The 72089-nt window shown below is 48.0% G+C and overlaps 1 protein-coding gene across 1 annotated transcript; it reads left to right on the top strand.

Moving 5' to 3' along the window:
• Nucleotides 1-34643: 34643 nt before the first annotated feature.
• On the top strand, nucleotides 34644-48108 carry LOC117836876 (alanine--tRNA ligase). The gene is made up of 22 exons (XM_034716394.2): nucleotides 34644-35191; nucleotides 35983-36123; nucleotides 36320-36466; nucleotides 36597-36749; nucleotides 36859-36994; nucleotides 38971-39067; nucleotides 39488-39608; nucleotides 39997-40065; nucleotides 41063-41113; nucleotides 41207-41302; nucleotides 41531-41632; nucleotides 41751-41873; nucleotides 45640-45783; nucleotides 45863-45934; nucleotides 46013-46088; nucleotides 46164-46306; nucleotides 46385-46493; nucleotides 46569-46756; nucleotides 47028-47117; nucleotides 47229-47411; nucleotides 47511-47684; nucleotides 47786-48108. The coding sequence occupies exons 1-22, from the start codon at nucleotides 34661-34663 to the stop codon at nucleotides 47855-47857; spliced, it is 3018 nt and encodes a 1005-aa protein (XP_034572285.1). The 5' UTR covers nucleotides 34644-34660; the 3' UTR covers nucleotides 47858-48108.
• Nucleotides 48109-72089: the final 23981 nt, after the last annotated feature.

The raw sequence follows: 72089 nt of genomic DNA, 5'->3' as shown, positions 1-72089 counted from the left end.
TCATCAGCCATCGAGGCATCGAGGCAAACCCCAAAAGGATCTCCGCCATCATCAACATGCAGGCCCCATCCGGCATCAAAGATGTGTAGAAGCTTACAGGCTGCATGGCAGCCCTAAACAGATTCATCTCAAGACTTGGAGAGCGGGGTCTACCCTTCTTCAAACTACTCAAATGATAAGACAAGTTTCAATTAACAGAGGAGGCGGATAAAGCTCTGCTACAGCTGAAAGATTTCCTGTCAAAGCCACCAATCCTCACAGCTCCAACACCAAACGAAGACTTGCTCTTGTACATCGCTGCAACTACTCATGTTGTCAGCACTGCAATAGCAGTCGAAAGGTCCGAACCAGGCCACGCCTACAAAGTCCAGAGACTAGAATACTTTGTCAGCGAAGTACTCTCGGACTCCAAGACATGGTACCTGCCAGTCCAGAAGCTACTCTACGCCAAACTACTCACTTCGCGAAAACTGTGACACTACTTCCAGGAACACAACGTATCCATCATCACTGTCGGGCATACTCCCCAGACCCACGAGTAGGCCTTGGACGGCCCATTAAGGGACGTACTCGGACATGATCAGAACAAGGATAGGCGTATCCTTCTCGGACTAGTCTTGTATGTTTATGGAAAACTACTCGGGCCGATACCAAGTAGAACTCTGTAATAGTACCCAACTAGGACTCAGACTTGTAACCCTGCCCTCCCGGGTATATAAGGCCAGGCAGGGACCCTCCTCAAACACAATCCTCAGGACCAGAACACACATCAATACAAACAAACACACAGGACGTAGGGTATTACGCGATCTAGCGGCCCGAACTTGTCTAAATCATGTTCCTTGCGTCACCATTGATTCCTTGATTCTCGACGACCCTTACCGCATAAAAGACCACCTAGGGTACCCCTAGGCGGGTTGAGGGTCTAAAACACCGACAACTGGCGTGCCAGGTAGGGGCGCTCGTCGAGTTTCTCAACGCGAGCTCAATGGCGAAAGTCATCATCAGGCCCGTCTTATTCATCGAAGCTGGCGCCACCTTCATTTTTGGATCCTGGCTCTGCGTCGCTGAAGGCTCGGGATCGTTCCGGCGCCAGATCGTCGACACTCAGGAGAAGAAACCAGAAGAATTGACCAGAAAAAATCAAGATTTCAAAGTCAACAAGCTCGAGTTCGACTACGCGTCGGATTCGACTTCGCCTCGGACTACTCCAACGTCTCGCTCAAGGGTCGGGCTCCGCCGACCCCAGGACTCGGGGTCGGGCAAGGCGGAGTTACGCTTCCAAAGAGTCGGGCTCCACCGACCCCAGGCCTCGGGGTCGTGCGAGGTGGAGTCTCGCTCAGGGGTCCGGCTCTCCCGACCCTAGGCCTCGGGGTCGGGCGAGGCGGAGTCTCGCTCGGGGGTCAGGCTCTCCCGACCCCAGGACTCGGGGTCGGGCGAGGCAGAACTGCACCTCCGAAGGGTCCGGCGCTCCCGACCCCAGGACTTGGGGTCGAGCGAGGCGGACTTCCACTCAGGGTCGGGCGAGATGGAGCTCCACCCTCGAAGGGTCGGGCGCATCCGACCCCGGGAATCAGGGTCGGACTCGCTTCGGATTCGGTGGCCCCAGTCAGCATCCAAATCAGTGTCGACTTCAAAACGGTTCCCGCACGGACTCCGCAACGCGACAAAAGTCTACCAAGGTTTTCTTGCTCGAACCCGAGTTGAACTCGGGCAGGACGAGGACGTTGACTCCGACTCATCCTACTCACCAGAGATACCATTATCTGGTCCAGCCCAAGGGCTGGTAATAACTTCGACACCACAAGGCAGATTCGTCCACTGGCCAGGATTGCGACCATCTTTTCTCGACCGTGACTACGACTCGCGCCTCGTCGCCCATATAGACAACCTACCATATCAAGAAGGCGTTCCACTTACGTCCAACCACGAAGAAAGCTATACAGAGATTGCTACATCAAGTTCCGGAAGCTACTACCTGGACATGGAGATACTTGTTATTACTCAGAATAACAATCCGGGTACTAGCCAGAATAGAACCCCCAGGCGACTAGCACAAGTCGACAACATCTCTGAAGATGAGTCTACAGTCGACAATGAAACTCCCGAACAGTGCAACCAATGAAGGGCGCGCAATGCCACTCGAGCTGAGCGACGACAGTCGATGGCTACAAATATTCCTATTACAAATCTTGAACGGGCTTTCAACGCAGTTCAGGCTCAGGAGCACAATACTCCACTCGCGGCTATCGCTTCAATCAACCTTTTGACGACACTGATGCCTCAAGATAAGGATAACACAGCCACAGCTCAACTCGTGCAGCGTGGCAACGGACTAATCGCACAACTCGCGGAGCAAGCTTACAAGCTACTCGACAAAGAATCACCAATCCCGTCCGTTCCTCGCATTACATCGCGTCAAGACGGAAGCAGGGGGGCTGCAGTTAAAAATGTCGCCCCACGAAACGATGATGCAGTCAACCAACCCCGGCAACACAGCCAAGGTCCAAGCAAGCATAAAGCTCCTACTCAACAGAAGGATGTGGGTGAAGCCAGCTGCACCAACTCGGTTAAAAGTATTCGCCCTACTCGGAAGATCCGCGAGATGTCCAACTTCAGCGATCTACGAGACATCCTCAACAGTTGGCGCGAACGGGAAGTCGACAGCTACAATCACTTTCCTGCTTTCACAAACCGGGTAATGAAAACAAAATTACCCGAAAAGTTCAAACCAACCGGCATTACCAAGTACGACGGCAAGTAAGACCCAATTCAATGGCTATGCTGTTACTCGCTAGCCGTCCAAGCAGCCGGGGGTAACAACGACACTAAAGTCATTCATTTCCCCATATGTATGGAACCTACACCACTTACCTGGCTCGAGTCACTCAAACCCAAGTCCATCGACTCTTGGGCAGACTTGACAAAGGCTTTTACCAACAACTTCGCCGGCTCCATGGCTAGACCAGGCAACAAGATCGACTTAAGACAAATTAAGCAGAAAGAGGGCGAGACCCTGCGCGACTACCTGCGACGGTTCTTTGAAAAGAAGGCTACCATAGTGGATATCTCCGAAGCAGACGTCATTGAGTGCTTCCAAAACGGACTCTATGATCGACGAACATACCAAGACTTCGGTCGCTGACGACCAGCCGATGTCAAAGAACTCAAACTCATGGTGCAACAGTGGGCCGATGAAGAAGACAAGGAACGCGAACGGTTCGGTTCCCACCGTAACCGCGGACGCGACAACATCAACAACAACGACACGGATAAAACTCGGCATAACGATGCTCGGAATTCCTATCCAAATAACCATAATCGCAAAAGGAAGCCCGACACTGTTGTTGCCATGACTAGCTCCGGGAAAAAGGGACAGCGCAGAAACGACGACGGACCAACCTTCACGGAGCTACTCAAAAAGCAGTGCCCATGGCACCCGACTAGCAAGCACTCCGCACTGGACTGTTACAGCATGCACCGAGTCATGCAAGACTTGCCCGCACCACCAACTCCTGAAGAGTACGCCAAAAATAGAGACAAGGGTAAAAACAAAGCCCGCAACGACGAAGATGAGGATGGCGATTTCCAACCAGCCTCAAAAACCATCAACATCATTTTTGGCGGCATTCCCGGCACTGCATCCAAGCGAGCTAACAAACTCGTACTCAGGGAGATCATGGCCATCGAGCCGACGGACCCCACACCGCTAAAGTGGTCGGAAGTTCCAATTTCTTTCAGCAGAAAAGATCAATGGACGAAATTTTCAGAACCTGGCCGTTTTCCACTAGTCTTGGATCCAGTTGTGGTAGGTTCAAAGTTAACCAAAGTACTCATCGACGGCGGGAGCGGCCTCAACGTCATCTTCGCCAAAACATTAAGGAAAATGTGCCTTGACGTCACTTAAATGCTTACTCCAACAGATTCACCTTTCTACGGTATTGTGCCCGGAAACACGGCCATACCACTAGGACAAGTTGTCCTTCCAGTCACCTTTGGAACTAAGGAACATTACCGCACCGAGTACATCAGATTCGAGGTCGCCGACTTCGAGACTTCTAATCACGCCATACTCGGACGGCCAGCACTAGCCAAGTTTATGGCCATACCACATTATGTCTACCTAGTACTCAAGATGCCAGGTCCCAAAGGAGAGCTCACGCTATGAGGAGATCTCCGGAGATCCTACGAGTGCGACACCGAAGCCGTGGAAATTCTACGACTACTCAATCTCCTAGTCCCATGCAGCAAGTCTTCACAGCTTCAAAGAAACTCCATCCCACCGAACTGGAGATCCCAGAAAACAAGTCGGGCTCCACAAAGGTGAAACCCGCCAGTGAGCAAGACTTCAAATCGATCAACCTCCAAACCGGTGATCCTTCCAAGACAGCCCTGATCGGAACAGGGCTGGATCCTAAATAGGAATTCGCGCTCGTCAGTTTCCTTCGGGCTAACCATGATATCTTCGCTTGGAAGCCGGCCGACATGCTAGGTGTGCCCAAGGAACTGATCGAGCATTCCCTCAACGTCGATCCCAAAGCTACTCCAAAACTGCAACGACTACGCCGGTTCGCTCAGGACAGACGAGATGCCATCAAAAAAGAGTTAGCCAAGCTACTCGCGGCAGGATTCATCAAGGAAGTCTTCCATCCTGACTGGCTCGCCAATCCTGTGCTTGTTCGTAAGAAAAACAACGAATGGAGAATGTGTGTCGACTACACCGACCTCAACAAACACTGCCCGAAAGATCCTTTTGGGCTCCCCAGGATTGATCAAGTGGTTGACTCCACCACCAGGTGCGCCTTGCTATGCTTCCTCGATTGCTACTCCGGCTATCATCAGATAAGCCTCAAAGAGGAAGATCAAGCCAAAACAACATTCATCACGCCCTTTGGAGCTTTCTGCTACAAAACAATGTCCTTCGGCCTCATGAACGCAGGAGCAACTTACCAAAGGGCCATACAGATGTGCTTTGAAAAACAACTTCATCGCAATGTCGAAGCTTATGTTGACGACGTTGTCGTCAAAATAAGACACCGGGAGGAACTCATTGCCGACTTGGAGGAAACTTTCTCCAGTCTCCGCGCTTTCCGATGGAAACTCAATCCTACTAAGTGCATCTTCGGAGTACCTTCTGGCAAAACTACTCGGGTTCATCATTAGCCATCGCGGCATTGAGGCCAACCCGGAGAAGATATCTGCCATCACAAACATGCAGGCACCAGCCAGCATTAAGGATGTGCAGAAACTCATAGGCTGCATGGCCGCTCTCAACCGGTTCATCTCGAGACTTGGAGAACGGGGACTGCCCTTCTTCAATCTTCTCAAACGCCAGGACAAGTTCAAATGGACGGAAGAGGCAGATCAGGCTTTCACACAACTCAAAAACTTTCTGTCAAAGCCTCCTGTACTCACCGCTCCCTCGCCGAACGAAGACTTGCTCCTATACATCTCCGCTACTACTCATGTCGTCAGCACGGCAATAGTAGTCGAACGGTCTGAACCGAGCCATGCTTATAAGGTCCAACGACCTGTCTACTTCATCAGTGAAGTACTCTCGGACTCCAAAACTCGGTATTCACCGATACAAAAGCTATTATATGCTATTCTGCTCACCTCCCGGAAGTTGCACCATTACTTTCAAGAGCACAACATCACAGTCATCTCCGACTTCCCGCTCAGCGAAATTCTCCATAACAGAGATGCCACGGGTAGAATCTCCAAATGGGCAATTGAACTCGGAGCTCTCACTTTGAGCTTCAAGCCAAGGACAGCCATCAAGTCTCAGGCTCTGGTCGACTTCATAGCCGAGTGGACCAAAAATCAAGTTCCAACTTCAGTCGAATGACCAGAACATTAGGTAATGTACTTCGACGGATCCCTCAAACTCGAAGGGGCCGGCGCAGGCGTCTTACTCATCTCCCCCAAGGGAGACCAACTCAAGTACGTGCTGCAGATATTCTAGGAAGCATCTAATAACAAAGCCGAGTATGAAGCACTGCTACACGGCCTTCGCCTCGCAATCTCCCTCGGCATCAAACGACTACTAGTGTACGGCGACTCCCTAGTCGTCATAAACCAAGTCAATGACGAGTGGGACCGAAACAAGGACAACATGGACGCTTACTGCAAAGAAGTCCGTAAACTGGAAAACAAATTCTCCGGCTTGGAGTTCCATCACATCGTCCGCGACAACAACGTTGCCGCCGACGTCTTATCCAAAATAGGCTCAACTCGTGCAGAAGTTCCAGCAGGAATTTTCATACACGAACTACGCAAGCCATCCATACCTGAACAGGTCACACCGCTAGTAGTCCCGACTACTGACGCCTCCCGTGAGATCATGATGATAGAAGTCGACTGGAGGACACCCTTCATCGACTACATCAAAGATCACCAGCTACCATCCGACAAGAATAAAGCTGAGCAAATCTCCCGACGAGTAAAGAATTACGTTCTAGTCGGAGACAAGCTCTACAGGAAAGGTGCATCATCTGGAGTACTCATGAAGTGCGTCACCAGAGAAGATGGCCAAGAAATCCTAGAAGAGATTCACAGAGGGATCTGCGGCAACCACGCCTCTTCGAGGACACTAGTTGGCAAGGCTTTCAGAGCAGGGTTCTACTGGCCAATGGCTCTGGCCGACGCCAAGCAACTAGTCCAAAAATGCAAAGGTTGTCAATTCTTCACAAAACAGCAACATGTGCCGGCTTACAAGCTAGTCACAATACCTTCAACATGGCCATTTGCCTGCTGGGGGCTCGACATGATTGGCCCGTTACCAACTGCGCCAGGAGGATTCAACAGAATACTCGTGGCAATTGACAAGTTCACCAAGTGGATCGAGGTCAAACCAGTCACTTGCCCAAAGGCAGACTGAGTCCTCGACTTCTTGGATGAAATCGTCCATCGCTATGGTTTTCCCAACAGGATTATCACAGATCTCGAGTCAAACTTCAATAATCACGACTTTTGGGAATATTGCGAGAACAGCGACATCGATGTCCGCTATGTCTCGGTTGCTCATCCGCGAGCCAACGGTCAAGTCGAGCGTGTTAATGGCATGATACTCGATGCTCTGAATAAACGACTATATGACGTCGATAACACCAAAGGTGGCCGATGGCTCAAAGAGTTACCCAATGCCTTGTGGGGCCTACGTACCCAACCATGCAAGACTACGGGACTATCACCCTATTTTCTGGTATATGGCTCAGAAGCCATACTACCCGCCGACATCATGTGGCAATCACCATCCGTTGAACAATACGACGAAGAGCTTGCAATAGAAACGCGGCGAACGGATATAGACAGTTTGGAAGAAACAAGATGCGCAGCACTAGTGCAATCTGCCAGATACCTTGACGGTTTAAGGCGTTATCACGACCGCAACGTCAAGGAAAGATCTTTCAACTCGGGCGATATGGTCCTTAAGCGTATTCAAGACACGTCAGGATTGCATAAACTCAATTCACCGTGGGAAGGTCCTTACATCGTATCAAAGGTTACAGGACCCGGATCTTACAGACTCCAAGAGCTCTCAGGAGAACAGGTACCAAACTCATCGAATATAGAACACCTTTGTCGCTATTACCCATAGCAGCACACGAGTACTCACTTCAAGGCAACTACTCGGGATGACTACTCAACTACTGACTTCAAGGGGTGTTAGCTCCGGCGAGCTATCAGTACAACAAGGATACTTGCCCTGATACAAACTCTTCATATCAACCTTTACTGAAACAAGAGTACATCAAGTTACATACGAGTACAAGGACTCGGCTTACACGAAGACTACAAGTAACTGCCTACTGGCGGGCTGCATTTAAGCCTCAGGCTTTTACTATATCACAAGGCCACTCAGGTCTGCCGACCGCAGGAAGGGCCCACACGCAAGGAAGCAGCACAAAATGCAGCCACGCCCAGGTATCCTACCCAAGGCACCACTAGGTACTCCATCACCGCCATCGCCTGGACAGCGGCGACGTCAAATCCGGCAAGACGCGCCTAGAGGGAACCAAGGCTGCTCTTTTGCTAGCCTTGCGACGCCCATCTACTCTACGGCCGCACCTCCACCTCTTTCAGAGCGGCACTTGTCACCCATCACTCGTTGCGAGTTCCAGCGCGTACTCCACTGGATCAGGAGCTGCAAGATGAGGCGTGCGAAGAAACCTCCTACGAGGATTCTTCTAGCATCGCGGCTATCCCTACGAGCGCAGGAATCTGTGGAGGGAAGGTGGCCTCAATCTACGAGGAATCTTCTAGCACCGATGCACTCTTTGATGGCTCTCTACACTTAAACAGAAGCAACCGCAGGCAATCCATCGCTACTCAGGAGCTTGAGTTGGTTCGCCCACCAGATGGCCCTATTTATAGCCGAAAGCTCCAACTACCACCTGCCCAAGAGTTACTGTGCACACGTGATCAATAAGTCTGACAACTCCTGACTCTGCCCATGTGACTGCACTCATGCCGCAACCGACAAAGGACCACAGTACACCCGTGCATCCGAAAAGGACAAAGGAGCACAGTACACCCGTACATCCACAAAGGACAGACGAGTACAGTACACCCATGTCCCTCAGAAGACGAGTACTCAAACAGCATTACGACTACTCGACACCCGGGACTACTACAAGCCAAGCATAGCCCACGTCGGGGGTTTCGACTACTCCAACCTCAAGATCGGGCGAGGTGGAGTCCCACCCTCGAAGGGTCAGGCGCATCCGACCCCAGGACTCGGGGTCGGGCGAGACGGAGTTCCACCCTCGAAGGGTCGGGCGCATCCGACCCCGGGACCAAAGGTCGGGCGAGGTGGAGTTTTCACCCTCGAAGGGGTTAGTCTTAGCCGACCCTAAAACTCAAGGTCGGGCGACACGAATCCCCTCCCCAGAATTGCAATACTTCGGAGCTACTCTTCGCAAGACAACGACAACAAATTTAAAGGCTTGGCATTTCAAATTATCAATGTACTCAAATACAAGAATACACAAAAGCTCAAAGCTCTTCTAAGGAGACAAACTCTGACATTTTGGATGCAATGGGCTCTACCTCCTCGAGGTACTGTGCATAGGCCTCCTCTGTGCAGTTGCGAGCCACGCCATCACCAGCTGCCGCCAAGTCTGCCCTCAGGTAGTAGGACTTCACAACTGCAAGAACCTGTTTGCAAACAGTCTTGCAAAGTCCCACCACTTTACTCGGGGCAGCTCTTAGTCGCTCTACTAGCGATTGCGGTCCTGCGCCTTCCTCCACCGGGGCTATGTCATTCACCAAGTCTTCGGCCGCTCCAGACACCTCTTGGAGTTCACCCCGAAGTCTTCCCAAGGTCTGGGCATGATCTCCACATGCCACCATGGCCATGGCGAGCATCACGCCATTCTGCATCTTTCGGTCCCGCTGGTGCTCGCACGCAGCTTGTGCTTTAGTGAGCGTGGCCCGAAGATGTTCGGCTTCATCTGCCACTCGGTCATGAGCATTCCTCCAATCGATAATTTGGCTCCTTGCAGCAGCCTCCTGCTTCTTGAGCTCTACAAAGCAAAAGAACTCAAGCCACAGCCAACTATAGTTGGACACACCCAAAGTAGTCGCAATGCTTACCTTGATACTTTTTGTTCAAGGACTTGTAGCGACTCTCCAATTTATCCTGCAGAACCGCGTGATCCGCGCGTTCCACGGCAAAGGACTTCGCCCCGACTTCATGAACCCGAAGAACTTCTGTCAGTCGGGCACATTCCTGCTCCAGCTGATGGTTTCTTTCCTGAAAAAATCCGAGTATGGTGTGGTGAGTTTAACGCCTCACAAACTACTCGGGTCATGCAATAACATCAACAATATCTACCTGGAAGCCCCGGAAAACATCAATGGCCCTCTAGAACTCCAAGTCAGAAGGCAGGCTGAGTACTGGCCTTTGGGTACTCTCCACAAGATGAGGAATCGTACCCAGAGAAGCACCTACAGCATTTACCATATCAGCTACCGACTACGACTACAATAACAAATTACAGGCACTTACCTGGAGCAATCGTTTGTTTGGATTTCTCAACAATAGCCAGTGCTCCGCCAGAAGATGATGGTAGGCTAGCACTCCCCGAGCCTGATGTAGCAGCAGGTACCTCCACTGAGCGAATCACGTCTTGAAGCATCGACATAGTAGCTCCAAGACGACCGGGGTCAACCTCGGGTATCTCTTCAACAATGAAGTCCTCCAGAGGAATAATACTGTAGTCAAAGGTTTCGGCACTATCCCTGTCTCTACAGGGATAGTCTCCTCTGCATCCCTGCACTGACAAAGTGTCACTACATGATTTTAAGACAATCCAACGGCATTCAACAAGACAAGGAGGCTCACCGGGTTGAACGCGGCGGCAGTCGCACACGCTTCTTCTCGGCGACGGGCGGCCGAGTACTAGGAGCCGCGGGAACAGCCGCCGGCACCGTCTTCTCACCAAGACCTACAAAATCGAAGTCAAGACCAACAGTACTACTCCCATAACTACAATCGGAAGGGACAACGCTTACCACTGGCGATCACATTAGACAGCAAGATGCTAGTAGCAAGTACTGGTGACACCTCCTTCGCTCCGCCAGCAAGCGGCTCCAGAACCGCTTGGTCAGCAATGGGCGGCATGGTAGCCGATGGAGTTGGCACGGTTAACTCGGGGGCTACCATAGTTTCTGTTGATGGCACCCTCTCCGGCACCGTGTCAGCAGCCGCTTCACCAACTTCAGGGTCGGACACGGCCATTTCTTCAGAAACAGCTTGATCTACAGTCTTCGCGAACCAAGACAAGATTCACCACATCAATAACGCATCTCTAGTTCATCAGTAATATACAAGTTATCGACTACATACCTTGGTACCTTGAGACTTTTTAGTGGTTGAAGCAGACTTAGCCGCAGCCATCTTGCGGACTACTCTGTGTCTCTTGACAGGAGGAGAAGGCTCGTCCTCTGACTCCTCGACGACGGCTTCCGACTCTTCTTACGACTGTGCTACGTAGCCGGCAAGAACTCGGGACTTCACAACAACAAATCGGTGTCAGCAACAAAAATCACAAGTCAAAGAAGAACAAGTCCGGAGGGAAATACTTACCACATCTGGCTCGTACCAGGATTCATACTGGCGAAGGGCTGCAGGGATTACTGGTACTCCCTGATAGTTCCTGAAAAATTTAGCCAGCAGCGCCTCCACGTCATCATCAGATATGTCTTCCTCAGACATACGCGATGGATCCTTCAGACCTCCGTACTCACTTCCCGAGTGAGCACGTTTTTGAAGTGGTTGGATCCTTCTCTTCAAGAAGCTGGCTGCCACATTGATCCCAGTCAAACCGAGTACCTTCAACTCGGTGATCTGCTGCATCTGGAGATCAAGCTCAGGGGTGTCCTCGGGCTCGCTTACCCAGTTTTCCGCATGCTTGGGCGCGTGACCAGTCACCACAGGCAAGCGAGGATCATGGTTCCCGATGTAGAACCACCCTTTCTTCCAATCTCCATGGGAGTCGGTCAGATTATACTCAATATACGCACTCGTGTTCCTGAGTTGGAACCCGGCCCCTCCAAAGACTTCCGTCCGCTGAGCACTCGGCTGAGGCTTGCAACGGAACAGTTTCCTAAATAACTCGAGACTTGGAGGTACACCTAGAAAAACTTCGCACAGATGTACAAATATAGACATGTGCAGTACTCCATTGGGATTCAAGTGGACGAGCTAAAGATTGTAGTACTCAAGAATACCTCTGAAGAAGTCGGAGGTGGGCACGGCCAGTCCCCTTTCCATGAAGTGAGCAAGCATCACCGTCTCGGCAGGATGTTCCTCAAACTGCCACGCATTGGGAAACGCGGGGTGCCACTGCACGATTTCCTTCGGCTGAAGGAGCTTGGCATCAACTAGCGCTTGGACTGCTTCCTCCTTCATCACCGAGTGTTGCCAAGTTACCCCAGGTGGCGGCGGAGCAGTCTAGTTCGTCGGCCCCACCTTCGGCGCCGGCAGCACCAACTCCTTCCCCTTCTTGGATTTGACCTTGCCCATCGCCGGAGCCTTGCCTTGGATCTTCTCGGGTTTCTTGCCCATCTTCTTGGAGCGCATCCGATGGACTCAACCTCAAGTTAGGGAAGAGGCTTCCACTCGGATCTATCTTAAAAAGCGGCAATGGTGGAGGCGGCGGCAAAACAGCGAGAGAAGGCGAAGAAGAGGAGGAAGAACAGATCTAATGCCCGTACGGCGTCACAGCAACCGAAAAGGGTCTTTCCAGATTTATCTCCGCCGGCTCCGGTTTCGACGCGTCAGTTGCGCAACGGACAGATTAATCGCATATTAATCGCAATAAACACCCAACGGTTACTGCATTCAACGGTTTGCTGACCACTTCAACGACATGAATCGCCTAAGTGCTCGGGGGCTGCGGGTACCGTACCCGTTGGTCAGTTTTTTCTTTTTCTAGATCTCCGAGGGTAAAATGGGCAAAAGCTGGTTTGACCCTAAGCCTGATTCTTTGACTCAACCTAAGGCTCGGGGGCTACTCCATATGGAGCGCGATTGACATCGCCCTACCATATAAAATTACTCAGGAACAGAGACAACTCAAAGCTGCAGAAAGAGTACCTTCCAGCCATGCGACAGTACTCGAGCACTTCAGTCTGCAAAACTACTCGGATAATGCCTGCAGTGCCAAGACTATGGCGCACGACTACAAAGTACTCGGGGGCTTGTCGGGCATACTCCCTAGACCCACGAGTAGGCCTTGGACGGCCCATTAAGGGACGTACTCGGACATGATCAGAACAAGGATAAACGTATCCTTCTCGGACTAGTCTTGTATGTTTATGGAAAACTACTCGGGCTGATACCGAGTAGAACTCTGTAATAGTACCCGACTAGGACTCAGACTTGTAACCCTGCCCTCCCGGGTATATAAGGCCGGGCAGGGACCCCCCTCAAACACAATCCTCAGGACCAGAACACACATCAATACAAACCAACACACAGGACGTAGGGTATTACGCGATCTAGCGGCCCGAACCTGTCTAAATCGTGTTCCTTGCGTCACCATTGATTCCTTGATTCTCGACGACCCTTACCGCATAAAAGACCACCTAGGGTACCCCTAGGCGGGTTGCCGGTCTAAAACACCGACAATCACTGACTTCCTGCTCGGCGAAATCCTCCACAATCGGGATGCCACGGGCAGAATCTCATAATGGGCAGTGGAACTCAGAGCATTATCCTTGGATTTCAAACCTAGAACAGCAATTAAGTCCCAAGCTCTAGTCGATTTCATGGCTGAGTGGAGGGAAAATCAATTGCCTACACCGGTAGAACGCCCTGAACACTGGGTCATGTACTTTGATGGATCTCTCAAGCTTGAGGGAGCCGGCGCAGGAGTACTCTTAATAACCCCAAAAGGCGAACAACTCAAGTACGTTCTTCAAATCTTTTGGGAAGCGTCAAATAACGAAGCCGAGTACGAAGCACTACTACACGGTCTTCGCCTAGCAATCTCACTAGGTACCAAAAGATTACTAGTCTACGGTGACTCATTAGTAGTCATCAACCAAGTCAACGACGAGTGGGACCCCAACAAGGAAAACATGGATGCATACTGCAGGGAAGTCCGCAAACTAGAGAACAAGTTCTCAGGCCTCAAATTTCACCATGTGGTCCGCGACAACAACATTGCTGCCGGCGTTTTATCCAAAATGGGTTCAACACGCGTGGAAGTTTCAACAGGCATCTTTGTTCACGAACATCGCAAGCCGTCCATAACAGAACAAGCAATTCCAGCAACCACCAGAAAGGGTCCACCAGAACCTAACCGAGAGATCATGATGATCGGTTTAGACTGGATGACTCCTTTTGTTGACTACATTAAAGGTGTTGACGCAAAATCCTAGCGGTGGTGGACCCTGCATCAGCACATGAAGACCTGGGAGATCTGCTTAACTCCAGTACAGAATCCAAATCGGCGCGCGTGGTGTGCGCGGGCGTGCCAGTCAGTTTGACCATTCAACTGACAAGGAGATGATAGTCGTTGTGAAGTCCGAGGCAACTAGCCGATCAGGCCAATATGATCTTTGACGAGCATGAGTAATCCATCGGCCATCCAGCCGATTTAATATATTCTGCAATAATCATCGGCCATGTGGCCGATAGAAAACAAGATGCTATTGAGCTGCCGCTCCACCATAGCTAGAGCCACAAACCGATGAGATTGAAACTAAACTCTCCACCAATATCTCTAGATGAAACCACAGCGATGCGCCCGGTAGTTGCAGTCTAGAAATATTTAGCAGGATGTTAATCTGAACCCCACCAACCGATGAATCCAATCATAACGAAACTTAATCCCAACAACACTCGAAGGGGTAACCAAGATTAAGATGCAACAGGCTATTAAGCGATATGTCATCTATAATGAACCGATCTAAAGCTAATTAAAGCAAACTGAACGGCAAGATGATAGAACAGATAAATATCAGCCGATGCAGACTTAATCAAGGCAGGATAACTTGTGAATACCGTAGATCAAGACAGAAGCGATGCGCCGTAAGTCAAAGATCCAAGATACTCGATAACTAGTAGATGAAACCACAGCAATGCGCCCGGTGGTTAAAGCCTAGAACACCTGGTGACGGAACTTGCAGCTCGCCGGAGGTCGAGGTCGATGCAGCCCAGCTTGCTAGAAGGAACTCGTCGAGAAGCTACATTACTCCTACTCCTAGGGCAATGGCGTGAAGCCGAAAAGGTAAATAAAAGATAAATGTGTTGTATATTGATCGTGTGATGATAATTACAATGACCACGACCCTTTATATTTATAGGGCGGATGGCCTTTGACATTACATAATTGGCATTTTAATCACATACAAGGCAAGTCACGTACATAATATTTTCTAATCAAAACTCTATCTCTAACTAACCAAACTCTATCTCTAATCAAGCTTATCCCTAACCAACTCTATCTCCAAAATATTTTATTCTATAAAACAACCTCCCGTACGTGCGCTTCCCTTGGGTGCCGACTGTTGGAACTCTTGCCGTGTACATGTGTGCGTTGACTTCTTTAATCTTCTAGCTTTCTTGCTTTCTCTTTCTTCATGCACATGTTCCTGATCTCTACAGCCAGCTCGCAAATATCCTTAGTTAGGAGATTTCGTCATTTTTTGCATCATCGGCCGATTCCTTCCTTTCACAGCATATTTCCAAATTTTGGTATTAACAAGAGCACAAGCTACCTTCCGACAAGACGCAGGCAGAACAAGTCTCACAGTGAGGCAAAAGCTACGTTCTAGTCCGAGATAAACTCTACAGAAGAGGAGCGTCCTCGGGAGTACTCATGAAGTGCGTCACTCGCAAGGACAGCAAGGACATCTTAGAGGAAATACATAAAGGAATCTGCGGGAATCACGCATCCTCAAGAACAATAGTAGACAAAGCTTTCATAGCAGGATTTTATTGACCAACTACACTGGTAGATGCAGAGGAACTAGTCCGCAGATGTCAAGGCTGCCAGTTTTTCACTAATCAATAACATGTCCCTGCCTACAAACAACAACATACCTCCAACATGGCCTTTTGCATGCTGGGGGCTCGACATGATTGCTCTGCTGGGAATACTGCGAGAATAGTGGAATCGATGTTCGCTACGTCTCCGTCACTTACCCAAGAGCCAACGGCCAGATTGAGCATGCAAACGGCATGTTACTCGAAGCTATCAAGAAAAAGCTGCACGGCATTGGCAACACCAAAGGAGGCAAGTGGCTCAAAGAACTACCCAACATTCTCTAGGGGCGACGTACTCAACCATGCAAGCCTCCTGGGTAGTAATCCTACTTCCTCATCTACGGGTCAGAAGCCATACTCCCTACTGTTGTCATATGAAGGTCCCTTGCGGTCGAGCAATACGACGAAGGGGCAGCAGAGGAAACAAGGCACTTAGACCTCGACAGCTTGGAAGAATCACACTGTGCAGCACTCGTACAGTCATCAAGATACCTTGAAGGACTACGCCGTTACCACGATCGCAACATCAAATAAGGTTCTTTCAACATTGGCGACATAGTCCTCAAACGCATTCAAGACAAAACGGGGCTGCACAAACTCAACTTACCATGGGAAGGGCCTTACATCGTGTCCAAAGTCATAGGACCAGGATCGTACAGGCTACAACAACTCTCCGGCGAAGAAGTTGCAAATTCCTAGAACATTGAGCACCTATGTCGCTACTACCCATAGTCAGCAGACTAAGCGGCACTATACTCAGGCCACCAGCCTTAATCTTTCATTTTTTGATTAATAAATTTCCTTTCAGCAACTACCGACTACTTGTCTTTGCCTACAACTAGCGGATTGCAAAGGCAAGCTAGCTGCAACTTGAGCTACTCAGTTCTACAAGCCTCTGTGCTCTGATTTCGAATTGTAACAACAAGTCTAGTGGCTCGCAAAGGCGGGTCAGCTGCAACTTGAGCTTTTCAGCACCACGAGCCCCAACGCTGTGACTTTAACTTGTCAACACAAGTCTATATGAGTTTTCTACAACTCATACAATGGCTTACAGCTGCAATTTGAGCTATTCGGCCAACAAGTTTGAACTACTCAGTTCCACAGGCATCAGTTTGTCACAACAGACAAAGAGTACACAAAACTACTCATCTCATTCCATACATGCAATCTTTGTATCAACGAAATTTTGCAGGATTACAGCAAATAACTCCACTTTAAGAAGTCGGAGTGTTCAGAGTACAACATAAGTGCTCAACAACGACAGCAAGCAACTGCCTCCTAGCCATCACAATAGAAGTCCCAGGCTCTTTTATTATATCACAAGGATACACTTGAGCCTGGTGACTACTCACAGATCAGGAGCAAGAAACGCCAAGAGACGGGGAGTGCACGCAAGGAAGTTACGCTCTAGGCAGTTGTGCCCTTCTCCTCCCCTCAACGGTGGCATAGACGAAGACTGGGGCTCCACGCACTCCAGTCCCGCTACCCTCCATCAACACCCTTTCCCCTCTGCAAATACTCAGAACTGGACTTCAAGTCCACATCGTGCACTTGAGTCTCATCCCGAGACATTGCAGAAGGAGTGAGCAGTCAGCACCACGCCTTCATCCTTGACCAGACAACTGGATAAAGACCATGAAGCTCAGCATCCTTCACTTGCGAGCTCCAGCATGGTTACTACTAGAGAGCAAGGGGAAAGACGGAGCACACAGGCAAATCCCCCTACGAGGATTCTTCTAGCATCGTAGCCATCTTTTCTAGCGTGAAGATCTGTGGAGGGAATGTGGAACCTTACTATGAGGAATCTTCTAGCACTCATTGGAAACTTGCTACTGTCAAAGAGAACCAACCTAAGGCCAACTATCGCTATAATCGGATCCATGTTTCAGCAACGGCAGCTGGTGGCTCTTGTTATAGTCGGAAGGCCAGGCAACATAGCGCACCCGTGACTACACAGTATTTTGACTTGTCCTTCGCAAGGACAAGATCCACTTGAAAGCCTGCCTGCGTGAAATCAAAGCTCGCGTGTGAGTCGCCCTGACTACAAACGACAAGACTCGCACAGTACATTCATGCGTCCTTGCCAGTACAAAGCAATAATACAAAGGACACAACACTCACATGCGCGTCTTCTTCAAACATCTGCAATAATTGAGGTCTACATTGCAGACTACGGCCAATAAAATGACTACTCGCAATAATGCAAGACTACTCATTAGAGATCTGCAAGCAAGTATACATTGCATAGACGATGATCAACACCTCGAGTCAATCAAAAGATACTTGTTCAGATACATCGACTTTATCAACAAATTACAAAATGGCAGCAGGCTATGGCTACTCTAAACTAACAAATTCTGCCACCCGCTCGGCCAGTGGATCCAACTCTTCCTGGTACTGGATGTATGCATCATCGGTACAATCTCCAGCCATACCCTCGGTGACTACGGACAAGTCGGCCTTTGGGTAAAATGACTTTATGATAGCCAACACTTTTCTGCACATAGATTTGGCCATACTCTTAATTTGGGTTGGCGCGTCCCTCAACCTTGCTTGTAATGAACGAGACTCACCTCCCTCTTCAGGAGGATCGACTATGTCAACCAGTGCCTGCGCCGCATCAGATAACTCTTGGAGATCTTCTTGTTGCTTCTTCAAGCTAGCTTCGTGACTCCTGACTGTTGGATACGAGGTAGGCTATGCTAGCGCAAAATAAAATTTTCTATCGCGTAAACCAGACTAACTGTTGTTATAGATCACTGGATTACCACTCGACGCACAGGTGCAGAAGTTGTAGATACGCGTCGGGGTAGCGAAGTCGATCACACGTCGACGCAGTGTAGTCAAACACGTCGATGTCAAGCAGCTCCTCAGTAGCTCGTCCACGTGCAGCGACTCCCTCCTCGTGCCGCTGCTCGTCAGGCTCGTCGTTGGCTCGTCAGGTTCCTCATCAGAGCTCTCATGCGGGTATCCACACATGCGGGGAGAAAGCATCACAAACCGGACTGCTAGGTCCACGAATTGCAACAAAGTGAGGGCATAGAAGGCGTGGCTGCTGCAGGTGCGAAAAGGGGATTTCAACCCTAGGGCGCCTCCACCCCTCAATATATAGGGGTTCCTAATGGGCCTCTGGGTCCAAGGCCCATTAGTACTCCTAAACCTGGTCCAATTCAGATCACATCCGAATTGGGCTTCCAGCCTTTTAAGTGTGTGACCCTATAGGTTCATATATATATATAGACATGGCCCAAGTACTCCTACTCGACCAATAGTTAGTAGCGGCCTCTACCAAGACATACTAACTCCTATACGCACACGAAGATCATATCAGACAAACCATCACAACATCACGTACATGTTATTCCCTTTGCCTCATGATATTCGGTCTAGCTCCAAGCCGACCACTCTTTCTCGATGTTGTGATTCAGAATCCCTTTCTAGGTTAACTCTTAACCTCACGTAGCATGACCATGCATTTCCGGATCCGATCACTCGAGGGGCCCAAAGATCTCTCTCAAATAGAGAGGGGCAAATTCCATCTTGACTGACCATACCTCACAGCATGCTTCTTGACAAACCCTAAAGCTACCTTTATAACTACCCAGTTACGGTGTAGCGTTTGATACCCCTAAGTAAGTCGATCCACATCTTGAGTACATGCGACAGTCTCGGGTCTAAGGACAAAGCGTACACGTTGTGTAAAGAGAGAACTATGTAACTCATGTTGGGTCAGTCCTAGCACATGTCTCTACACGTGCCCACATTATTAGTTTGACATCTCTATGTCCATGACTTGTGAAATATAGTCATCAACTAATACATGTGCTAGTCTAATATTCATGTGTGTCCTCACACGAACTCCGACTAGGGACAACTTTTAGAATAACCATACAAGTAAAGAGTTTCACACACAATTCACATAATTGCAAATCAATTCAAGTAGCCTTTAATGGATATTCAAGGAACATAATATAAAACATGGATACAATGGAACATCATCATCTCTATGATTGCCTCTAGGGCATACCTCCAACACTAACAGCTAGCATGGCCTCAGCCAACATAATCTCAAAGTCTCGACGCATACTCCTCTGCTTCTCACGGTCCTTCTCTGATTCCTCTAAACGGGCCGAGTTGCTTATTTTTGTCGGCAATACAACTATTGGCATTCCTCCAATCTAGCACCTAGCCGCTGAGTTTGGTTTCCCGACCTTTGAGTTCTACAAGGGGCAACTAAAAGTAATCAGAGAAGCTGATCGACTACAGCATTATGATCAACATGCTAAGCGTATGAGTACTCACCCTGTAGTTTTTGCTGCAAGGACTGGTTGCGCGTCGTCATTCGGCTCCTCTCCACTTCAAATTCTTTCCTTTCAATTCGAAAGCAGGCAATGACATCATCATACTTCTTCAGGAAGTCAGCGATGCGGCGACGCTCGTCAATTATGTCTTTTTCCAATTGTGCCACATGGCGCGCAGCCTCACTCCACTCCTGGACAACGTGGATATTCTTGCGGAACTTTTCATATAAATCCTACACAATCAAAGCAATTAGTACTCTTCATGAGTGCAAATGACGCCAGGTTACAAAAATAAGTACTCAAACATAGTACTAAGGACTCACCTGAGTATAAGCCATCAACTACTAATTCAAGTTCATGAAGTTTGATATTGGCAGTAGCTCTTCCAGGGGGCTCTCAAAAATTTCGACTTTCTGCGACAACCCTAGAGCCTCAGCCGCCACACTCAGCATAAGGACCAGCTGCTGAGTAAAAGAGGCTCCAGCTTCAGACACATCCTTAACCATTGCTTGCTCAGTTACCGTGGCCTCAGACGCGGGAAGAGGATTATCATTCATAATCTCAGGGGCTGGCGGCGCCGGACTCTCAAGTGAACTGATCACATCTCGCAATATGGCAGCTGTAAGACTTACCGCACTTGTGCCATCAACTATAGTGGATCTTCAGTTGTCAAGTCGACAACGGGCACGGCATCAGAATTCATGGCTGACGGATCTGCAGCCGTTTCTGTGCTCACCATGTCTAAAGCAATGTTCTCGGAAGTCCTGGTATCAAACATGATTCAAGATTAAGAAAGCGACTATTGATCGCGAAGTCGGTAATCAAACCATTACAACATAGTACTTACTTGGCAGACCGGGGAGGAACTCGACGATGTTTCTTCGCCACGGGAACTGGCTGAACACTCAAAGCTGGCTCACTAGCCGGCGCGGGTGGCAACTCCTTGGTGTTTTCACCAAAACCTGAAAGAACCAACTCAAAGACAATGTACGCGTGACTACCACCAGTACTCCTGTACTCACCGCTAGCGAGGACTTCAGGCAATGTGGCGTTAGAAACTGCTTCGGGCGTTTTCACAGTTCCACCAATGGTAGTCTCTGACGGGTCGCCCGCTCCACCACTCGCAACTTCAGGATCAACGACTACTTGAGTAGTAGCCGTCTCGGGTCTCATGGCTGCATCTTCAACAGATGTCTCCGCCAAATAAACCACACTAGCAGCCGTGTCTTTAGCTATCACGACTACATCATCAGAAGTAGTCTCGACAGCGTCGTACACTGCATCTGCAGCATCCTCAATATCTTCACCCACGTCATCAACAATCTGCAAAAACAAATGTCAAAACAAGTCAATTCGACTACTCAAGGAAGCTATATAAGTACTCATACTTCAGCACATTGCTCTTCTGCAAAGGTAATTATCAGTGGTGGAGCTTTGAAAGTCTCCAAGTGCTTGCTGACTGATCGCTTATGCACTACAGTCCGTCTTTTCTTGGGCATTGGAGCCTGGATCTCTTCATCACTAACATCCTCTGCTGGACGCTTCAAGGTGTCGGTTGCAAATTTATACCCTTTGAGAACTCGATACTACACAGAAACATGATCAGACAACTCGGAGTCAGATGATGCAATGTCTGAATCACCAAGTGGCTTAGAGTCCCCATCATCCTCCTTCTCCTCTGAGGGATCATCAGGAAAGTGCACGTAGTACATAGGTTTAGCGTTTTTTGCGCCATCAGCATCAGGGGGAGGAGGAGGAGAAAAGTATAAAAGGACATCTTCCTGCTTAAGGAATTACTGGTTGGCAAACATAACGACTACTAATTCTAGGTACTCAAAAGGAAAGCAAATTACCTCTCTGGGCTTATGCCACTTGTCAAACTCCTGGATGGATTCATCGACTTTGGGCACTCCTTAGAAATTCTTGAAGAATTTGCCCAACAATTCCTCAACCACATCATCAGATATTTCCTCAACTAACATCCGTGACGGATCATAAAAACCTGAGTACTCATAACCCCAAGTCCGGCACAGCTGCAACGGTTGCACTCTCCTCTTCAAGAAACTGGCTGCCACGTTTATCCCAGTCAGCCCTGTCTTCTTCAACGTTGCAATCTTTTGCAACAAATCGGCCACCTAATGACTATCTTCATTGCTGGGCTTTTCAAGCCACTTGCTCGAGTACTTCGGGCGGTACCCGGTGATCACTAGCATTGTAGGCTCATGGTTCTCGATGTGAAACCACTTCTCTTTCCAGGCGTCATGGGATGGCACAGTCTCATACTCCAAATACACATCGGAGTCCCTCAGCTAAAATCCTGCACCTTCAAGTACTGTCATCCTATCTTGACTAGGCTGAGGCTTGCAGCGGAAAAGTTTGCGAAACATTGAAAATGGGGTTGTATCCCCAAATATGCTTCACAGAGATGCACAAAGATTGCAATGTGCAATATCCCGTTGGGATTCAGATGAACAATCTGAATGTTGTAAAAGTTGAGGATACCTCTGAAGAACTTTGATGTAGGAACAACAAGTCCTCTCATCACAAAATGAGCCCAAATCACTGTCTCTTTCAAATGGGCCTCGAAGTTCTAGGCATTGGCATAGACGGACCTCCAATTTACGATGGCCTCCTCCTGCAACAATTTTGCATCCACCAACTCTTGGATTGCTTCTTTCTTCATGGTGGACATCTTCCAAGCGGATGCCTGATTTGGTGGAGCGGTCTAATTAGTAGGCCCACATTTGGGTGGAGGAAGCTGTGGCTCATTCCCCTTCTTGGAATCCTTCATCGATCCTTCCGTGGCCTTTCCCTTGGACTTGTCGGTCTTCTTCCCCATCTTCTTCACGCGCATCACCTCGGGATGCATAAGGAGGGAGGAGAAAGCTACTATGACACTTAAGGTTGCTTACTTTGGCTGATGGCGGCGGCGGCGGCGCAAGTGGTGGCGTTAGGGTTTTCAAGATGGAGAATAGAAGATGCAAAAGGGAGGCGTAACCTATGGAGGTGACCTGCCTTATCTTTTATAACAATTCAATGGATCTAAAACAGCTCTGAGATTCAGGGAACGCAGCCAGTAATTTTGCAACAGTCTGATACTCTCAAGATTTATCGCGAGATTGAAGTCCAACAGTCATGTTGATCATGGTTGACCCCTTCATCGCCTGGACGTAGCTGATCAAGTGCTCGGGGACTGCATACACCTCGCCCATTGGATAAATTTTTCTTTTTCTTCAGGGATTAAGGAAATACGAAGCAAATTCAGTTTGACCCTCAGCCTAATTCTTCGATTCAACCTAAGGCTCGAGGGCTACGCCATATGGAGTGTGATTGTGGTGGAACACCTCGGATTAACTTAGCTAAAGCATGGTTAAGTCGCCTAACATGCGAATCTCATGCTTTAATCAAGTTAACTCGACGGTCCGTCGGATTTCATCCGATTTAACTACTTAAACAGGAGTGAGTTAGCATAGCTCACACGAAGGTGAGTGGTTCCAGAGAATACAACAGATCAATTACTTAGTCCAACAATTCATTACACACCGGTTCGAAATAAGAGTTTTACAAGGTTCAAAAATGACAGAAGATAAAGTATAGCGGAAGCTAGCGTCGGGGTTGGATGTCCCTGGTGAGGTCAAACAGGACATCAGTGATCCCGCTCCTCGCCATCCGAGGAGAGATCCCACTCGACCGTCCATCCAGGAGGAAGCTGGGGCGGCCAAGTGCCAACAGCGGCAAACTCAGAAGCTTCAACTTCACTTGAAAAGAGATGCCACAAACAAGGCTGAGCTTCTAAGCTCAACAAGACTTAACCGACCGGTGGGAAAACTACTCCACCACTTCTAGACATGCAAGGCTCTTTGGCTGAGGGGTTTTGTTTGCCAAAAGCAACTATGTTAGGTCCTTACTTTCAAAGTTTTAGCTCAAATTCTAAGTTCATTAACCAGTCTACCGTGGCAACTTATACTAAACAAGCATAGTTTCCTACAACAAAGTGTAGAACAAGCATCGGGTTCATCTCATCATCATGTTCCATCTTTACTCAGTGTAGCATAGCGATCAAGCAGTCTCAAACTGTGAGAGGCAGACGAATCGATTCAAGTTCCTTAATCATGCATGGCGAACCTAACCTCACGACATCCGCGCACCACCGAGGGTCGCTTCCTGTGTCGGCCGTCCCCATCAATTCCCTGACCCGTGTTGGGCCCACCTCTCTTGGTGCAAGGTTCCACAGACCCGGCCTCTGCCGTTTCATGACCACACTTGCTACCACATGCGGCCGCAGGGGAAACTCTGTTCCAGAGACAGTGGATCGAACCGCTCACGTCCAGGTTCAATCAGGTACTAGGCTTCCCCATCCCATAAGGGTATGAGATTAGTACTTTCAAACACTTGATCACCGAACACCACCACTGTCGGACCTTAAACAGATTCAAGTAAATAGACGGGGCGATCAACCAACCACCAAAAGAGTACACCAAGCCCTGCCCCATCCATCGTCCTTATAGTGGTAACCAGAAGGAGAACAACCAACTCCTGTAACTCGCGAGTGACAGGAAACCACTCGACTTCTGTCGAGCCCTATTAAGCATTGCAACTACTCGGACTCAACAGACTAGTGTTCTGATCAAGGGAACTAAGTCATGCATCTATGGTTTCAAACAACTCCTATAACGTAAATGTACATACATATAAAGGAAGGCATGTGCAAGTTTAGAAAGTTAGGTTCATGCTCCGGGGCTTGCCTTCGAGCGGGGTGGAGGTGAACTGGTCCTCGGCGGGTTCTGCTTCAGCTCCTGCGGTCGGCGGCTCAGTTACTGCTCCGTCTTCTAGCGCCGGATGCAGTTCGTATGTGCCGTCGGCGAGATGTAGCTCTACACGAAAGTACAAATGCAGGGTTAAAACAATTAGATTGTTATTTCAACAACACTTGCACGTTTTAGCTCAGACACTTGTAGCAAAGCTACAGGAAAGGTGGAGGAGTCCAACTTCAGTTGATGGGGAACAGGATAAAAGGGTCGGATTGGGAGAAACTTATGATCTGACCCTTAGGACTTTAAGGAATAACTGTGCCAGGGTCCTCAGACTTATCACAGAGAAGTCCCCGAAATTTTACACAGATACCCTCGGGTCAAAGAAAAAGATACAGTCGAGCCCTCGGGCAAGGCGGATAAGGGTCGGCGAAACAGAAAGGGTCGGGCGTGACGGAAAAGGGGTCGGGCGAACCGGGAAGGGGTCAGCAGCTTACCTTTAGGCCTACTGGTGAAGTCTTGGGGTCGGGAAGGAACAGACTTAGGCGGAAGGACTAAGGCGCTAAGGCTTGGGCGGCGGCGAGGTTCGACGGTGCTCCGGTGGGGGGGGCTTCTTGTGGACAACAAGCAAGCTCAGCACCGTGCGGAGGAAACAGGCGGCTGGTGGGTTGGGAGAAGCGGGTTTGAGCGGAGAGGGGAACTTTCTCAGGAGCTTAAGCGGCAGTGTTCAAGTGCGAGCAGAGTATGGTGCGGCGAAGCAGCGATGGTGAAGGAAACTCCGGTAGGGGCTCTGGTACTCCATTTTATAGCTGCACGGAAGAGAGAGAGAGAGAGTTTGAGCAGCGCGAAGATCGGGAAGAAAATGATGGAGTGCTCTACCTTAGCGGCGATTGAGCGGCAATGGGCGGCGAAACAGAGCTTTGGGGACAGGGTCTTTGGTCATTGGGCACTGGAGACAAGCCGACGCAGGCGCGGTTTTACCGGGATTAAGAGTTGGCGAAGGCGAGCAGGGTCTGGTCGCATCAAGCAGCGGATTGTGGACAGCGACTTGACTGGCGTGTGGCAGGAAGGAAGGCACTGCAAGCGAGGTCACAGCAGGTGAGGTGACAGGGCGAGCGGCGGCACGAGCGAGCGCAAAACAGCGGCTTGCCGGGGCACATTACTGGCGAGGCGAAAAAAGGAGCTATCTCTACCGGAGCTCTGGCTGGCGAGGGCGGCATCATCGTGGAGCGCGCTCGTGGGCGGCGCGACTGTGGAGAGGTGGAAAAGCCGGAAGACATCAGAGCGCACGGCCGGGGATCCGGGCGAGGTGATGGGTGCGGGATGCGAGGCGGTCTGGCGCGGCAGCGGTAAAACCTCTGCCATGGCAGTGACAGGGCGCCTTGGCGCGGCTGGCGAGGGTGCGAGCGAGATGAGGCGAGGCAGAAAGGGTTGCAGGGGCTTCCGCGCGCGATTGGGAGGGAGGCGCGCTGATCTATCTTGTCGCGGCCGGTAACTGGGCGAGGCGGCATGCGTCGGAGAGATCGAGCCACGCGGTGGGGAAGCTCTGCAGTGGGGCGCACGCTGCTCTGGCGCGTTTGACTCAAGAGAACCGGGGGATCTAGTTGTGGGTCCACCTTCCAGACTCTGGCTCTCCCACAGCTCTAAGATTTGGAGGAACACCGGTTTTTGGGACTTAGAGAAGAGCTGTCGTTTGCCGGTTGGGGGGGGTTTAGGGGTCGGACCGCTGGAAACTGCAGATTGGGATTAGTCTTGAGATTAACTCGGCTGGTTAACCAAGGTCGTTACAGTGATTTTCATCGCACTTCCATATAAAGACTTGAAGACAAACTACTCAAAAGGAACATCAGAATAGGGTAGGAGTACCTTCCAGCCGCATGTCAATACTTGAGTACTCAAAGGCTAGCCGCGACAAGAGTACTCAACAAGCACCAAAGACTAGTCGAGCAACGCCTGCAAAGTACTCGGGACTACTTCATTCAACTATAAAGTACTCGGGGGCTTGTTGGTCATACATCCCCAGGCCCACGAGGAGCCCTGTACGGACTCACACAAAGGACGTACTCAGTCACGTATCAGGACATGAAGACTACTACACAGGGAACGTAGACTACATGGACTCCTGAAGAACTAGTCGGAAGGTAGTAGGACTACTCTGCCGACTTAGAGTAGGACTCTCTAGTCACATCTGACTAGTACTCTTGTACAAAAGACTACCCTGTAACCTTGCTCTCTTGATATATAACGGCGGGCAATGACCCCCTCCAAACAAGTTGAATCGAGTACAAGCATACAACACACAGGACGTAGGGTATTACACAATCTAGCGGCCTGAACCTATCTAAATCGTGTTTCATGCATCACCATTGACTCCTTGATTTCGGCGACACCCACCAACCAAAACACTATCTTTTGTACTCCCTTGATAGGTTGCCGGGTTAAAACACCAACACTATCACCCAACTCACGGTTTGTATTCACAAGTCCGCATAATAATCTATCGGGTTATTCAACTCGTTGGATAGCAACAATTTGCACAAAGCAAGCCTGTGCACACAATCTTGAGCTAATCAGCTCCTTGGATAAATCTGTCCATCGATGGCCTTCGCAAAAAGAAGTGACCAAGCAACTTGGGAGTTATCCATTCTACCCAAGACCATAACTAGACAATTCTGTCTAATTGCGGCTTGTAAGAACAAGTTTGCAGTTCCAGTTCTTCGGAGCTCAACACATGAACAACTTAGAGTGGTTGCAAAGGTAGGCTCCCGTTTGTGAAGTCTTGAAGAGTACTCGCCTGAAGAGTTCGACAGAAAGGAGTTACATCCTAAAGGTACTCTATATAGTGTATCTGAAGAGGCTCACAGGAGTAGCCTTGTGCGCAGACACTCATGACTACCACACAAGCAAATATTAGGGTAGTTCATGAGATGCACTAAACCGCAAAAAATTCACACAAGTCAACACGCAAGCAAAAATTGTGACAAGACTTCAAAATAATTTACATTTTATACACATAAGTTGTTTATATTACAAAAGTTGTGGTTTGCAGATTACTCAATGTCTATTTGACCGGCTACTTCTTGAGCAATAGGAGCCATCTCCTCTAGATGCTGCTAGAACTGCTCATCAGAGCAGTCCTCGGTAATGCCTTTTGCCACAGGAGCCAAGTTAGCTTGTGGGTAGAATGACTTCACCATCGCCAGCAGCTGCTTGGAGACGGACTCCGCCATCTTCTTGACATAGCTGGTGATCTTGTTGGGTACTTCCCTGAGTATTTCTACCAAGGGACGAGGTTCTACACCTTCCTCTGGGGGGCTCCACCATGTTAGCAACGGGCATAGCGGCTTTTGTTAACTCCTTGAGAGCAAGATCTTTGGCCGCCAACTCAACCTCCTGCGCTTGGAGTTTCTTCATCAAATTCAACAAGTTGGAACACCCCATCAACGCACAACTTCTTCTACTTCTCGAGCTTGTGCTCCAGGGTTTCATGGTCAACTTGTCGTACTCATCCGTGACTCGGTAGTATGCATTGTGCCAGTCCATGGCGCGACCCTAGAGATCCGTATTTTCCATGGTGAGCTCTACAAGAATAAAGGCAAAGAACAAGTCAGTATCGCCAAAGGACAAACAAGTACTCAGACACAACAGAGGATAACAACCTACCCTCATTTCGGTTCCTTAATCCTTTGTTGAGCTTCTACCAGTGATCTTTCTTCTCTGTGGCTTTCTGCACAGCATTCTGGTACTAGGCGGCTTGGCCGTCGTACCTCATCAACAGCCGGGAGGAGTACTGCTGCTCTTCGGCTAGTTTTTGTTCCAACGACTCGGCCCGCAGGATGGTCTCCCCATACCCTTGGATATACTTCAACTTCTCGCGGGAGCGCTAGATCAGTTTCTACAACACAGAGCAAAGTACTCATACAAGCACCGAGTACCAATTTCAAGACAAAGATCACAACCAAAGTAAAACTTACTTGTGTATACTCGCCTACTTGGCGATACATATCCATCAGCGTGGCCAGGAGGTCAGCTATAAGTTGAACCTTCTCTAGGTCCACCACGAGAGGAAGAAGAGTGTCATCATACTCCATGTGCTCCCCAGTGTCCGGCGCACTAAAAGAGACCAGCACCTGGCTAGTTGATGGATCGGCCTCTGAAGGCAAAGAGGAGGTTGCCGCATGACTCATCGATGGCCCCACCTCGGACGGCGGGACAATTACCGACACGTGCAATGCCCCAACAGCCTCCACATCAGCCTCTAGCTTGGGGGCTACACGTGTGGTCTCAACTTCTCTAGTGGCCGCCACCTCCACCTCAGCTTTTGGCTCCACCTCAGCCTCGGGCTCCAGCTCGGCCTCTGGATATAGCATCAGGGCCACCAACTCTGTTACCACCGTGGAAGCACTCTCCATGATAGGCTCAGCCTTTGGCAGCACGGGGGGTGGCACTGCAGCAACGTTAAGTGATGCCAACACGTCGTGCATAAGAGCTGCGACAAGAGATACCGCACCTGGAACAATTTCGGGCGCGAGCTGCTCCTCTGGTAGTGGAATTGCAGGCTCCAAGATGAGCTCGAGGGCTGAGCAGCTACTGCCTCAGCACCAGACTTCGAACTCGGGCCTTCAGCTTCCACACTGGCAGATTTCCTTGGCCGTCTCAAGTCCCTCTGGGTTGGACGGTTGAATGGGACCCATCCTCGGTCGGCCAGGATCGCAGTGCTTGATATCATGGCAGCCTTCACCATGGTATTTGTATCGATGTTAGACTTATCGTTGTTTTTCCGCTGCTTTTGAACTCTGAAACTTTACCTTTATACTTTTGAACTTCTGAGTTGTAATAACTGAATGTGGGACCTGTAACGAAATATCTGGATTGTTGTAATCTTTGGACTCATCTTCGTGCGAGTATGCTTTGTTTCGATCCGAGACAAGTGGTTTTATTGGGTGAAACCTGACGGACTACCATTTTAACTTGATTAAAGTGTCATTTCACATATAAGGTGACATTGAGTACACTTTAGCCGGGTTAATCTAGGCGGCTCGAGCGCCACAGCGAGTTGGGTGGTAGTACCGGGAGGAGCTGAATAGCTCAACAAACTTGCTTTTGCAAACCACAACCAAGTAGAGACTAGTCATTTTACGACGGCAAATAACTCTGCTTAATTAAATTGTAATTGTACAAATGAGGTTGATGGCCGATTTACATGAATATGTAAACTATGGGTAAAATCGACACAAGTGCTCGATGTTCGACGAGTTGTTGACCTCTTCATCAGAGAGAGTTTGTAGCCTATACGACCCAGGTCCAGTGACCTTAGAGATGATGAAAAGACCCTCCCATGGCGAATTTAGCTAGTGCAGCCCCTTGGTATCTTGAATACGCTTGAGGACCATATCGCATGTGTTGAACGAACATTCTTTGACGTTACGATCATGATAGTGGCGAATTCCTTCAAGGTATCTTGCTGATAGGATAAGTGTTGCACAGTGAGCTTCTTCGAGGCTGTGTAAGTCTAGACACTTAGTTTCTTCTACCGCACCCTCCTCGTATTGTTCGACTACTAGAGATTTCCACATGACGTCAGCAGGGAGGATGGCTTCTGATCCATAGACCAGGGTGAGAATCCTGTAGGCTTGCACGGCTGGGTGCAAAGCCCCCAGAGGACGTTGGGTAGCTCCTTGAGCCACTTGCCTCCTTTGGCGTTGCCAATGTCATGTAGTCTTTTCTTTAGAGCCTCCAGTATCACCCTGTAACGACCTTGGTCAAATCATCCGAGTTAATCCTAATCCGAGTCCCTAATCCCACTAACTCAGCTTCCCTGAGCTTAAATGCTCAACCCCAGTTTTCGGTCCCGACCCCTGGAAACCCAACTAGAAACACCGGTTCCTTCTAAATCTCAAACGACGATGTTCCTTTCAATCTTGGAGCTGTGGGACAACCGAGACTGACTGGTGGACCCGCAAATCTTTTCCCCGGATCTCCCGAGGCAGACGCACTCGAGCAGCATGCGCCGCTTCAGAGCTTCTCCGCCGCGTGGCTTGAGCTCTTCGACGCCCGCCGCTTCGCCCAGTCGCCGGCCGCGACAGGATGGATTCCCGCGCCCTCCTCCCCAATCGCAGCGGAAGCCCCTCTGCAACCCTTTCTGCAGCGCCTCGTCTCGCTCGCGCCCTCGTCGGCCGCGCCTTGGTGCTCCGTCGCCGCTGTGGCAGAGCTTTGCCGCCTGCTACGTCAAACCGCCTCGCGGCTCGCGCCCATCATCTCGCCGGATCCCCGGCTGCAAGGCTCGATGCCTTCCGGCTTTTCCGCCGCCTCTCCACAGTCGCGCCGCCCACAAACTCGCTATACGACGATTCCTCCATCGCCAACCCCGACTCCGGCCGCGACAGCTCCTTTTCTGCCTTGCCAGAACTGTGCCTCGGCAGACCGCTGTTCCGCGCTCGCCCGCGCAGCCGCAGCTCGCCTGTCTTTTCACCTGTTGAAACCTCGCTTGTAGCACCGTCCTCCCTGTCACACCAATCAGATCCGCTGCTCGACGATGCCTGCCTCCGCCAAATCTCAACCCCGGCAAAACCGCGCCTGCGCCGCCTTGTCTCCAGTGCCCAATGGTCGAAGACTCTATCTCCAAGGTTTTGTTCCGCCGCCCATCGCCGATCAATCGCCACCATGGCAGCGCACTCCATTCTTTTTTCTTCCGGTCTTCATGCTGCCTGAAATCTCTCTCTTCCGCGCCGCTATAAAAGGGAATGCCAGAGTTCCACCGGAGTTCCTTCGTCTTTGCTGTGTCACCGCCCCTACCCTGAGCACACTTGAGCAATCCCACTGAAACTCTTGAGAAGTTCCCTTCTCCGCTCAAACCCGCTTCTCCCCAATCCACCCAGCCGTCTGATCCTCCGCGTTGTGCTAGACCTTCCTTGTTGCCCACAAGAAGCTCCGCCGCCGCCGGAGCACCGTCAACCTCGCCGCCGCCCAAGCCTTAGTGCTTAAGACCTTCCGCCCAAGTCTGTTCCTTCCCGACCCCAAAGTTTCACCTATAAACCGAAGGTAAGCTGCCGACCCCTTTTCGGTTCGCTCGACCCCTTTTCCGTCTCACCCGACCCTGTCTGTCTGCCGACCCTTTTTTCGCCTCGCCCGAGGACTCGGCTGTATCCTTTTCCTTGACCCGAGGGTATCTGTGTAAAAAATCGGGATTCTCTACGTTAAGTCTGAGGGCCCTCAACACAGCTATTCCTCTAGTTCAAGGGTCAGATCATAAGTTTCTTCCCATCCGACCCGTTTATCTTGCTCTCCACCAGCTAAAGCAAACTTCCCCACCTTTTCTGTAGCCTTGCTACAAGTGTCCGAGCTTAACGGCAAGTGTTGTTGAAATAACCGTCTAAACACTAACTCCTGCATTGCATTCGTGTAGAGCTAAATCTCGCTGACGGCGTCTACGAGCTACACCCGGTGCCAGAAGACGGAGCTGTAGCGGAGCTATCAGTCCCAGAAGCCGAAGCCGTCCCAGCTGAAGACCAGTCCTCCTCCCCTCCGCTTGAAGGCAAGCCCCGGAGCATGAACCCCAAATTTCTAAACTTGCGCATGCCTTCTTTCTCATGTTTGTGCATTTACGTATAGGAGTTGTTTGCAACCTTAGATGCATGACATAGTTCCTTTGATCTGAACACTAGTTTGTTGGGCCAAGTAGTTGCTATGCTTAAAAAGGGTATCGGTAAAAGACGACTGATTTCCTGTCACTCGCGAGTTATAGGAATTGGTTGTTTTCCTTCTGTTACAACTATAAGGACGATGGACGGGGCAGGGTTTTAGTTAACTCTTTTGGTGGTCAGTTGATCGCCCCGTCTGTCTATGGAATCTGTTAAGGCCCGACAGTGTTGGTGTTCGTGATCAAGTGTTTGAAAGTACTAATCTCATACCTAGTATGGGATGGGGAAGCCTAGTACCTGATTGAACTAGGGCGTGGCTTATACCCCTGCTGTCCCTGGAACGAGGTTCCCATGGTGCATCATGTGGGTGCAAGTGCGGTCACAGTACGGTAGAGGCCAGGACTGTGGAGCATTGCATGCCAAGGGAAGTTTGGACCTGACACGTGCCTGGGAATCGATGGGGACGGCCGACACAGGAAGCGACCCTTGTGGTACGTGGATGTCGTGAGATTAGGTTCGCCATGCATGGTTAAGAAACTCGAATCGATTCGTCTGCCTCTCACAGTTTGAGACTGCTTGATCGCTATGCTACACTGAGTAATGAAAGAGTCTGATGATGACATGGTCTTGATGAGTAGCTTATATACATAAAGTTGGATCTATTTTTGCTTAGAGTAAGATGCAAATGTAGACTGGTTAATGAACTTAGAATCTGAGCTAAAATATCGAAATTAAGGACCCACTGTAGTCGCTTTTAGCAACAAACCCCTCAGCCAAAGAGCCTTGCATGTCTAGACATTGGTGGAGTAGTTCTCCACCGGTCGGTTAAGTCTTGTTGAGCTTAGCAGCTCAGCCTTGTTTGTGGCTCTCTTTCAGGTGAAGTCGAAGCTCCTGAGTTTGCTCCTGTTGGCTCTTGGCCGCCCCAGCTCCCTCCGGGTTGGACGGTCGAGTGGGATCCCTCCTCGGACGGCGGAGAATGGGATCATTGATGTCCTGGCTGGCCTCACCAAGGACGTCCGACCCCGACGAGTAGCTTCCGCTTGTTTTTACCTTCTGTTTGTTTTCTTTCGAACTTGTTAAACTCTGATTTACAACAAAGTATGTAACAACTTGTTAATCTAATGGTGGACCGGTTGTATTCTCTGGAACCACTCACCTTCGTGTGAGTTTTGCTAACTCGATCCTGTTAAGTGGTTAAATCGGATGAAATCCGATGGCACTTCGAGTTAACTTGACTAAGGCATGAGTGTCGCGTGTCAGGCGACTTAATCATGCCTTAATCAAGATAATCCAAGATGAAACTCTATTAAGAGGACTTTAGTTTCATCTATACACATTCATCAACTCCTATTGATCAGTTATATGGAACATTTAAATGAGATGCTAACATCTGAAATCGTGAAGCGGAACTTTGCATTGAGAAACCTAGTTTCATACATCAACTCAATCATCAATATATGACATGGCACTCTTGAAAATCACGCAACGAAACCTTGCATTGAGAACGGCCTAAGTTAATTAGTCTTATATTACTAATAACTCAACATGTTTATTACTTAGGATAGTGGACAAATCAAACTAATTAAAACAGTTTCATACTTACCGATTAAACTAAACTAACAAATTATGTCCTCTAAATCTAATACTACGTACACATGCTAAATTAACGGGTCATAAGGCCGGTCTCAGTGCACAATTTTATTGCACTGATATCAAGATGGGAATTAGGTAACTGTAGCAGTTGAGTATCATGGGGATGAAACTCTTCTCACATATGATGAAACTCCCACTTCTCTCTCATCATAAAGATCTTGTCAAGTCAGCAAATTTGCTGATGTGGCATGAAATTTAATGTCCATGAAACTTTTCATGAAACTCCCACTGAGACCGGCCTAACAGTGCACCAAAGCGCGCCATATTTCTAGCAAATTTTTTAGAGTATATATTTCTGGTCTTTACACCAATAAAGATATACATAAAAATATTAAGCTGCACAAATATACTGCTCCATCCATCCCAAATTATAGGTCGTTTGGGTTTTCTAAATCCATATATTTCACTATGCATCTAGACATAATATATATCTAGGTGCATAGCAAATTTATGAATCAAGTCAAAATGATTTATAATTTGGAATGGAGGGAGTATCAAATTCCTTTAAAATAATATAAGTAAATTAAGTTATAAGAATTTTTTCTTAAATAAGAGAGTATAGTTTCGGTTACAAACATTAATAAACTCCACAAACATCTGTATAGCCGTTTGGAGAAAAAGACCATTCCATTTTGCAAATAGGCACTAGGCACTAGGCACTAGTAAAACTTCACATCTATCGGGGATACCCAGCTAGTTGAATCTTGGCTGCCAAGCATTTGTTTAGGAAACACTTGGCCATTCAGTAAAACTGCACAGTTTTATTAATGTAAAATTCTCCGTTATCCTCGTGCCCGGCATGTCGACCGGTAGATGCTGCCCGTGCTAACCCTAACCCTCTCACGCGCGTGCCGCCTGCTCCGCCTCTCCTCCCCCAACCCCGAGGCCAGGGTTTTGCCCGCCGCCGCAATCCGCCTATCCTTCCCCTTCTCCTCCGCTTCCACCACCACCGCCCGGATGGCGTCGCCGTCGCCGTCGCCGGAGTGGCCGGCCAATCGGGTCCGCAAGACGTTCGTCGACTACTTCGAGTCTAAGTCGCACACCCGTTGGCCGTCGAGCCCCGTGGTCCCCGTCGACGACCCCACGCTGCTGTTCGCCAACGCCGGGATGAACCAGTTCAAGCCGGTCTTCCTCGGCACGGCTGCCCCGGACTCGCCGCTGGGCCGGCTGCGCCGCGCCTGCAACACCCAGAAGTGCATCCGCGCCGGGGGTAAGCACAACGACCTCGACGATGTGGGGAAGGACACCTACCACCACACCTTCTTTGAGATGCTCGGGAACTGGTCCTTCGGCGACTACTTCAAGGAGGAGGCCATCGGCTGGGCCTGGGAGCTCCTCACCAAGGTACAGAACCATTCTGCTACCCCTGCTCTTCTCTCTTTCCTCTGTATATTCTGCAAATCTGATTGGGGGGGGGGGGGTTGATTGGATATGCTATTGGGTTGACTTCGCATAAGATTGTTAGAGGTTGCAGATTCACGAGCTGCTTGGTGAGGAAAATTGTGGCTTATGCGCCGATCTGGATCTTTTGGGTTTTTAGATGATTTCCTAGATATTTGTAACATAATGATTATGTGGTGATTGAGTTCTCTAATGGCGAAAGATTCAATTATTTTGGTCGACATGTGAGAAATTTAGCAAGGCAATATATTGATTTACCAATTTCTAGTTTTCCTGTAGGATTCCGTTGTTTCGAGTTTGAGTTCTGTCTCCACCCCTGATTTTTGTAGTGCAGGAAAGATCCTGCATTCAATGATCCTGAGCTAATGACTTCAATTTTGAAATTGGAAGGAAGAGCATGCTCAAAATGTGTTAAACTATTAACGTTTGAGGATTGATTTTATTTCAAAGAAATGACAGTGATGGTCTTGAATACTGATTGGGAAATGAAATGGCAATTCAAATGACTCTCATCCATGGTTAATCTAGACAATCTAGTTACCAGAACACATTTACTTGAACCATTTTTGTCCGAGACCTTTATATTGTGTTTTCTAACAGAGTCTTTTGATTTAAATTAACAAGATAAGAAAAAACGATGAGGAAATTTGTATGTTTATGAATGCCAAGTGGTTTATAGAAGTATCAGCAACCTTCATGTATTGCCTACTGATTACTATGTCTTGAATTCACAGGTTTACAAATTGCCTACTGACAGAATTTATGCCACATACTTTGGTGGTGATGAGAAATCTGGTCTTGCTGCTGATAATGAGTCGAAGAACATATGGTTGAAATATCTACCGAAAGAAAAGGTTTTGCCTTTTGGGTGCAAGGTATGTGCATTTTCCTGGTTTGTTGGTAAAATCACTTGTTAATGTAAGAGAGCTTGTTAGTTTTGTTTTATTTTTCTTTATTTCAAATGGTCCAGTTTTTCCATGTCACCTGTCTATTTGATTACACCTTATGGTCTGCGTATCCTTATTTTCTTATTTGATTGTGATAAACAGTTTACATGCATTTCTTGAACAGGACAACTTTTGGGAGATGGGTGACACTGGTCCTTGTGGACCCTGTACTGAAATTCATTTTGATCGTATTGGCAACCGTGATGCAGCTTCATTAGTGAACAATGATGATCCTACATGTATTGAAATATGGAACCTTGTGTTCATTCAGGTCAATATACTGTTTTTTATACCTTATGTGTACACAGTTAAAATAGTACAGAGACATTTATTATGCTGTTTTTCACATTTCATCTTTCCTTATTTATTCATTATATATATTCACACGGTGCTATTTTCAGTTTAATAGGGAGGCAGATGGTAGTTTAAGAACTTTGCCAGCAAAACATGTGGACACTGGGATGGGCTTTGAGCGATTAACTTCTATCCTTCAGAATAAAATGAGCAACTATGACACAGATGTATTCATGCCATTATTTGATGCTATCCACAAGGTATGTTTGCTACATGAACACTTGCATTTGCTTTTGTGCTTATGCACATCTAAATAGTTAATGACCACATGATATATATTGATAATTTGGTATGCATATAAAAATGCAGTTAGCCGGTGATGGGATTCAACCTTACTCTGGTAAAGTAGGATCTGATGATGTCGGCAAAGTTGATATGGCTTACAGAGTTGTTGCAGATCATATAAGAACTCTTTCTTTCGCTATCACTGATGGTTCTCAACCTGGTAAGTGCATCCTGTTTTTATTGATTCAGCTTTTTGGTTTGTGATAATGAATGAATGATAATTATGCTTGCCATCTGGACTAGTAACATGAAAATTACAAGACTACTGGCTTGAGCTTCCTGCATTGCATTCTTAATCTGCTGCAGCCTGCAGAACCATCGTATGGATTTCTATCTGATACTTGTGCTCAGGGTTCATTATCTTGTGCAGTTCAGTTTAGGTTGGTAAAACTGAAAGTTAATACGTCTCCATGTTTCTGTTGCACCTGTAAGTTGCTTTGAGGCAAAATAAAGGTGTTACAATGGGTTGAAATTCAAGTCTGTAAACAGATTTAGCTCGATATGTCTAAAATTAGGAAACCAAAATAAGTAACTGCCTGGTCTTTTTTTGGATGTACCTGTTAATTTTCTGTCTGACGGATAAACAATGTCTTTTGATGGATAAACAATGTCTTTTACAATTGTTTGGGAGATTGACTCGAGATTAAATCTTGCTGATCTGAGAAAAACTTTGTTCATCATGATCAGTTAATTACATCTTTCCTGCTCATATGTTAAGTCATTCTAGCTCAATTCACAGGCTTTGCATCACACTTACTAATTTAACATGGTATATATGTTTTTAAACGAAGGGTAATGTTGGGATGGGTAGATCATATATTCCTGGAAATGTTTGACTGCAAGTGCAAGTACACCGAATTAATATATTGGCTCATATTATGCCTCTGTTTGTGATGGAATTGACCACTTGAAGTTGGACGCACAAATGCAAAGTCTGCACATTGCAAGTGCTTAGGGTGTGTTTGGTTCCAAGGACCATGAGGGATGGGATGGGTCGATCCCTTTTTCTAGCGTGTTTGGTTCCGGGACAAGTGGGACGGGTCTCCCTGAGGGGGAATCCGCGAGAATTGAGCGGACAGACCTGTCCCACTTGGATGGCGTCGCGCTCCGTCTCGTGTGCGAGCCAACATAGGCATATTGGAGCGGGAGCAGTCGCCAAGGTGGTGAGCTCCGGCGTCGCGTGCTCCAGCTGGGAGCGAATTGGGGCGCTGAGCTCCGGTGCGCGAGCGGAGGCGCCATGGCCGAGCGAGCCGAGCTTGGATCTCGGCGGCGGCGGAGCGAATCGAGTCGGCGGTGGTGGTGGCCTTGAAAGGTGGAGGCGGCCACAGGCGTGTGTGCGTGGGCAAGCTCCACCAGCCACCGCGGGAGGCGCAAGCTCCGATGAGCTTTGACGTAGATGCGGGAGCGGCAGCAGGGATGGGAGTTGCGTTGGCATGAGACAAGGCAGGCCAAAACTGCTACCTCCTCAATCTCCTTCCTCCTCGATTCAGCCCGTCTCTCCATTGATTCATGAAGGTGAGTAATCAAATTGATTCGCAAGACATCAACGAAGATGTGGTTGTAAGTGATTGAGCTGGGATTCAACAATCATAATGAATTTCATCCAAGGGTGTCCGACAGTTTTCATGGGAGGAAAGAGAAGAACAAGAGGGAACGGAGGAAGGAGATGGGAGCAGTGAGGCTGACACTTGGGTCCTGCTGGAAGGGTGGATAACGCTGTTAGAGTTCCATCCATCCTATTCGACCCAGTCCCTTCTACCAAACATAATTCTAGGATCGATCCATCCTCCTCAACCAAACATCAGATGGGACGATTCCATCGCCAAAAAATAGGACGGGATCATCCCATCCCACGTCTTCCCCAAACCAAACACATGCTTAGTTTTCAAGTACACAATACTTGATTTTATGATGAAAGTTTGAGTGTACTCAATATGCTGTGCGATATCTGTTTATTGGTGTTTCTTGTTGGATGTATCCACCGTCTAGGTCAACCTAATTAATACCGAAGATGTTGCACACCTAAAAATGATCTGAATGCAACCTTGTAACTATTTCTCCTTTTCTTATATCTGTTTTGCATCATGGGCCTCATTTTGTACTGCAGAATGGTTCATGATATGACTTTTTTTTTAGGTAATGAGGGAAGAGAATATGTTCTGAGGCGTATACTCAGACGGGCTGTTCACTTTGGTCACCAGAAGTTGAAGACAAAGCCAAAGTTTTTTAGCTCGTAAGGACAAGCACTTGATTTTGTAAAAGACTTTCCATTGCTATTTAGCGGGCATACTAAGAACATATCGTGTTACACTTGAGAGTTGAGATGAATAGCAAATTAAAGTAAAATGAGTTTGACATTAATTCTATGATGTTGGCTATATGAGTTCCTCCTTTTTTATATATATGATAGTTAAATACACATTACGTTATACTTCAAATTACAGTGTTGTAGCTATGTTAGCTGTGGTATGTATCATGGTAATGCAACATATCATGGCACAGCTGCTATTTGTTGATCATTTGGATTACAGGCTAAATTATTAATACTAGACCAATAGGCAATAACTCTGCTTAGATTTAAAGAACAAAACATTTGTGTCGATTGCAATTATGACATGTGTTTTATCACTTAAGTCATATTTTTCTTGGACAGCCTTGTTAATGTTTTTGTCCAAGTGATGGGTGATGTGTTTCCTGAGGTAAAAGAGAACGAAAAGAAGATCCAGGATATAATTAGAGATGAAGAAGAAAGCTTTGAGAACACTCTAGCAAAGGTAATTTTTGTTTCCAGAAGGATTTGCTCAACTATAGCATTTGTTTAGTCAAGTTTTCCACATCATTCTTTTGCATTGGATGAATCTTTGCTCGCGGCCAATTAATGGCATCATATTGAGGGTAGTTATATAAGATAAATTCACTTTGTGTGTGTGTGTGTGTTTGGGGGGGGGGGGGGTCTTTAATATAATGATAAACAGCTCTCCTACATGTTCGAGAAAAAATATGTTCTATTTGTTTTGTATGTCTGTATAAAAGTAGAGAACAAAAGCTTACAACTAAAAAAAATATCTGGTTTATTATTTCTTTGCAAGTGCCAACTTCTATTCTATTTTAACAACCTTTCCTTGGCCCTGTTAACATTTGTGATGTCGGTTGTGTTCGCAGGGGTATGAGAAATTTAAGAAAGCCGCAGATGCTGTTAAGGAGAATGGGGGGACAGTGCTTAGTGGTCAGGCAAGTGTTTTGAATTTTTGAATTCCATTGCATTACTTAATTATTTTCCCTGGAAGATGTTGGTTTTTGAATTTTGCTGCATTACTTATTTCTGTTTTCTCTGGACTGTAGAAGATATTTGTTTCTTGTTCTTAAGTTATGTGGAAGTTCGGTAAGGATCTGAGGTCAGAGGGTAGGACACTTTTTGCACTATCTTGCTACATTAGATGGTACTAAACTGTTGGGCCAACTAATGCAAAGGTGTTGATAAGTGACTGTAGCTGCACCCCAAGGGCAGGACTAGAGATCAGAGTCTGATTGTCTGAGTATATTGATATTGTTCTTGCTTGATGTTAGTGGAAAGAGATACATCTTCAATTTATATAAATGGCATGACCTGATCCTTAAGAAATCTATCTCTAGAATAAACTAAGTAACTCTCAAATTTTATGTCTATAAATGACAAACCATTCCCAAGTCTCATAGGGGAAATAAATGTTTCTTGTTGCCGATGATGAAGCCTTCCTCTTAAGCCCTGTTGTGGGCCACTGTTAGTTTGGCAGATAGAGAGTAGCCACTTACGTAGTCTAAGCCATCTAAATAAGTTATTTCCTACTTGTGCTGGAAACGAATTTCAGTGTGGCTCATTGAAGTCCTTTTCCTTTACCTTCACTGTGCTGAGACTAGAAAGGAAGCCATCTTATGTTATATACTTGTCGTCAGATAAGAACTAGTTTATTCGTTTCTCCTGAATCATTAGCCCTCACTTTTCTTGGACCTTATAAACTCGTAAAAAATCCTATACTACAAACTGAACTTGATTTTATGTTCTGTACAAAAATTAATACTTTCTCCTTTTCTTACTTTAAAAGTGATCTTACAGTTCACCCCATAACACTCGTCCCTTAGATGATATAGTATCATAAACCTTAAATTGGCAGCCTTAGTGAATTAAGAATTATGCAAGTATACATTCTTTTCTTTTTGGTATGCTGAACTAATTAATTTCTTCCTTCAGGATGCATTTATCCTGTGGGATACGTATGGTTATCCGATTGATTTGACTGAGGTTAGTTTCACATTTTAGCTTATTCATGTTTTGATCATAGAATCTTTATTAACTGTTTATCTTGTGTTGTTATTATTATTTTCCGTTGCATAGGTCATGGCGATCGACTATGGTCTGGCTGTCGACAAAGAGGGTTTCAGTGCTTCTATGGAAGAAGCAAGGCAAAAAGCTAGGAATGCTCGCAACAAGGTTAATTTTCTTTTCTAAGGAGTGTAGAAATTGATCCTGAAAAGTTTTTTTTTGGTGCTATGCCATCTAAATTTTTTTATTTTTTTTACCCGATGACCATTTTTTCCTAAATATATCAAATATACTGTTGGTGTTTCATTTGATTGGGCAGCTTTATTTTTTATTTATCTTATTTAATTCACACAACACCTTGTTTTTTGTTTGTATGTCACATGTTTCTTTTGTCAGGCTGGAGGGAATTCTATTGTTATGGATGCCAATGCTACAGCACAGCTGCGCAACCAGGGGTTTGCCAGCACAGATGATAGCCCAAAGTTTATGTGGCCCAAGGTTAGATGCCACCTTAAATATTGTTGTTATTGTTGCACTTCTACTTTTCGCTGTTCCTGATTCAGTTGGTGGCTGTTATTTATTGCTGTGTTCTATATTTACCATTGAGATTTTGCAGGAACATGGAAGTGTGGTCAAGGCCATCTATACTGGCTCAGCATACATAGCTACTGCATCTGGTGATGTGGACTTTGGCCTTGTGTTGGAAAGTACAAGCTTCTATGCAGAACAGGGTGGTCAGGTACGACTTTTGGATAGTGCAGTATTTGATATAGATCAGATCGTGTATCTGGTGTTGCTTTTGCCATTAATCCCATTAACTTACAATAACTCTAGGAGTTAGGATGATGTGGTCCATCATGAGTCCATCCCATGAATTTTAGTGCGATGACTCCACCCCTCATGATTATACTAATTGTAATCACCCATTCCATTCCACAAACCAAACAAAAAATGTGAGGAGTGAGAAGATGACAGACCACCCCTCCTTGACCCAAACGTACCCTTAAGAAAACCAGTTACAGGATTTCTACATGCTGCATCTATGTATATGATATAAAATCTGTAAGTCTGTTCCAGACATAAGTTTTGTTTGTCTTCCCCTTGTTTAGATTAGTTCCTATCTGTTAGACTGTTTCTTTCTATCTTTTAAGACTGTTTCTTTCTATCTGTTAGACTTATTTTTTCATCTGGCTGGCAAATTTAAATCAAATTTGAAGTCACATTTTCAGGCAGTTTTGGTTAGGGGGATTTGTGTTTCTAACCCTATTCTCAATGCTAATTGTGATTTTACCCCTTAGGGTTTGTGAATCTGCCCCTGATTTTTCTTAACAAAGGTTCATTTACCCCTGGTTCCAATGCTCTAGTTAGGTGGGACCAATTAAATGGATTAAGAAAAAAAGACAACACTGAAAAATAGACTAAAATACCGAAATACCCTTGGTACCTTATCCTCTCCCTCAGCCAACTCTTTACTCTCTGCGCCTCACACCCGTTACCTCCCTCTCCCCCCTCCCCCCCCCCCCCCCCCCCCTCTCTCTCTCTCTCCGGACGGCGGCGCACGGGGCTACGTGAGGCGGAGGCAAGGTGGCAGCAGTTTGGGGGCCACAGCGCGGCGGCGCATGGGATTGGTCTACAGTGCGGAGGCTGTGGCGGTGGCGCGCGGAACCCAGCCAGCGCGTTGGTGGCTGCGCTTGAGGATGCCATTGATGACATTTGGAGGGACTCGTCCAGTCGGTTGTTGGAGTAGAGTGGGCACCGGCCGGGACGACGATGGTGATATGGCTGGCGACTCCTCCAGCTGTTTCCGAAAGGACACATGAAACAAGGGTCAAACATAAAGGGCATATATGTCTTCTTACTACTGATTTAACACCGTTAACTCATCTTAGCGGAATGTTTTCAAAAAGTGAGGGTAAAAAACGCACAAAGCCCCTTTTGGTTATTACCAATTTAGTCAGCTAGCAGCGGTGCACTGTTAGAGCAACTGAGCAATAGCCCCTACTCCAGGCCCCTACTTTACTGAATAGGGACTGCCCCAACTTTCTGGGGCTTTAGATTTAACCCACAACTCCAGCAATAGCCATAACTTTAGAGGCCCTAATTTGATATGACACTGTTAAGTGTATAAAGGCCCTTCTATTATAGGCCCATGGCCCATGAGGCTCTCCCTCTATATATGGATATCTCCACTGATGGACATGGCTCTCTGCTCTCTCTCTCAATTCTTCACGATACGTAACATCAAATCAGAGCGGGATTTCAGGTAATTTACACCTGCAATCCATTTTTTTCGCCGGCGGCCCGTCGCCGTCGTCGTCTGCTGGATCGGCTTGTCAAGCCCATCCGTCAGGCGGCCGCCCTTAGTCTGCTTGTCATGAAGGACTCGTCCGCGCGAGTTTGTCCACCTGTCGCGGAGGATTCATTTGCGTGGTTCGTTCGCCGCCTGTCGTGGTCCGTGCCTGTGCTTCAGCCTGTTGTGGAGAACCCGTCTGCACCTGTCCTTCCGCGCGTCGCGGAGGACTCATCTGCTTCTCCAGTTGCTGCCGGTCGCGGCTCCTATCGTCGTCCGCCCGTGGGCTCCTCTTCATCTCCGCCCACGGCTCCTTTGCTCGCTGCAGAGGTCTGATTTGGCTGTCCGCCAAACCATCAGGCCACCGCCCGTCTGCTCCGCATCTGCTACTGGTGTGCTGCTGTCTGCCATTCACGCCTGCTGCTCTGCATCTGCTGTCTGCAATTGTCCTGCTTGCCTACTCAGTCACGGTGGTAACTGTTCTTCCTGCAATCTGCTGTTGTTGGTTGCATCCTAGTCATTTTCAACATGTTGCATGGTTCACACACAATTTTCTACTCCTATTAGAGTTTTTCGTTCTGACTCTGGTGGTGAGTATCTGTCTGATGCTTTTCTCCAGTTTTTGTCCTCTGAGGGTACTGCTTAGCTCTCCTAACCTGGTGCTCATGCACAAAATGGTGTTGCTGAACGCAAACATCGCCATCTGATAGAGACAGCTCGCACACTTCTGATTTCCTCTTTTGTTCCATCTCATTTTTGCGGTGAAGCTGTCTCTACTGCATATCTCATAAATAGACAACCCTCATCCAAACTGTCTGACAAATGTCCTGGCGAGGTACTTTTTGGTACCCCTCCCAGCTATGATCATCTCTGAGTTTTTGGATGTACATGCTATGTTTTGCTTGCTCCGCGTGAACGTACTAAGTTGACTGCGCAATCTGTTGAGTGTGTTTTTCTGGGGTATAGTCCTAAGCATAAAGGTTATCGCTGCTATGATCCTTCTTCTCGTCGCATACGTATCTATTGTTATGTGACCTTTGTTGAGGACCGTCCTTTCTTTTATAACCCCTCTCCACAACCCTCATATTCTCCCACAGAGTCCACATCTTTTTTGTCTTCCTCCTATTTCATCCACGGGTGATGTCACTTCCTTCCGCGTCCATTCCTGATCCTTCTATTTCCATCACACCTCCTCTCTGAGACACCTACACCTCCTCCACCATCTTGACATGCGCCGCCTCCATCTCCACCACCTCCACCTCACCCTTTTTCAAAACCACCTGTCACGTTTCTTCAATCGTTGTCCCAAAACCCCCATTGAGTTTCCTTCTAGTTCTACCACCTCAGCCAGTCCTGACGCGCCCGCTGTTGATGCTTCTAATAATGATATTGATGAGTCACATATTGTTTTTGATGAGTTACAGGCTGGTCCACGATTTAATCTACGAGAGGCGGTGCTAGGATGGGGTGGTGTGAGGAGCTCAGGCGTTGGAGAATGGAGGCGGGCACGTGCAGGGAAAAACAGAAACCGTTGAAGTAGACCCGTGGGAGAAGGGGCTCAGGAGAGGAAAGTAGGGGCGTCCCTAGAGTAAGGACCCAAGTAGGGGCCTTGCTGGAGTGCAGCCCCTACTTAAAAAGTAGGGGCTTGAATAGGGTCCCTGGTGGAGTTGCTCCTAGGACTTGCTCTGATTCACCAAGCTGTTGCGCTGATAAAAAATGTTCTGAGAGTCTTTCTTTTCACTTTCTGTTATGTCATTCAACCATCTGAGATTAGAAGCACATTATTTGTAGTTTCAGTGTGTTTTCCAATTTTCAAACTCCTGTGTCCTTGCAAACAAAATTTCTTAACATATTTTTTCAAGTTTCATTAAACATTATGTCACCATCTGAAACATGAAAAATCTTTTTACTTGTTTCTTGCATTGAAGGTAATAGTTAAAAGCATACTGTTAGGAGCCATGGTAAGCAAAACCTTGAAGATAATAGTAAATGACTCTTATAAATAAAAAGATTCCTCAGCGCGCACAACAGAATAACCAGACGTCCCCTAAGTCAATGTCTTATTTAATCTCCTCTGAGATTAGAAACATAATATGGTGTGGGAATGTTGAAGCGCCTCTATGTATCCCCAAGTTATGTGTTTGTTTGCATGTAATTGTTTTATCTTACATTTGCTGATTTTCTTAAGAGTTAATGCGCATGCACCTTCTCGCAGATATATGACACTGGGATAATTGAAGGGTCTTTTGGAACTTTCAATGTGAACAATGTCCAAGTGTTTGCTGGCTATGTTTTGCATATTGGTTCATTTACAGAAGGTTCTAAAGCTTTATCTGTTGGTGATACTGTAATATGCAAGGTGAGTTTTTACTGACAGCCTTAAGCGAACTAGTTAATCTGTTATAATTCATTTTTGATACTGATGTTACCATTGATAGGTTGATTACGATCGGCGTACTCTAATTGCTCCAAATCACACATGTACACATATGCTGAACTTTGCTCTGAGGGTTGGTTTCTAGCCTGTCTAAAATGTATATAGCTTCTTCTTCTGTCTTTTTCACTCTTGATTATTGTTGTGTGTGCAGGAAGTACTTGGTGATCATGTTGACCAGAAAGGTTCAATAGTTCTACCAGAGAAGCTGAGATTTGATTTTTCTCATGGTATTACGGCTCTCTTCATACTGCTTTGACGTGTATTTTCAAAGCTTTGTCAACTGAATGCTTAGTTTGTAACAGGAAAACCGGTTCAGCCTGAAGATTTGAGAAAAATTGAGTCCATAGTGAACCAACAAATAAAGGACGAGCTGGATGTATATGCTAGTGAAATAAAATTAGCAGATGCAAAGCGCATAAATGGTCTACGAGCTGTGTTCGGTGAAGTAAGATTTCTTACTCGTATTGACATTTGATATAGGGCAAATGGCATGTCTTGTGACATATACATTTGGATTTTGTAGATTTACCCTGATCCAGTAAGAGTTGTCTCAGTTGGCCGGAAGGTGGAAGATCTGCTTGCAGATCCAGAGAACAAAGAGTGGTTATCCATATCAACTGAGCTGTGTGGAGGTATGTTTACAACCCTCTGCCATGCACTTCAATATTTGTGATGAGGATATCTATAATTTTATGTGTATGTATCAGGTACACATATCTCGAACACAAGAGATGCCAAAGCATTTGCACTTTTATCCGAAGAGGGTATCGCAAAAGGTGTTAGGAGGATAACAGCTGTTACTGCTGGATGTGCTGCAGATGCTATGGAGTTAGCATCATCTATTGATTGTGATATCAGTGGAGCATCTCAGTTGGAGGGAGCCATGTTGGAGAAGGTATTAAGCTTTTGTTATTTGTGTTAGTTGTTTGTGCCCTGTATTGTGAGCTGCAGATTGTCTGATAAGTAGGATATTATAATATAAAGGCATAAATGTGATCTTTCTAAGGGAGGAAGAAATAACACATAAATTATTTTCTGATTTATATATCTCTTCCCTTGATAATATTCTCTCTGTAGCTGTACATGTGTTAAGATCAAATTGTACCATTGTACTTTGAAGACATATCCTTTGCAAGATTATTATCTAACTTGATATTGTTTGTCAGAAAATTGCTTCCATCAAGAATAAGCTTGATGCAGCTGCCATCCCTGCTGCCAGAAAAGCTGATCTAAGAGGCAAGGTTTCCAAGTTGGAGGTCTGTAAATGTTTCTTTTTTACATGTCAAATGTTTTTCTATCTCAATGGAAGAAAGAACAATTACTTATGATTTTTATGATGAGCTGATTGCGTCTGTTGCATGTCGCAGGATCAACTTAGGAAGGCCAAGAAGAAAATGGGTGAACAGAATATCCAAAAGGCTGTCAAGACTGCAATGGATGCAGCTGAAGCTGCTCTTTTCAAAAAGAAGCCCTTTTGTGTTACTCATGTTGATGTGGGTCTTGATACCACTGCTGTACGGGAAGCAGTTATCAAGGTCATGGACCAAAAGGTTAGCTTATGACTTCATTGTTCTTGTTTTTCTTGTTCCCTTATTTTAACGCTGTCAGATTTGAATATCCTGGTGAACTGTTGTATTCATCTTGCCCAGGGTTTGCCTATAATGCTATTCAGCAAAGATGAGGCATCGAACAAAGCTGTTATCTACGCTGGTGTGCCACCCAACACTCCCAATGGCTTCAAGGTGTTGGATTGGCTGACACCTTCAATTGCACCACTCAAGGGAAGAGGTGGTGGTGGCAAGAATGGTGTCGCCCAGGGCCAGGTGAGCATGCACACCATTCCAGTTTCTCTGAGTGCCAGAGTGCAAGTCAAGTACATGGATACCTAGAATAACCTGTGACTCTGTGATTGCTCATACTGCAGGGAAGTGATGCTTCTCAACTCAAGGAGGCAATGGAACTCGCGAACAACATTGCTGCAATGAAACTCAGCTGATGGGTGCGGCTGTTGGTCCAGTGCACTCCCCTTCCAAGCTTATGTGCGGCTGCTGTTGATCCAGTGCCCTTCACTTTTAAATGCCGTCTTTCACCTAACAGGAATTCCATAATGTTTGCTGTTTGAATTACATACCATACCATTCAAACCACAGGATGACATGTAACCAAACTATCTGCAGTATCTTATTGCTGCTGACGTATCAAGGTCTTTAATTATTAAGACATCTTCGTGTGGCATTATTTGCATAACTTGGTACCTGAACTTTTTTCTTCGGTACTCCAGTTATCTTATAATGTTTTAAACCAAGCATGGCAGAAGCACATGTTTAGATGATCCAATCGTGCTGGATGTATTGGACTTTTGGAAAAGTTCACCAGTGGATGGCATCCTGTTGAAGCACGCCATCACAACGGGAAGTAGAAAAATGTCAAAAAGCTTCAATTTCAAAAGAACTTTAAAAACAAAATGTCTAAGCGGAGTTATAATGTTGAAAAGGAAGCTTTAAGCGTCTTCAATGAATTCAAGCTTTCAAGAATTTATTTCAATGCTGCAATTAGCTGAGTTTCGACACAATGTTTCGGCAATGGTTGCCGCTATTGCAGTCACGATGACAAAATGCCTATGTACACAACAAAACGAAGATAAAAAAGTTTAATAAACCAACCATGAGCCAACCATGACGAAGCCAACGACAAACAATCCGGCGTCCGATCAAGAATCACTCAGCGACGGAAACTTCACATGACTACATTGGTGACAGAAACTACAAAATTTAGCAATAAAACCCTGCTACTGCCACGGCTGCTCAAGAAGTCTTGAACATGAACCAACCATGAACAAGAAGGCACCGGAACTCGCTTCCCAGCAGCACCGGCAGCCCTGCACCGTAAATGGCCTGGGCGCTGCCTTCCCTTCTTCGGTGCGGCAATGACCTCGATCTTCCTCTTCTCCTTGATGGTTGATGCCTCCTTGTAGCCCTTGTGGAGCCTCATCTTCGACCTTGCCAGTCTCACCTGGTCGAAGGCTGCCGGCGCTTCTTTGCGCTTGCACGCGCCCAAACCGCTCGGTTTTGGCAGCGCGGTCGGCGGCTTAATTATTAGCCTTGGTTAAGGACGCTGTGCTTGCACGCTTGGCAACGGCTCACCGTCGCTGGGGAGGCGGAGGACTGCTGCTTGGAGCCGTTCGGCCTTGAGTTCGAACCGGGCGTGGGTAGGGGTGGAGCTAGGAATTAGGGTTAGGGGAGGCCAAGCTAAGCCAAATTAAATTGAGAGATAGAGTTTTGGGACAATGTCTATGACAACAACAGTTAGAACTGGAAAAGTAGAAGATCTAATTACTAGAAAAAAACATTAATTGAAGGCTACATTACAGTGATTATCCTAAATAATTAGTGACTAGTCTAAATAATTGATGATTTAGTAATCTTTGTTATATGGATCATTAGGGGGCCATGGCCCCTGCCAGCCCCCCCTGGCTCCACCACCGTGTGGGATTCGGTGTCACCGTCCTGTGCTGGACCACGTGGTGCTGCTGCACGACAGCAGGGTGCTGTTCTGCCATTTTGATGACCAGCCGTATGCTTCTCTTCTTGATGGTCACCGCAGCGAGCGGTTGCACACGCTCAAACCTTTCGGGAACCACTCGATGATTGATTATTAGTACCGGTTGGGAAACACCTTTAGTACCGGTTCACCGAGCAGAATCGCTTATTCGCATTTAGTCCGGGTTGGTAACAACAACTGGTACTAAACTGTGCACCATGATCATGCTGTTGCGGGCGGCACTTTAGCACTGGAAAGTGTTACTAAATGGTTCTTTTTTTTTCTTTTTTTTCCCAATATTTCTTTTGTTTTCCTTTTATTTTAATTCGTATTCGTATCCCTTGTGTATACTAGTAATATTATGTAATATATATTGATCTAGTATAGTAAAGATAACATATATATTATATATATTTACAGTTCAAATATTACAAGTATCCGAATATACACTACACATCCGTATCCGAGTCCCGCCATGAATTATCCCACCTTGGACTGGTACTGCAGCAATACCGTAAGCCACTAATTTGATCATTTTTCTCACTAGAGTAAGAAGCTCACATGAGATCCTCACAGTTATGTCGTGCACAGGATAGCGTTGGTTGTTGGCTGCAACCATGTCAGACGATTCATCGGGTTGGAGCTCCATGGAAGCGACGCTACTACGATGCTAAGAGGCAGGGCTTATTATGTCCACATTAGCACCTGATGCAGCTGGTTGTTCTTGGGCTTGGCTAGGTGCTATCGCTGCTTGCAGCTGTCTGACTTCTTTGGTAATTCTTAAATTAGTCGAAGCTAATCGTTCTTCTAGGACACAGAACTTGTATTCTGCTGTGGCCTTGCTTCTTCTTCGACTTCTATAAGACTCGATATCTTCACTAAAGCCATACTTCCATGGAACTACGCCTATGCCTCAGACACGTCCAGGGTGTTCTGGATTCCCAAGCACATAAGTCAGCTCGTCTTTCTCTCTGTCAGGCTTGAAAGTTTCTTGTTGTTTAGCATGTAGTGCTGCGTCGAACCTGTCGGTCTCTTCTCTTAATGAATCGCTAGTTTGTATTTATCTTCGATATTTAGTGTGTCGCCATGAGCATAGAAAAAAGTCTTTCTCGCAATGGCCCCTCGAGAGTTGCTGGCTCGATTCCTCTTGCAATTAGGTCTTCTTCCATTTTTTGCCATTTTGGAATCGCCGTCCTATAACCTCCTTGCCAAGATGATGAAAGTGTTTCTTTTTGCTTGCATTTTCTTTAGCTTGTTGAGTTCGCGCGCTATCTTCCGACAACTTGTACTACACGAATGCATCCCAATAAAAGGTCGTAGCTTCTGGTACTTGTTCTCTAAATCGGGTGTGAGGCCCTTGATATAGTTGTTGTTCAAGTTTTTCTTGAACGTCTGGAAAGCAATTGCCATCTTCTTAAAGGCCCATTCCTTCACTTTGGATTCAGTGCCTGCTGGAAATGTGAAGTTTAGTAGCAACTGTTCCCAACATATTTCCTTGCGCAGCTGTATCAATGGCTTTAGCTGCTTTCCATTTTGGAATTCTGATGGGGATGTTTTCCCTGACAACGTATCCACATTGATTGACAAATGTCGTCTTAGCACCGGAGGGGAGCAATTGGTTCGCCGTCTTCGGCCATGCTTGCATATCCATCATTTGAGTCTCCAACAATTATTCCAATAATTACATATCCAATTTACCTTATGGGTGATGTAGGCAGGGGTTTCCAAGGAGTCCAGATAACCTCTAGGTTTTTCAGATTTGGCGAGCATCCAGAATAACTAGTGAATTAGTATTCTATTGTACCGCAATCAATGCATTGATTTTTGCATCGTTAATGTTTCTTGCTGGTTGGTTCCATCATTATCACAAAGCTGCTCCCAAATTGGCGAATTTGTTTAGTATTTAGTAGCCCGATATAAAATAAATAAAAAAGAGGCCATTTTTTTTTTGAAAAATTCTGATTTTGATACTGTTGATGCCGGATTTTGACATGTATGAAATCGGTGTCAAGGAGGAAAGGATTGGCCGATGCGGCAGGTTAAAAGGTCACGATTGGGAATCGGCCGATTAGTGCTACAGTTGGAGATCGGCCGATTGGCGCTACAGTATTCTGATGGATGGAGTTGATAAAGATCGACCGATTGAATGGCTGGAGCAGTTGGGCCAATATGGGCTTAAAGTGGATCAGAAAGAGAAGACGAAGGGGGTGCCCTCAGGAGTGCAATAACCAACTCCAATACGAGTTGTACTTGTAAATATTTGTTTTTGTTTAAAATTAGAGATAGATTCTAGTCGGTTAGGAAATTGGTTGTAACAGACTATAAATAGCCATCTTTAGAGATCTGTAAATAACACATCAATCAATACAACAACATACTATTTTCTCGTACTTTACTTTCAAGTCGGCGACTTCGCCAATACTTTTCTTCTTTCTTGAGTTCGTACGGGTTGGCAGGGCTGCATCGACACGATCTCCGACCGATTCTGTAAGTTCCATTTATCGAGTAATATCTAAGCTTTAACTTCATGCGCATCGCTGTCGTTTCATTTAGATTTATTCACCAGTTATCGATATTTACTAGAATTCTAGGTTTTACCTATTGTTCTAGTTTTATCACTATCCAGCTTGAGATTAGAACTTTCGGCTTGATTATCGTTATTTTCATCCACTATCCTTACGTAGCCAACTAGATCTATTTCAAGTATTGCTCCTGTAGCGTTATCTAGTTTACTCTAGTAGTTTTCTTTATAATCGCTACGTGGTTGTCGGCTGTGTCATAGCCGATTATCTCTTTGTAGCAAATCGGCCGGTTCGCTGATATGCTTTCTCGAGATCGGAATCTTAGCCGATCGCAACCCCTGGAATTTGACACGTTTCTTCCTTGCCAATCAATAGGTTAGATTGGCTGGCACACCACACAAACTGCACCAGGGTGATCACCTGAACAGGAGCTAAGCAAATTCTCCCGGGTCGTGTGTCCGACGCTGAGAGTCAATCGGCTGACTTTTAGCGCCAACACACTTTTGGCACGCTCGGTGGGACCACTTCAACCTCTACTATGTCGAAAGCAGCCGAAATCTCCGAAGATAACGTTATCGAGGTGACGGAAGCAGACCTCAAGGACGACTAGAAAGAAGAGGTTGCAAAGCATGTGGAACAATACAGGGAAACATGCCTACAATCTTTCAGACGTACCAGGAGCGGGGAAACCATCAAGAAAGCTCCTTTCCCAACTCCCCGCCAGATCACCATCACTGAGGACTCGGACAAAATGTCCGATATGGTTCAGCACTCCGTCTACCAGGCTTTCATCGACCAATCCCCGGTGATAACCAACACGGTATACAATGCCATCATCAGCTCCTTGGCCAATGGCATATCTCAAGGATATCAGGAGCCAGCATACACCCCACCCATTACGGCCCCAGTTAGGACTTTTACAAGCACATCTTACTCGGCTCCCCAGCCGATGCAAACTCAGCATGGAGGACCCAACGTTTCTTTGCCATTAGTGCATCCAGGATACAATGGTGCACCACCTCAGCCTCCTTAGATTTCCTCATTGCCATTAAACTCAGTGCCTTGGGGGGCACCATCGACAGCAGCCGTTCTGGATCAACCGGCCGGCTTTGGGGGCTCTCCAATCCAGGCACCACTCCAATCGGCCACCCGGCCGACGGTTCCGCAATACCATTCCACCACGATGAGATGGCTCCGAGGCGTGGCACCTATAATATTATATGATGAGATGGCCGGTTTGCTACGCCACAAGATGCCGACCACTTAGCCGGCCACGTTACCGCAGAATCCACTGCACGCTTTTGTTCATCACCCGGTCATCCCGCCGCCGATCCACCAACATATACCGACTCCCCAGCCGGTAATTCATCAACAGCAAGTAGACTGGACGACAAGGATAGCGGAGGTGATCCAAGAACAGTTCGATTTAAAGCTAAAAGTACAGACTTACATGTACAGAACGCTATACCCGCTTGCCTATGATCTACTGCTGTTTCCCCATCGGTACAAACTCCCCGACTTCACCAAGTTTTCGGGGCTCAATGACACCTCCACTGTGGAACACTTGAACAGATTCATCATCCAATCTGCAGAAGCGGCTACACAGGATGCTCTGCGCGTGCGGCTGTTCTCATCGTCCCTGTTCGGGTCGGCTTTCCAGTGGTTCACTACACTGCCACCCAACTCCATAGTTACTTGGGCCGACTTAGAGAAGCAGTTCCATAAGTACTTCTATGTGGGAGTGCATGAGATGAAACTCTCAGATCTGACTAGCCTCAGGCAAAGGAGCGACGAACCAGTGTCCACTTATGTGCAGAGGTTCAAAGAAGTCCAAAACAAGTGTTACACCCTAATCCTGACCGATGCGCAGCTGACCGATATTGCCTTCCAAGGTCTCCTGCCTCACATCAAAGAGAAGTACGCTTCCCAAGAGTTCGAAAGGCTGAGTCAAATCGTTCACCGATTGTCCGGTCAGGAAGTACGCCCCTTTGATCAGCGAAGAAATTTTCAGAAGAAGGTGGCATATCTGGAGGGATCTGAATCCGAGGAGGAGGCAGAAATTAGTCTAGCACAGTAGGTTAAGGGGAAGAAGCCGATATCATGTCCCTTCAGGAAAAAGGAACCGGAGGCGTTCGGTTTTGACACGTCAAAGGCCGACAAAATTTTTGACTTACTCCTCCAAGAAGGGCAGATCAAGCTCTCACCCTATCATACAATCTCATCAGCTGAATAGCTGAAAAAGATGAAGTATTGCAAATGGCACAACGCCATGTCCCACGACACAAATGAGTGCAAGATCTTCCGTCAGCAAATACAATCGGCCATCGACCAAGGCAGGCTCAAGTTCGAGGTCCCGACAAAGCCAGCAAAGCCAATGAAGATTGATCAGCATCCTTTCCCCACCAACATGGTTGATACGGGAAGAAACGCGCTTCAAACCAAAGTGCTGACATCGGAATCGGCTAAAAAGAGCGGTGCCATGGACCCCAAGAATCAAGCTACGCCCGAAGACATGAAAGGGAAGAGATGGATGGATGATGAAGGTGAAGGATCGGAAGGACCGCGCAGACCCATCACTTCCCAATTCTTGCTCAACAAATACCAGCGGCAACAGGAAAATTCAAGATTTTGTGAAGAGATGATGTGACGACACGAAGATCATTAGCGGTGCCCGTTCTTCATCCATTGTTGGGAAAATAACCTTAGGTTGTGTGGCGGATCCACTTCGAATTAGCTTGATTAAACATGATTAAGTCGCCTAATATGCGACACTCATGCCTTAGCCAAGTTAACACGAAGTGCCGTCGGATTTCATCTGATTTAACCACTTGAACAGGACCGAGTTAGCAAACTCACACGAAGGCGAGCGGTTCCAGAGAATACAACAAGTCCACTGAGTTAAATGATTGACCAATTAGTTCAACACTAAAATAAATATTAGAGTTTACAAGGTTCAAAGAAAACAACAGAAGGTAAAACAACAAGCGGAAGCTACTTTGTTAGGGTCGGACATCCCTTGTGAGGCCAACCAGGACATCAGTGATCCCTTTCCTCGCCGTCCGAGGAGGGATCCCACTCAACCGTCCAACCCGGAGGGAGTTGGGGCGGCCAAGTGCCAACAGAGGATGACTCAAGAGCAGTAACTTCACCTGAAAAAGAAGAGCCACAACAAGGCTGAGCTACTAAGCTCAACAAGACTTAACCAACAGGGAGTAGAGCTACTCCACCACTCTAGACATGCAAGGCTCTTTGGCTGAGGGGTTTGTTTGCCAAAAGCACTATGTAAATCCCTATTTTCAAAGTTTTAGCTCAGATATTAAGTTCATTATCCGGTCTAGGTTAGCAACTTACTCTAAACAAACATAGAACCAACCAAAAGGTATATATATCATCATCAAGACCATGTCATCATCAGATTCCTTTATTACTCAGGGTGACATAGCGATCAAGCAGTCTCAAACTGTGAGAGGCAGACGAATCGATTCGAGTTCTTTAACCATGCATGGTGAACCTAATCTCACGACATCCGCGCACCACCGAGGGTCGCTTCCTGTGTCGACCTTCCCCATCAATCCCCTAACCCGTGTCGGGCCCATTTTCTTTGGTGCAATGTTCCACAGACCCGGGCTCTGCCATTCTGTGACCACACTTGCCACCACGTGCGGCCGTAGGGGAAACTCCGTTCCAAGGACAATAGGGTGACCGCTCACGTCTAGGGTCAATCCGGTACTCGGCTTCCTCATCCCATAATAAGTGTGAGGTTAGTACTTTCAACAATTGATCACGAACACCACCACTGTCGGGCCTTAGCATGTTTCATAGACAGACGGGGCGATCAGCCGACCACCAAACAGTTAACCAGAACCCTACCCCGTCATCGTCCTTATAGTTGTAACAGAAAGGAAACAGCCAACTCCTTACAACTCGCGAGTGACAGGAAATCACTCGGCTTTTACCGCTTCCTATTTAAGCATGGCAACTACTCGGTCCAACAGCTAGTGTTCGAAACAGGGAAACTAAGTCATGCATCTATGGTTCCAAACAATTCCTATACGTAAATGCACAAACAAGATAAAGAAGGCATGCGCAAGTTTGGTAAAACATAGGGGTTTCATGCATCCGGGGCTTGCCTTCAAACAAGGAGGAGGGAAGCTGCTCTTCTGCTTGGACGGCTTCGGCTTCTGGAGGCGGGAGCTCTGCTGCAGCTTCATCTTCTAGCGCCGGGTACAACTCGTAGAAGACGTCGGCGAGACGCAGCTCTACACGAATGCAATGCATGGGTTAGCATTTAGACGGTTATTTCAACAGCAACACTGGCAAGTTTGAGCCCAGAAACTTGCGGCAAGTTACGGGAAAGGTGGGGAGGTTCGTTTGAGTTGGTGGAGATCAAGATATGAGGGTTGGATGGGAAGGAACTTATGATCAGACCCTTAAACTAGAGGAATAGATGTGCTTGGGTCCTTAGACTTAACGCAAAGAAGTCCCCAAGTTTTACACATATACCCTCGGTTCAAGGAAAAAGATACAGACGAGCCCTCGGGCGAGGCGAAGAAAGGGTCGGCGAAACAGATAGGGTCGGGCGAGACGGAACAGGGGTCGGGCGGATAGGAGGGGTCGGACGAGATGGAAAAAGGGTCGGCAGCTTACCTTTGTCTCACAGGTGAAGCTTGGGGTCGGAAAAGAGCAGACTTGGGCAGGCGATGCCCGGCGGTGCTCCGACGGTGGCGGCGCTTGTTGTGGACAACAAGCAAGCTCTCACGCAGGGCGGAGGAGCAAGAGGCTGGGCAGATTGGGGAAAATGGTGTGGAGCAGAGAGCACGAAGAAGGAGCAAAGTGGGAGGGCAGCGATGGCGAAGGGGAACTCCGGTGGGGCTCCGGCATTCCTTTTTATATTCGTGCGGATGAGAGAGAGGGTTGGGGCAGCGCGAAGACCGGGAAGAACGATGGAGTGCACTACCGGGGCGGCGATTGAGCAACGAGGGCGGTGGAGCAGGACTTTGGGGATGGCACCGGCGGTCATTGGGCACCGATGATAGGGCGGTGCAGGCGCGGTTTTGCCGGTAGTTGAGATTTGGCGGAGGCAGGCGTCGTCATGCGGTGGATCTGATGGAAGTGACCGTGGGAACAGCGCTAGAAGCGAGGTTGCTCAGGTGAGAAGACAGGCGGCTATGGCTGCGCGGGCGAGCATGAAGCAACAGACTGTCGGGGCGCTGTTCTGACAAGGCGGGAAAGGGAGCTGTTGCGGCCGTGGTCTGGGTTGGCGGAGGAGGAATCGTCGCGTAGCATAGTCCGGGAGGCGCGACTGTGGAGGGGTGGCGGAAAAGGCGGGAGGCATCGGGCTCCGCAGCCGGGGGTCCGGCGGGGTGATGATGGGCGCGGGCGGCGAGGTGCTGCAGAAAGGGTTGCAGAGGGCTTCCGCTGCGATTGGGGAAGGGGGCGCGGATATCCATCCGGTCGCGGCCGGCGACGGGGCGGAGCGGCGGGGGTCGGAAGAGTTGAGCCACGCGGCGGGGAAACTCTGAAGTGGGCATGCTACTCGAGTGCGTCTGTCGCGGAAGATGATAGAGTCAGAGTGCCCGATCTTTCGGTGAGTGGAGATAAATTCGACTTGGTGGAAGTAGACCCTCACGATCCGACTACGACGAGCGAACCCGAAGCGCCAATGCAATCGCTGAACCAACTCCCGATGGTTACCAACCTCGCCAGTGCGAGATCAGCCTGATCACGAAGATCGATTCCTGTCCGCAATCGAAGAACGAACAAGAAAAAGAGGCGAGCAATCTAAATATCACTCGAAGGTGGAGTTCTGAATCAACAAGGACAGCGCGTATTTGCGCGTGTTCAAGAGTAGCTAAAGCTAGATGTAAAACAAAACTCAAGTCGTAAACAAAAAGGACTCGGACTAAATAAAGGGGGCGCAGCCCCTGGAGTCCGAAGGGGTCACGGCGCCCAACCCTAGGCGCCCCACCTGGGCTGCCCTGTTGGGCCATCTTCTTATTCCGATGGGCCTTCGTTCCTTAACAGCATGATGAAGTTTAATTCTCTCGCACGGGCTCGAGTGATTGGCCCAACTGGATTTGTAGGCGCCTGAGGTGGAGGAGCAACTGGAGGCGCCTGAGGTGCTGCTGGTGTAGATGTACTCGTGGTGTCCTCATCATCCTCCCCTTCTTGAACTGAAGTCGTCCTCGACGGCAACTCCTCATCTTCGCCCACATACGGTTTCAAATCTGCAACATTAAAACTCGTGGAAACACCAAACTCCGCAGGCAGGTCAAGGATATAAGCATTATCATTAATCTTTGTTAGCACTTTAAAAGGACCAGCAGCACGTGGCATCAATTTAGAACGACGTAAGGTAGGAAAACGATCCTTCCTCAAATGCAACCAAACCAGATCACCCGGTGCAAAAGTAACATGTTTTCGCCCTTTACTACCCGCAACCTGATATTTAGCATTAGCAGCAGCAATGTTTTGTTGAGTTTGCTCATGCAAGCTAATCATTTGATCAACATGTGCAGCGGCATCTATGTGTGGGGTGTCCTCGGCATCAAGTGCAAACAAATCAATAGGCGCCCGAGGAATATAACCATAAACAACTTGAAAAGGACACATCTTTGTAGAAGAATGCGTTGCATGATTATAAGCAAACTCAACATGAGGCAAGCAATCTTCCCAACGTTTCAAGTGTTTATCTAAAACAGCCCTAAGCATAGTGGACAAGGTTCGATTAACCACCTCAGTTTGTCCATCAGTCTGAGGGTGACAAGTGGTGCTAAACAGCAATTTAGTTCCCATTTTATTCCACAGTGATCTCCAAAAATGACTAAGAAACTTAGCATCACGATCAGAGACTATTGTATTTGGAATACCATGCAAACGAATAATCTCGCGAAAGAACAATTCAGCAACATTGCTAGCATCATCAGTCTTATGACAAGGTATAAAATGAGCCATTTTGGAGAAACGATCAACAACCACAAAAATACTGTCCCTCCCCTTCTTAGTTCTAGGCAATCCCAAAACAAAGTCCATAGAAATATCAAGCCAAGGGGAAGTAGGAACAGGCAAAGGCATGTACAAACCATGGTTGTTCAATCGTGACTTAGCTTTCTGGCAAGTAGTGCAGCGTGCAACAAGGCGCTCAACATCAGCGCGCATCCGGGGCCAAAAGAAGTGGGCAGCCAGCACTTCATGCGTCTTGGAGACGCCAAAGTGCCCCATGAGACCGCCTCCATGCGCTTCCTGTAACAACAAACGACGAACCGAGCTAGCTGGAACACACAACTTGTTAGAACGAAACAGGAACCCGTCCTGTATGTGAAATTTGCCCCATGGTTTGCCATGAATACAGTGGGCGAAAGCATCTTTAAAATCAGCATCATCCACATATTGATCCTTCATAGTTTGCAAGCCAAAGATTTTAAAATCTAACTGTGACAGCATGGTATAGCGATGAGACAAAGCATCAGCAATGACATTTTCCTTCCCGCTCTTGTGTTTAATAATGTAAGGGAAAGACTCAATGAATTCTACCCATTTAGCATGACGACGGTTCAGGTTTGTTTGGGTACGAATATGTTTTAAAGCCTCATGATCAGAATGAATTATAAACTCGCGATGCCAAAGGTAGTGCTGCCAAGTATGCAAAGTGCGCACTAAAGCATAAAGCTCCGTATCATAAGTAGAATAATTCAAGCTAGCACCACTTAATTTCTCGCTAAAGTAAGCAACAGGTTTTCCTTCTTGTAACAAAACAGCACCTAGCCCAATACCGCTAGCATCGCATTCAAGCTCAAACACTTTAGTAAAATCAGGCAACTGCAAGAGAGGAGCATTGGTTAACTTATCTTTCAGGGTGCTGAACGCAACCTCTTGCGAATCACTCCAAGCAAAGGGAACATCCTTCTTTGTAAGCTCATGTAGAGGCGCTGCAATGGAGCTAAAATCACGAACAAACCGGCGGTAGAAACCTGCAAGGCCAAGAAAGCTTCGAATTTGTGTGACCGTCGTTGGTGTAGGCCACTCCCGAATGGCATCAATCTTGCTGCTATCCACCTCAATGCCCTGTGGAGTAACAACATAGCCAAGAAACGAGACACGTTGTGTGCAAAACATGCATTTTTCGAGGTTAGCAAATAAATGGGCCGCACGCAATGCATCAAAAACAGCACGCAAATGTTCTAAATGCTCTTCCATAGACTTGCTGTAAATGAGGATATCATCAAAATAGACAACTACAAACAATCCTATGAAGGGCCTCAGAACTTCATTCATCAAACGCATAAATGTGCTGGGAGCATTTGTCAAACCAAACGGCATAACCAACCATTCATATAACCCAAATTTCGTTTTAAAAGCCGTTTTCCATTCATCACCTAATTTCATGCGAATCTGATGGTAGCCACTACGCAAATCAATCTTAGTGAAAATAATGGCACCACTAAGCTCACCTAGCATATCATCAAGGCGTGGTATAGGGTATCGGTAGCGAATGGTAATGTTATTAATAGCACGACAGTCTACACACATACGCCATGAGCCATCTTTCTTTGGAACAAGTAACACAGGAACGGAGCAAGGGCTAAGAGACTCACGAATATAACCCTTGTCAAGCAACGCCTGTACCTGGCGCTGGATTTCCTTCGTCTCATCCGGATTTGTACGGTACGGTGCGCGGTTTGGAAGCTGTGCGCCGGGAATGAGGTCGATCTGGTGCTCAATGCCACGAAGTGGTGGAAGTCCCGGTGGCAAATCTTTTGGAAAGACATCAGCATACTCCTGCAAAATGTTAGCAACCGCAGGGGGAATATCCAAAGATGGTGCATCATCAAGTGAAACGAGCACACTAGAGCATATAAGGGCATAGCATGGCAAAGGAGCATCGCGTAACTCATCAAAATCAGCACGTGTGGCAAGCAAAACAGGAGCATTCAACTTGATTTCAGAATTAACAGATGTCGATGGTTCAAGTTGTTTAGCAGTTTTAGCAGCTCTAGCAAGATCATCTTTAAGAATTTGTTCAGGTGTCATTGGATGTATAATTATTTTCTGACCCTTAAGCATGAAAGAATAGTGATTTGAACGACCATGATGCAAGCTATCAGTATCATATTGCCAAGGTCGCCCAAGTAACAGAGAGCATGCTTCCATGGGAATAACATCACAATCGACAAAATCAGAATAAGCACCCATGGAAAAAGGAACACGGACTGATCGAGTAATTCTAATTTTCCCACCATCATTAAGCCATTGAATGTGATATGGATGTGGATGCTTACGAGTGGGTAAAGACAACTTTTCAACCAGCGTGGTACTCGCCAAATTATTGCAGCTGCCGCTGTCGATGATTATGCGAATCGACCGCTCCTGCACAACACCCTTGGTATGGAAAAGAGTGTGTCGCTGATTCTTCTCGGACGGGGCGACCTGTGTACTAAGAACACGCTGCACAACAAGACTTTCATACCTATCGGCGTCGCCCGGGTTGACATGTACCTCCATAGCTGCATGGTCAGTGGCAAGCATCGCATGTCGAGTATCTTCAGAATCACTAGCGGAAGAATACTCACCATCGTCACGAAGAAGCAAAGTGCGCTTGTTCGGACAATCCCGAATCACGTGGCCAAATCCTTTGCAACGATGACACTGAATATCCTGTGTACGGCCTGTGGGAGGGGCGGCGCCTGTGGAAGGGGCAGCGCTTGCAGGTTTGGCCGTTCGCTCGCACGGTGTAGTGGTGGGCGCGGGTGGCGCAGGGAGAGCGGGTGCGGAGTTGGATGTCGAGCTTCTTCCTGCAAAAGAGTTAGAATATGTCTTCGAGCGGCGTCCCTGCACTTCACGTTCAGCTTTGCAAGCATATTCAAATAATGTTGTCATATCTGTGTAGTCCTTATAATCAAGTATATCCTGAATTTCGCGGTTCAAACCACCACGAAAACGTGCCATAGCAGCGTCATTTTCCTCCAATAACCCACAACGAATCATGCCTATTTGTAATTCCTGGAAATATTCCTCAACAGATTTGGAACCTTGCTGAAAACGTTGCATTTTATTAAGCAAATCGCGAGCATAATAAGAAGGCACAAATCTGTGGCGCATAGCAGTTTTTAATTGCTCCCAAGTGGTTGGAATGGTATTGGGATGTTTGTGTTTATATTCACGCCACCAAATTAAAGCAAAATCAGTAAATTCACTAATAGCAGCTTTAACTTGAGAATTAGCAAGAATATCATGGCATGAAAATTTCTGTTCAACTTCTAATTCCCAATCAAGATATGCAGCAGGATCATATTTGCCATTAAAAGGTGGAATTTTAAATTTAATCTTGGAAAAGGAATCATTACCACCGGGACGGCGTGGCACGCGGCGGGCACGGCCTCGGCGGTCACCATCGTCCTGGTCCGAGTCACCACCATAACCCTGCTGCAACTCTGCGACTGTTGTGTGCAATGCATCGAGTCTTGCCACAACTGAGTCGAGTGTGGCCTTAGCGGCCGTCTGTGCAAGGTCGAGCTGATCACACCGCTCGGTCGACGAGGAGATCGTCGAGTCCAGCCGTTCATGAATCGTCTGAATGTCGGTGACAAGCCCTTCAACTTGTGCCCGTATGCCCTGCAGCTGGTTAGCCCCTGCGTTGACATCATCTGCCATGGTTAGCGCAAATACAAGAACCAAAGCGACGACAAAACAGGGGTGTAACGGCTCACAAGGCGCTCACACTAGTGCTGTAATCAAATTCTTATCCGTTCTTACCACGCACACAGGGGCGAACTGCAACCAACCGGTGGAACTCACGAAAGATTGGAGGAGCGATTGCCTGGAGAAACAAAATATGCTCGTCGTAGAACTATGTGGAGTTCTGGGAAGGCTGCACTCAAATGAAGGATTAGCACAATCAAACAATAATGCAAAGTTGAAAGATAGTGCCAAACACGTAACAAGAGTTGCTGGTAACAAGGGAAATCGAAAGAAGAGAGGCAAAGGTGGAGAGGGCGCACCTCTTTTTTTTTTCTATTTTTTTTTTCACAGAGGGTGCCCCAAAACTGATAATATGAACACAGAGGATCTCAAATATCAAATTGCGGCACACACACACACACACTCTCTCTCTCTAGAGTAAGGCGGACCTCAGAATAAAAAAGGACCAAGAAAGAGAGATACGGATATGAAAGGCTGGCACCGAATGCGTGGGGGGGGGGGGAATTTGCCCCAGAGAGTCGTGACCCAGGGGGAGTCACGGCGCGTGCAAAGGGAGTTTCCACCGAAACAAATCCGAATCACCTTCCTTCTCCCTGTTGGATTCTTCTTATTTTTTTTTTGCTTCTTTCCCCTTTTTTTTTTTTACACTTTCCTTTTTTTTTGATAGCTTTCTATCGTTTTTTTTGTGGACAGGGGAGGGGGCGATCCGAGGGTGGTATGGCGCGGCGCGGTTGTCGCGGTGGGCGCGGCGTGGTTGGCGAGCAGCGGAACGGTGGCGGCGGCGAAAACTAGGGTTAGAGGAAAAACGAGAAACAAGAGATGAAACACAAGTAACCAGCAACAATTGAACGAGGAGGCACACAAATTCAACAAAGACACTTATTGAAAGAATGTGCGAGGCTAAACGGTTACTGGGACAAGGATCTAACCTGAAAAATTTGTGTTGGTTTTTGTGGACTGTAGGAAGGGAAAAACACTCGGTAAAACTCACCGATCAACCTGGAAAGCTGATACCACTTGATAGAGTCGGAGTGCCCGATCTTTCGGTGAGTGGAGATAAATTCGACTTGGTGGAAGTAGACCCTCACGATCCGACTACGACGAGCGAACCCGAAGCGCCAATGCAATCGCTGAACTAACTCCCGATGGTTACCAACCTCACCGGTGCGAGATCAGCCTGATCACGAAGATCGATTCCTGTCCGCAATCGAAGAACGAACAAGAAAAAGAGGCGAGCAATCTAAATATCACTCGAAGGTGGAGTTCTGAATCAACAAGGACAGCGCGTATTTGCGCGTGTTCAAGAGTAGCTAAAGCTAGATGTAAAACAAAACTCAAGTCGTAAACAAAAAGGACTCGGACTAAATAAAGGGGGCGCAGCCCCTGGAGTCCGAAGGGGTCACGGCGCCCAACCCTAGGCGCCCCACCTGGGCTGCCCTGTTGGGCCATCTTCTTATTCCGATGGGCCTTCGTTCCTTAACAGCATGATGAAGTTTAATTCTCTCGCACGGGCTCGAGTGATTGGCCCAACTGGATGAGCAACTGTAGGTGCCTGAGGTGGAGGAGCAACTGGAGGTGCCTGAGGTGCTGCTGGTGTAGATGTACTCGTGGTGTCCTCATCAGAAGATCTGGGTAAAAGATTTTGTGGGTCCACCAGTCAGTCTCGGTTGGTCCACTGCTCAGATCGAGAGAGATACGGTGGGGAGACTTAAAAGGATCCGGCGGTATGGGTTTGGGGTCGGCAGGGTCGGAACTGGGGAGCGGTGGAGAGGGGTCGGATCTCAAGGGTCGGAAGTTGAGTACTTAAACTTGGTAAAGCTGAGACAGGGGATCAGGGACTCAGATTAAGATTAACTCGAAGATTTGGGGTCAGTCGTCACAGCCTACCCGCCTTAAAAAGAATCTCATCCCGAGATTCGGATCTAGAAGTAACCGGTGGGGGGGTGTGTAGTCCTTACCTCCTTGGTTGGGGAGGAAACTTGGGAAAAGTTTGTTCAAGTACTCTTCTGTTTCCCACGTTGCTTCATCCTCGGTGTGGTTTCTCCAGAGGATCTTGTACATCTTAACCACTTGGCGTCGGGTGCGCCTCTCCTTCTGGTCAAGAATCTTGGCCGGGTACTCTGCATAGGTTAGGTCGGGCTCGATCTGAAGCTGCTCTTGCTCTAAGATCTCGGTTGGGACTTGGTCACATTTCTTCAGTTGAGACACATGGAAAACATCATGTATGGCCGAGAGCTGTTCTGGGAGTTGGATTTGATAGGCAACGGGTCCACAAATTTCCACAATCTCATATGGGCCAATGTAATGGGGAGTCAATTTCCCTTTTACTCCAAACCGTTGCACTCCTTTGGTCGGGGAGACTCGAAGATACACATGATCACCAAGGTCAAACTGTAGGGATCTTCTTCTTCTGTCGAAGTAACTCTTCTGTCGAGATTGGGCAGCTTTGAGATTTGCTTGAATTACCTTCACTTGCTCTTCGGCTTCTATCACTAAGTCAGGACCATAAGTTTTTCTCTCTCCAGCTTGGGACCAATTCAATGGTGTCCGGCATCTTCGTCCATACAATGCTTCAAACGGTGCCATCTTCAAACTGGTTTGGTAGCTATTGTTGTAGGAGAACTCTGCCAATGGCAAGCACTTGTCCCAATTCTTGTCATAGTGGATGACACAAGCTCTTAACATGTCTTCAAGGATCTGATTTACCCTTTTGGTTTGACCGTCGGTTTGAGGATGATAGGTTGAGCTACGGATGAGTTTGGTGCCCATGGATGCTTGTAGTTGTTCCCAAAAGCATGCTACAAACTGAACTCCTCGATCAGAGATGATCGTCCTAGTGTGACGGCCTCGGACAAAAATCCCTCGCGTCAATCTTAATCCGAGCCCCTCATCACCTGTCTTAGTTTTTCCAAGCCTAAGTGTTCAACCTTCAGATCTTCCGACCCCTGCAATCCGACCCCTCGCCGTGGTCTCCCCAGTTCCGACCCCGCCGACCCCCAACCCACCGTCGGATCTTCCTAAGCCATCCCGCAGCATCGCCCTCCAGTTCGAGCAATGGACCACCGAGACTGACCGGTGGGCCCACGAGATCTTTTCCCCAGATCTCCCGCAACAGGCGCACTCGAGTTGCATGCCCGCTTCAGTTTTTCCCCGCCGCGTGGCTCAACTCCTCCGACGTCCGCCGCTACGCCTCGTCTTCGGCCCGCGACCAGATGGATTCTCGCGCCCCTTCCCCAATCGCGGCGGAAGCTCCCCTGCTACCCTTTCTGCAGCACCTCGCCGCCCGCGCCCATCATCACATCGCCAGATCCCGGCCGTAGAGCCCGATGCCGCCCGTCTTTTCCGTCACCTCGCCACAGTCGCGCCGCCCCGGTCTTCGCTACACGACGATTCCTCCTCCGCCAACCCAGACCGCGGCAGCGACAGCTCCTTTTCCCGCCCTGTCAGAAGCCGCCCCGACAATCTGTTGCTCCGCGCTCGCCCACGCGCCCGCAGCCGCCTGTCTTCTCACCTGTGCGCCCTCGTTTCTAGCGCTGTTTTCCCGGTCACTTCCATCAGATCCACCGCACGACGACGCCCACCTCCGCCAAATCTCAACCACCGGCAAACCCGCGCCTGCGCCGCCCTGACGTCAGTGCCCAATGACCGCCGGCGTCATCCCCGAAGTCCTGCTCCACCGCCCTCATCGCTCAATCGCCGCCCGGGCAGAGCACTCCATCGCTTCTTCCCCAGCCTTCGCGCCACTCCCCCTTCTCACTTCCGCGCCGCTATAAAAGGGAATGGAGAAGTCCCGCCGGAGTTTCCCTTGCCCTAGCTGCCATCTCTCTTACTCCCTGTTCGAGCTCACAGCGCCACCACCTAAGTTTGAGGAACTCTCCTCTCTGCTCAAGCACCACCGCTTTCCCCGATCCGCCAGCCACTGCTTTCAGTGCTGCCCAAGAGCTTACTTGTGATCCACAAGAAGCACCGCTGCAGCCGGACATTCTCGCCGCCGTCCCAAGCCCTTAGTTCTTCCGCCCAAGCCTCCTCTGTAAGACGAAGGTAGGCTGTCGACCCTTGTTCGCTTCGCCCGACCCCTCTTATCCGCCCGACCCTGGTTCCGTCTCGCCCGACCCTGTCTGTTCCGCCGACCCTTCTCCGCCTCGCCCGAGGGCTCGGCTGTATCTTTTTCTTTGAACCGAGGGTGTATGTGTGAAACTTGAGGACCTTTTAGCGTTGAGTCTGAGGACCCCTAGTACATCAAACCCTCTAGATTAAGGGTCAGATCATAAGTTCCTTCCCTCCGACCCTTACCTATTGATCTCCATCAACTCCATTGAACCTCCCCACCCTCCTGTATTTTGTCGCAAGTTTCTGGGCTCAGACTTGCAAGTGTTGCTGTTGAAATAACCGTCTATGCTAACCAATGCATTTGCATTCGTGTAGAGCTGTGTCTCGCCGACGGCTACTACGAGCTGCACCCGGCGCCAGAAGATGACAGTGTAGCTGAGCTCCTGCCCCCAGAAGCCGAAGCTGCCCCAGAAGTCGAGAAGTTCCCTTCCTCCTTGCTCGAAAGCAAGCCCCAGATGCATGAATCCCCTGTGTTTTACCAAACTTGCGCATGCCTTCTTTAACATGCTTGTGCATTTACGTATAGGAGTTGTTTGGAACTATAGATGCATAACTTAGCTCCCTTGATCTGAACACTAGCTGTTGGACCGAGTAGATGCTTGCTTAAATAGGAAACGGTAAAAGCCGAGTGATTCCCTGTCACTCGCGAGTTGTAGGAGTTGGATGTTTACCTTCTGTCAGAACTATAAGGACGATGGACGGGGCAGGGTTTGAGGTAACTCTTTGATGGTCGGATGATCGCCCCGTCTGTCTATGAAACTTGCTAAGGCCCGACAGTGGTGGTGTTCGTGATCAAGTGTTTGAAGGTACTAATCTCATACCTAGTATGGGATGGGGAAGCCTAGTACCTGATTGAACTAGGGCGTGGCTTATACCCCTGCTGTCCCTGGAATGAGGTTCCCATGGTGCATCATGTGGGTGCAAGTGCGGTCACAGTACGGCAGAGGCCGGGACTGTGGAGCATTGCATGCCAAGGGAAGTTTGGACCTGACACGCGCCTGGGAATTGATGGGGACGGCCGACACAGGAAGCGGCCCTTGTGGTGTGCGGATGTCGTGAGATTAGGTTCGCCATGCATGGTTAAGAAACTCGAATCGATTCCTCTGCCTCTCACAGTTTGAGACTGCTTGATCACTATGTCACCCTGAGTAAGTAAGGAATTTGATGATGACATGGTTTTGCTGATGTTATATATATACCTGTTGGTTGGTTCTATGGTTGCTTAGAATAGGTTGCAAACTTAGACCGGATAATGAACCTAGAACCGGAGCTAAAACTTGAAAGTAGGGATACATCTAGCGCTTTTGGCAAACAAACCCCTCAGCCAAAAAGCCCTTGCATGTCTAGACGAGGTAGTTTAGCGCGCTCCTTGTCGGTTAAGTCTTGTTGAGCTTAGTAGCTCAGCTTTGTTGTGGCTCTTCTTTTTCAGGTGAAGTTGCTGCTCCTGAGCCTCCCTCTGCTGGCACTTGGCCGCCCCAACTCCCTCCGGGTTGGACGGTCGAGTGGGATCCCTCCTCGGACGGCGAGGAGAGGGATCATTGACGTCCCGGTTGGCCTCACCAGGGATGTCCGACCCCGACGAAGTAGCTTCCGCTTGTGGTTTTATCTTCTGTGGTTTTCTTTCAAACCTTGTAAACTCTGATGGTGTTTTATAACCAAACTAGATTGTTAAATTGCTTAACTTAGATTGTTAAATTGCTTAACTCTGATGATGTCTTAGGGATGTCACATGGTCGGATCTTGATCTGGTGATAACTTGAACGAAGATCGATCTTGGAGAACACTCTAGCTCCAGCTAACTGATCAAACAAGACATCAATGTGGGGGAGTGGGTACTTGTTTTTGATAGTCACCGCATTGAGGGGTCGGTAGTCTACACACATGCGTAGACTCCCGTCCTTCTTCTTCACAAACAGGGATGGGCAACCCCAGGGTGATGCATTGGGTCGGATGAAACCTTTTTCCAACAGATCATGCAACTGGGTCTTCAACTCGGCCAGCTCAGCTGGTGGCATCCGGTAGGGTCTCTTGGATATTGGAGCAGTACCGGGGATCAACTCTATGGAAAACTCCACATCTCTATCGGGTGGCATGCCGGGCAAGTCCTCTGGGAACACATCCGGGTACCCACAGACAACAGGGAGGCTTTCTAGCCGGGCTTTCGATAGAGGGTACGCACAGGGAAGTGCGGACTTAGGGGGTTTCAAGGGTATGGTAGAACTGCCATGAAAGGGCGAGTTGATGTGGAGGGTTCGAGCAGCTGTGTCTAGAACCACTTGGTGCCTGGTCATCCAATCCATCCCAAAGATGATATCTATTCCTTCCAGGTCAAGGATGATAAGATTTTCCTTAAAAAGAGTCTGACCTAGCTGGATAGGTACAAGGGTAACGATCTGGTCGGAGGCTATCTTCCTCCCCGGAGTGGAGATCACATAGGATCCTTTAGTGTGGCCGACACTTAGCTCACACCTTTCTCTAGTCTTACTCCTGATGAAACTATGGGAGGCTCCCAAATCAAACAAAACAACAACAGCTTGATTTAAGACAAGGAATGTACCCGTCATCACTGGCGCACCTTCGGGGAGCTCGGTCAAGCTGGTGTAGTTGAGCCATCCTTGTCGAACTTGCACCTTGGGCCTTCTTCCTCTGTTTTCCATGGAGTTGTGGCCAGGCTGCTGACTTCTGTTCCTGGGGCAGTCTTTGGCGAAATGCCCTTCATTACCGTAGGTGAAGCAGCGGTTGCCAGTTGCAGGACGCTGTGGTGGCTGTAGGGTCGGCCGGGGCGCCTGTGGTTGGAAACTAGGAAAACGAGGCGCTGCCACTGGCGAGGGTCGGGCAACCCATCTTCCCAACTGCTGGGGTCGGCTGGGCGCCTGTGGAGGAACCATCCGGAACCTTCGAGCAGGCTGGCTCGGAAATGCCACGGAGGCCTTCCTCTTCTGGTCGACTTTGAGAGCTTGCATGCAATCCTCTTACGAGATGGCCAAGTTGACCAACTCGTTATAGGTGTCCACCTTAATGGGGTTCAATCTCTCTCTGAGCTCCAGACTTAGCCCGGCGGAATCTGTCCCGCTTCTTCTCGTCGGTGTCCGCATGATAGTTGGCATAACGGCACAGGTCATTAAAAGCTTGGGCGTAGTGTAGGACATCTCTATTTCCCTGGGTAAGAGCCAGGAACTCATTGAGCTTGCGCTCCAGGAGACCATCCGGAATGTGATGCCCTCTGAACGCTGTCTTGAACTCATTCCAGCTGACGATATGGTCGGCTGGCAACATGGCATGGTAGTGATCCCACCAGAGTCGGGCGGAACCACGTAGCTGCTGAGCTGCAAACCGGGCTTTGTTGTGGTCGGGGCATTGGGCGATGAGAAGCTCGAACTTGGATTCGATGGTGCGAACCCAGGCGTCTGCGTTGAGCGGGTCTTGTGTCTTTTGGAAAAAAGGGGGCTGCGTCCCCAAGAAGTCCTCACAGCGAGCAACATGAGGTTGCTGCTAAGCCCTTCCACCATGGGGCTGCTGCTGTTGTTGCCCCTGTACAAGATGCCTCAGTAGTTCGGTTTGAGCCGCTAAGATTGCCTTCAGCGGAGATGGAGGCAGGGGCGGGGGAAGATCCTGTCTTTGCTCGCTGCTGCTGGGCACAGAGCCGGACCTGGTACAGTGCGCCATCTGCAAGAGTTAACGTTCCATTAAATTCCATAAACTCAGAAGTATTCCTTAACGGGTAGGAACACACAGGTTAAATCCTCCAGTGCAACTCTTGCCGACAATGCAATACACAGCCTTATAAGGGAGATACACTCTTCCCATTGCCATCTTAGTTAGCATCTATCTTAGCTCTGCACACGACTTCGGGCGAACCATAACCAGATTCCAGGAGTTCCATTACATTCGATCTTAAGCCAAGGGGTCGGGTTAGGCGAAACACTCAAGAAAAGGGGTCGGCGAAACGAACCGCACAAAAAAAGGGTCGGGCGCATCCGACCTCGCGACCCGGGGTCGGCCAAACTTTGACAGACCCACAGAAAACGGGTGTGTGTTCATAGCACAAACTCACACAGACTGGCATCCTCAAACAGGTTGCAAAAAGGGTCAACGGCCAGGCTAAGATCTGATTTCAACTGAGGTCATTACAAGGGTGTTCCTAAAATACAAGGAGTACTCAACTCAAGGCTAACCTATTACAGGACTATCCAAAACTTAGGTTGCCGAGGAGTACAACAAAAGATTAGCTTCCTACATCTTTCCCTCTACGAGGAAACACTATGAGTTGGAGAAGGGGTGTCGTCCTCCTCAATGTCCATGCTGGACGCTTCCTCAACCTCCTCAGGGTCTTCCTGCTCTTCCAACTGCATCTGAAGGGCATGCATGTCGTCGAGCTTGGCGTGATGCTCGTCTAGATGGGCATTAGCCACTGCTAGCTCCATCTCTACCTCCATCTTCTCCTCGGACAGCTCGATCATGCCATCCACTAGGTCGGTCACTTCTCCCTCAAGTTCGGAGATCCGGTCTTGCATGTCGTGAATTTGGACGCCTCTTTGGATGAGTTGATATGTTTGTCCCACCATGTCCCTTTTGGCGGCGTTGAGGTGTCCTTGGGTGTCCACGGCGATCCGAGCCAAGACAGCCATGGCTCGTCCTTGAAGCTCGATCAGCCGATACAGGGCTGACATGCACCTGACATTGGTGGAGATGGTGACCATCGAGTGGGATGTGGCCAACACCTCGATGTTGTTGACGCGGTCCAGCCACGCCGGGTCTAGCCGATCCCTGGCAGGGAACAGGCCAATTGGGTCCAGGGTGACCTCCAGCGGGTGCAGCTGACAGAACTGAGTGAGGAGTTGTAGAGCAGCTGACTCCCATGTATCTTCCAATGTGTGGTTGTATGTTGAGATTCCGAGCTGGGGCCACTCGAGCCGCACAGGAGGTGGAGGTACCACCGCCTGCACATTGCACCTCTGGACGCCGTGCTCCTGATACATCCGTCCCGCATACAAAGGTGGAGATTGATAACCGAACCACCTCAAGGTGTCCCACAAAATAGCGGGAAAACCCTCGAAGTGCAAGCACGTCGAGTGAGAGGTGCCATCGGTGCCATACAGAACGTGTCCGGGGGCGGCCATCTGGAACCAAGAACCAAGACAACATGAGATAGAACTCTAAAAAGAGGGATCTAACAAAAAAAAACACTCGGATTTGACCGAACACAAGCTGGAAGAAAAACTAGAAAGCCTCAGAACCGAAGAAGAGATTTTCCGAGCAAGGTTGCTTTTGAGGAGGGTGACTTTACAGATTTTAGTTTATGTCACATGCACGGCCTACCTCGTTCTTTAACCAAAACAACTGCCAAAACTTGGCTTA

The sequence above is a fragment of the Setaria viridis genome, chromosome 9 (genome assembly GCF_005286985.2).
Source record: "Setaria viridis chromosome 9, Setaria_viridis_v4.0, whole genome shotgun sequence".
NCBI classification, from domain to species: Eukaryota; Viridiplantae; Streptophyta; class Magnoliopsida; order Poales; family Poaceae; genus Setaria; species Setaria viridis.
Note: the sequence above shows the minus strand (reverse complement) of the source record. Positions and strands in the feature narration are given on the sequence as shown.

What these genes read in the sequence shown, in the direction of transcription:
- LOC117836876 (XM_034716394.2), top strand. Translation starts at nt 34,661, where the DNA reads ATGCTGCCCGTGCTAACCCTAACCCTCTCACGCGCGTGCCGCCTGCTC. An exon ending in TTGAGAACACTCTAGCAAAG is followed by an intron (nt 39,609 to 39,996) that starts GTAATTTTTGTT and finishes TTGTGTTCGCAG; the next exon opens with GGGTATGAGAAATTTAAGAA. An exon ending in ATCAACTGAGCTGTGTGGAG is followed by an intron (nt 46,494 to 46,568) that starts GTATGTTTACAA and finishes TGTATGTATCAG; the next exon opens with GTACACATATCTCGAACACA.